Genomic DNA, 64,594 nt, shown 5'->3' on the forward strand with positions numbered 1-64,594 from the left:
TGTAAAATATTTTTATTATTTAGAACAAAGACCTTAATATGTGTTCTTCAGCAAGTGGCTTTCTACTCTGAACTGTAGAATATTTAGAAATTGCAGCTCAGGCTTGTGAATTCCAGGTGCTCTGAAGAATCCAGTAAAATTGTGGTATTTCATACCACTCTGGGCTGTGCAGCTGACTGTTGTCTCAAAAATGAACTTAACAGCCAAGAAAACCAAGAAATACCAAATACTAGAACTGTAAATCATTGCCTGCATACACATTTTTAAAAGAAGTCATGCTATAGTATCATTCAGATTAATAGTAAGCCAACACCAATGTGCTCATCTGCATAGGAAGCTGAGAGATGCAAACAGGGTAGAGAATACAATAAACTTCATTTTGTCTTTATGTCACTACTATATTTTTTCCTGTTAGCATGTACCCTCATTTGCTTCTATAAAGCATTACTTTATTAATCAAATCCTTGAAGGCTTGTTTAACTTGCTGATTTCTTAGTGTGTAAATAAAAGGGTTCAACATGGGAGCAATTGAAGTATTGAGAACAGCTACTCCTTTGGTCAGTGATGCCCTTTCATTTGCAGAAGGCTTGACATACATGAAAATGCAGCTTCCATAAGAGATGGAGATGACAATCATGTGAGAGGAACAGGTGGAGAAGGCCTTTTTCCTCTGACTGGCAGATGGAGACTTCAGAATGGTGCTGATGATGCAGATGTAAGACACAATCACCAGTGCCAGTGTGAACAGCAGAGTGAAGGAGGCAAAATAAAGGCCAAATGCCTCTAAGAGCCATGTGTCTGAGCAGGACAGTTGTAAAATGGGGAAGTAGTCACAGGAGAAGTGGTCAATGACATTCGAAGCACAGAAATCTAACTTGAGGACCAACATGAGTGGTGGGAAAATGGTCAGAAATCCTGCCAGCCATGAGATGAAGACGAGAAGGGTGCAAACTCTCTGGTTCATGATGATGGTGTAGTGCAGTGGCTTGCAGATGGCCACATAGCGATCATAAGACATAGCGGTTAGAAGAAAGAACTCAGACACTCCCAAGGAGATGAAGAAAAATAGCTGAGCCAAACAGTTGTTATAGGGAATGGTCTTGACTTTAGTAATTATTGACCCCAAAAATCTGGGGATGGAAACACTGGTGAACATAATTTCTAGGAAGGAGAAATTCTGGAGGAAAAAGTACATAGGAGTCTTTAACTGAGAGTCTAACGAGGTGAGGATGATGATGCTTAGGTTTCCACACACACTCAGTATGTAAGCAATGAATAAAAAGATGAAGATCACAACCTGAAGTTCTGGATCGTCTGTTATGCCCAAGAGCACAAACTCAGTAATCACAGAGTGATTTCTCATGCTGATTTGCTCTTAACAGAATCTATTGATTAAAAAGAATATCAATGTATAAACTTAATTCAGAAGAATTGAAAGAGTATTAGTATTACTATGTGCAATGAACTGATAAGAATCTTTCTACAAGATTTTTTACCAAGTCTCTTCATTCCTTCTAAAAATATATATAACTATATGTATTTATATAGTTATATAAAATTGTATATAATATAAATATATAATGATATGTTTTATATCTTAAATTAAAAACATACATTTTTGATTTTTGCTTAAAATTACCTTCAATAATTTTACATGAAATGTCTATGTTTAATCAGAACTTCTCTGCACCTTCAAATCACCGCCCTTTGCAATATGTCTTAACTGTATGAGTAATTTTCATATTAAGACAGTGTTTTTTGATTTCCTATATTTTGTAAAATTGTGCTGAATATATAATGCCCATTTAAAATCTAATGCCATTTCAAGCTTCAATAATTTAATGGTAGAAAATAATCACATGGCTGAGTCTGCCGAGCACCTTTCCTGTTCTAATTACTTTTATCTGTAATGTGTATCAGTTTAAAATGACCGTGGGGAAGCATGTTTGGCACGATGTAAATGTAGGACAGGATGAGCATTGCTTGGAAGAAAAGTTTTGGCTAAATAAAGTACAGCATCTGTTCTTATCAATACGAATTAAAACATAAGTCAGAGATAGTAATTACAATTTACAGATCAGTGACACATCTATGACAGTGGGATGTATTAATATTTTAAAATATTTTTTTTACTATGAATATTTTGATCTTTCCCCTTAAAACTTTTCTGAGTGCAGAGGAACTTTTGAGGCACTTCCTAAATCTCACAGTATAGCATTGCTTTCATCCCAAGGACTGATCTGAATGTATAAAATTTCTCTAGGATTTACCTTATCCAAGCCACAAAGCACTACACTGTCCACACTGACTTCAATCCTTTCTGCTCCTGTATACCACTTAGCAAACAACATGGTGCCTGTGAGTTATGCTCTCAACAATATTCAGTTTACTATTTTCTTCATAGGGCAACACATCTGGTGATCGGTACTAAAGCTAATGATTGGCGTTATTTATTTCTTACTATTTTATATTTCTGGCTCCCAGCATTGACATTAATAGGCCGTAAAACATACAGACTAAAAGGCAGAGACTACTGACTATTGTTGCGGTTTGAAGAATGATTGAAATATGCTGAAATGTAAAAATCAGTAGTAATAATAAAGTGGTATTTGAAAATTCTTGCACTCTTTCCAATAAAATAAGCCTTTAGATGTCAGAAAATACACATTTATTCACAAGTATGGAGCATATGTTTGGTATGTATGATGACACCATCAAACATAAAAATTTCTCAATTAGTCTTTATTTACTTAAAAACAAGTTGAAATATAAGGATAATATTATTTAGAACAAATGTTTGTCATCCAGCTCACCATTGTCTCCACAACACACAATGTGACCTGTAGGAAAAGCGCAGGTTGGATTGCTTGTGAGATTGCTGGCAGTCTCATAAATAAAGCATATTTCTCTTCAATACCTTTTATTGTTGCACGGAGACAGAAACATACCTATGTCTCAAATTCCAAAGCTATGGTTGTCATAAGAATCCTTCAGGCAAATTTATCAGGGAAAGTGCTTTTGGAAGCTGGGAAGTGAAACATTTCAAAGTGTTCTGGTTAAGTTAGCATCTGTATTGAAGAAAGATAACATAATGTGACCTTTTTTTCTGGCCAGTGCAAGAATCCTGGGAGACTGGGTTGATGAAAAGAAGGATGCAAGCAGGCAGTGTGATGTCATTACATACCTTTCTAGAAAGCCATACAATATAAGGAGACAACAGGAAAACTGTACCAATCAGCTCATAATTTCTGTCCTGGCTTCCCTTTGGTCAAACTTAATTTTCCTAATAAGCAGATAGTCTGAGTCTACACAATGAAGGTAATTTATTCTCAATGCCTCTGGGATTAGATAAATCTGATCCCACAATGATTCTTTTTTTGAATGTAGGAAACTTTTTATTCATCAGTTAACCTTTGCAGCAAGGGAATGAGTGACCAAAAAATTACAATATCTTTTTAGAATTGTACTTCAGCTGTATTTTATTTTGAACGTTATAATTAATATATGAGACTTTAGTATCATGGTAATATATAGAAACCTATCAATGTATTTTACCAGGTTTTATTACCCTCAAAGCTTAAATTTACCAGCATAAAAGCAGAATAATGACCAAATATTCTATGTATTTAGGTAATTTTTAATTAATCCATGTTATAAAGTTGCAAAAGACAGTAGTTATATAATTATGTCACATTAAGATTCTGTGGCTTCCTTGCTCTGCCTTTTTTAAAGTATACAGTTGGTACTGAATATTATTCTTGTCACATTATCTAGGAAAACTCCATCCTTGTTGTAACTGTTATGTGTGATGCTCAAGGAGATGTATATGCAATTTGTCAATCTAATTTTTAATTAAGAACTGGAAATTTGAGCCGGGCGTGGTGGCGCACACCTTTAGTCCCAGCACTTGGGAGGCGGAGGCAGGTGGATCACTGTGAGTTCGAGGCCAGCCTGGTCTACAAAGTGAGTCCAGGACAGCCAAGGCTACACAGAGAGACCCTATCTCGAAAAACCAAAAAAAAAAAAAAAAAAAAACTGGAAATTTTTCTATTGGTAATTAACTTCACTGGTTACGATGCTGCTTTGCACTGTCCCTTTGTATACATGACACAATATTGGCACAATGTATGTACAAGCTAACTTTATTTTTTTTAATTTTCTCCTTTATTAATTTATTCTTGTTACATCTCAATGGTTATCCCATCCCTTGTATCCTCCCATTCTTCCCTCCCTCCTCTTTTCCCCTTATTCCCCTCCCCTATGACTTTAAATTTTATTTTAATTTTTGAGTTATTTTGTTGTGAGGACATCATTTCCCCCTTGCTTTCCTTCCTCCAAACTCTCTCATATATCCAACCTTTCTTGCTCTCTTTCAAATTAATTAATCAGTAATTAATTAATTGATCAGTAGACATCCAGGTCATAGCCCCATCCCTTCTCACCTCCCAGTACCACTCTACCTTTCTCTTCCCCTCCCAGGCCCTATTCCTCAGAAAAGGGGAGCCCCTCCCTCCATCTATCCCAGCTCATCAAGTCCTATCAGGACTAATGTGTCCTCTTCCGCTGTGGCCTGGCAAGGCAGCCCCATCAGGGGGAAGTAACTGAAAAGCTGGTGAGAGAGTCCATGTCAGAGAGAGGTCCTGCTCCCCTTACTAAGGGACCCACATGAGGCCTGAGCTGCCCACCAGCTACATCTTTGTAGGGAGCCTAGGTCCAGTCCCATGCAAGGTCCTCGGTTGGTGCTTCAGTCTCAGCAGGCCCCTCTGGGTCGTGGATAATTGGTTCTGGTGCCCTTCGTGTGAAGTTCCTGTCATCTCCAGGTCCCTTTCTCCCCCCGCCCCCTTTTCCACAAGGCTCCCGATGCATTGCCCCTTGTTTGGCTGTGGGTCTCAGCATCTGTTCAGAGGCACTTCTGGGTGGAACTTCTCAGAGGACAACTCTGCCTGACTCCTCTCTGAAAGCGTAGCATAGTATCATTAATAGTGTCAGGGGTTGGTCCTCTCCCATGGGGTGGGTCTTGGGTTGGACCACGCATTGGTTTAACCTTCCCTCAATCTCTTCTATACCTGCTCTATATTTATCCCCACATGCCTTTTGGGCAGGGTGAATTCTGAGCCAAAGTTTTTGTTGGTGAGTTGTCGTTCTTCCCTCTACTGGGAAACACGTCTAGTTAGAGGGTGTCCTCCTCAGTTTCTGCTAGAGTTCCCTCTCATACTTCTCTGGGAGACTACCCTGACCTAGGTCTCCGGATTGACACAGAGATTCCCCTACACACAATTTCTCTTTTCTCTACAGGCTCTTTGTCCTCTCCTCCCTTTTCTCCCCATGCCTGATCTCCACCTTCATATCTCTTTGTGGTTCTTCTCTTACTTTGCTCCCTGTCTTCAACTACTAGCTCTGTCTATTCTATTTCCCATTTAAGCATCCTCCTTTGGATCTTCCTTGTTACTTACCTTCTCTGGGTCTGTGCATAGTAGTACCTTTATCCTGTACTATAAGGATAAAATTGACTTACAAGTGAGTACATACCATGTGTGTCTTTCTGGGTCTGTGTTATCTCATGCAGGATAATCTTTTCTAGTTCAGTTGAGGGACATCCAGGCTGTTTCCAGATTCTGGCTATTATGAATAATGCCACTGTGAACATAGTTGAGCAAGTGCCATTGCTGTATGGTGGAGAATCTTTGGGTATATACCAAGGAGTGTAATATATGGGTCTTGAAGTAGAGATATTCCCAATATCCTGTGAGAGTGCTAATTGATTTCCTTAGTGGTCGTATAAGTGCACACTCTCAGCAGCAATGGGGCAGTGTTTCCCTTTCTTCATATCCTCACCAGCATGTGCGGTCACTTGAGATTTTGATCTTAGCCATTCTGATGGTGTAAGATAGAATCTCAGAGTTGTTTTGATTTGCATGTCCCTGATGACCAAGGACACTAAGCATTTCTTTAAGTGCTTGGCCATTCTAGATCCTTCTGTTGAGAATTCTCTATTTAGTTACATGCCCCATTTTTTTAAACTTGGGTTGTTCTGTTTGTTGGTTTTTAATGTTTTTGAGTTCTTTATATATTTTGGATATTAGCCCCTTTCACTCTATTGACTGTGTCCTTGGCCTTACAGAAAATTTTCAGTTTGAAGAAGTCCATTTATTAATTGGTGATCTTAGAGCTTGAGCTGTTGGTTTTCAGCATGTTGTCTCCTCAGCCAATGTCCCCACCTTATCTTCTAATAGGTTTAGTGTCTTTGGTGTTATTATGAGGTCTTTGACCTACTTGGACTTGGGTTTTGTGCAGGGTGGTAAATATGGATATATTTTATTTTATTTTTCGGCAGTAGCCATCCAGTTAGACCAGCATCATTTGTTGAAGATGCTCCTTTTTCCATTGTATGGTTTTACCTCTTTTGTCAAAAATCAAGTGTCCATAGGTGTGTGGGTTTATTTTTGGGTCTTTGATTTGATTCCATTTATCAACCAGTCTATTTCTATGCCAGTACCATGTGGGTTTTTTTTTTATTTATTACTATTGCTCCGTAGTATAGCTTGAATGGGGAGGGGGGTGGAGATGGCTCCAGAAATTCTTTTATTGTATAGGATTGTTTTAGCTATTCTGTTCTTTCTTTCTTTCTTTTTTTTTCAGGTTATGCAAGACTATAGGGCATTTTCTTTTCTTTTCTTTTTCATTTTTTTCTCCTTTATTAATTTATTCTTGTTACATCTCAATGGTTATCCCATCCCTTGTATCCTCCCATTCTTCCCTCCCTCCCATTTTCCCCTTATTCCCCTCCCCTATGACTGTTCCTGAGGGGGATTACCTCCCCCTGTATATGTTCATAGGGTATCAAGTCTCTTCTTGGTAACCTGCTGTCCTTCCTCTGAGTGCCACCAGGTCTCCCCCTCCAGGGGACATGGTCAAAGTTGAGGCACCAGAGTATGTGAGAAAGTAATATCCCACTCTCCACTCTACTGTGGAGGTGTTCTGTCCATTGTCTAGATCTGGGTAGGGGTTTAAGGTTTACCGCCTGTATTGTCCTTGGCTGGTGCCTTAGTTTGAGCAGGACCCCTGTGCCCAAATCTGCCTATCATAATGTTCTACTTGTAGGCTTCTAGGACCCTCTGGATCCTTCTACTTTCCATATGAAGTTTAGAATTGTTCTTTCAAGGTCTGTAAGAATTGTGTTAGCATTTTAATGGCGATTGCACTGAATCTTTACATTGCTTTTGGTAAGATGGCCATTTTTACTCTGCTAATCCTACATATCTATGAGCATGGGATGCCTTTCCATCTTCTGGTACCTTCCATTTATTTCTTCATAGACTTGAAGTTGTTGTCATACAGGTCTTTGACTTGCTTGGTTAGAGTTACATCAAGATACTTTGTATTATTTGTGCCTATTATCAAGGGTATAGTTTTTAAAAAATTTCTGTCTTAGCCTGTTTTTCACTTGTGTACAGGAAGGCTATTGATTTTTTTAAAAAAATTTAATCTTGTATTCAGTCACCTTGCTGAAGGTGCTTATCAGCTGTAGAAGTTCTGTGGTGGAATTTTGGGGGTCACTTATGTGTACTATCATGTCATCTGCAAATAGCAATACTTTGACTTCTACCTTTATGATTTGTATCCATTTGAGCCCCTTTAGTTGTCTTATTGCTCTAGCTAGAACTTCAAATACTATATTGAAGAGATAGGAAGAGTAGGCAAGCTTGTCCCTGATTTTAGTGGAATTGCTTTGAGTTTCTCCCCATTTAATTTGATGTTAGATATTGGCTTGCTGTATATTGCCATGGACCTTGTATCCCTGATTTCTCCAAGAATTTTTATCATGAAGGGATTTGTTTTTATCAAAAGTCTTTTCTGCATCTAATGAGACAGTCATGTGGTTTTTTTTTATTTCAGTTTGTTTGTATGGTAGATTAAATTGATGGATTTTTGTATGTTGAAATATCCCTGTATCCCTGGGATGCAGCATACTTGATCATGGTGAATAATATATTTGATGTGTTTTTTTATTCATTTTGAGAGCATTTTTGCATCAATGTTCCTGAGTGAAACTGCTCTGAAATTCTTTTTCTTTGTTGAGTCTTTTTTGAGTATCAGAGTTTCTATGGGTTCATAGAATGAGTTTGGTGTCCTTCTGTTTCTATATTGTGGAATTGTTTGAGGAGTATTGGTATTTGCTCTTCTTTGAAGTTCTGAAAGAATTCTGTGCTAAAACCATCTGGCCATGGATTTCTTTTGCTTGGGAGACTTTTGATGACTGCTTCAATTTCCTTAGTGGTTATAGGACTGTTTAACCTGTTTACCTGATTTTAATTTAAGTTTGGTAAGTGAAATCTCTTGAGAAAACAATCTGTTTCTTTAAGATTTTCCAATTTTGTGAAATACAACCTTTTCAAGTAAGACCTACTGATTTTTGTATTTTCTCAGTATCCGTTGTTATATCCCCCTTTTCATTTCTGACTTTCTTAATTTGGATACTCTCCCTCTACCTTTTAGTTAATTTGACTGAGGGTTTGTCTATCTTGTAGATTTTCTCAAAGATGCAGATCTCGATGGATTGATTCTGCTACCCTGTGTCTGAGGTGCCCTCTCCTCCCCCATCTCTCTCTCTCACTTTCTCTCTCTCTCTGTCTCTCTTTACTCTCATAGCCAGTTCAGGCCCTAACTCCTCTCCCATTTCCTTCCCCCCAAAATTTCTCTATATCAGATCTATTCTCTCTCTCTCTCTCTCTCTCTCTCTCTCTCTCTCTCTCTCTCTCTCTCTTTTAATGAGAACATTGGTACATGGTCTGGGAAGGGCTCTTCCTGAACTGTCTAGGCTTGCCAGAACCCTTTCTATTTACTATGCCTCCTGCCTCTTCCTTTCCTCTTTTAGGTCATGCGGAAGTCATTTGTCTGTTAAATTTGACTCTAAACCCTACTTAGAGATTCCCTCATGTGTCTCTGGATTTCTGTGTCTACACCTGGACCTGCTCTCCCGCTTACCACTGCTCACCTTGGATTTCAAAAGCACACACCCTTCCTGACCCTTCTTTAATTGGCTTTCTGTTACAAAAACTTGGCCTCATTAAAAGCCTAAAACAACCACAGTCAAATGAATTCCAGACATCTAAAAGTTCTACTCTTATCTCTAAAGCTCTACTTTCCAACTCTCAAAAAAAAAAAAAAAAGCTTAAGATAGCCACATGGTATGAAACATTTATAAAACTTCTTAGTCTTAATTAACTCTCTATTATTAAATTTTATCTTTTAAACTAAGAAAGAAACAAGTATCATTTTAAATTGGTAGATTTTCATATAAATTCAAAGTTATATTTTTACAACATGCTCTGTATGTGATTCAACCCTGGTTCAAAATGTTTTTATGTAGTGATAATATTTCAAGGTTATAAGGTCTAGTCAGATAAACAAGACAATTTAAAATGTTTGTCTAGCTACTTATGTCTTTACTAGTTTCCAGTTGCGTACATGAATGAATGCTATTTCTCTTGTCAGTGGGCTGTGCCCATCAGGGTTCACACACAGGATTCCTGGCTAATGTGTTGCATATATTGAATTCAAATGCAGTTTTAAAATTGTTCTATAATGTCCTACTGTGTTTCTGACTCTGAAAATGGGTAATTCCAAAGATACTTTTTAAGTTGGGGTATATTAATTCTAGAGACATTCATTTGTCTACAGTTTAGAACTTGGTTATCATGCCCTACGTTCCTGTCTGGGAAATACCAATGTTGGTGTTTTGGGGTCAGCTATTAGGTTACTTACCATAACCACCGTAAGTCTCTGGTCTTCTGCCACTCAGATACAGTACACTCTGCCTGCTGTCATCGTGGAAGTCTCTGTTCAAACTAAGTTTTGATAGATATTTCATCTATCTGAACTATAAAATTCTAGGCCTTACATCCTCGTCAACACTGGAGATACCTAAAAATTTTGTAGGTAAATGAACAAAGGTAGCACCCTAATTCATTTAACTAGAAATACGATCATGTTAGGTAAGAGCACACTTCTTGTGTTTGATATACAGAAATCCAATTTTTCTCAAAATGTATTTGACATTTATAAAAAACCCTTGTAGTTATAGGATTCCAAAAATATTAAAACAATGTGCAGAAGGTTCATCACAAGGTAGTTCCTGTGCATTAAGCCCTCGCTATGAGTTATAGAACTCCCAAACTTTCTATATGAATGCATAACATGAGTAACTGAAGAAACAGAAAAATAAAATGAGATCACTTGATGGGTTTCTATGTGGATACACATGATATGAAGGGGAAATGGGCAAAACAGGGGATCAAAGTATGGATGGAAGAGAGAGACAAGGAAAGGGGAGGGTAAGATAAAGTAAAGTTGGAAAACGTATAAAAATCATATGATTAATAATCTACTTTATGATATCTAAAATATATATAAATCTGTGTGAAAGCACAGATATGTGCTGGTGCTGGTGCTGGTGGCCTTTCAATCACTTTCAAGATGTATAAAAACAGCTTTCTGGGGGGAATATTCCATTTAACCTGATTTTAGAATCATGAAATGAGGGTATTGTGACAGTTAATGTATGGTGCTCAGATATTATCTATTTTTTAGGATATCTGTGAGCACACACACACACACACACACACACACACACACACATATATATATATATAAAACCATTTAAGTTGACACACTGTCTGAAGCCAATAGCTTTCCCCATTGTATACAAGCACAGTCCTATGTGTTTCTGATTTTTACAGAAAACAATGAGAGAAAAGTATAAATTCTTTTCTGTTTTGCTGTTTTGAGTTTTCTTCATTATTAATGACCTAAAATTTGATAGTGGTTTACACCTCTATAAAAACTTTAAGAAAAAACATAACCTTTATAAGGTTTTTGGTAATATTCATTGTTTTTACAAGCACCATGGCTACTGTATGTTGAGAAAACCAAGACACCCATCTTCTCCTACCCTTGGACAGGTCCTCATGCCTTAAGTCTCAGTCAGGCATGAAACTACTAGACCTTCTTTCTCAGATCACTGTGTTTGTATTGGGGTTAACACTAATAGTTTTCCCAAGTTTAGCACTTGCAGAAATCAGTTCCCTTTGATAAACTTCTTTAATGTATATGATAGCTGTGTTTTTATTGGAAATTGTCTCCATCTCTGTGGAGAACCCTGATGAATACACACTATTTCCTATGCAATGGTGGAAATGACTTTTAGTGGGATAAAGTAAAATGAAGTAACAGTTGTCCTACAATTTCTTCTTAAGACCAATGTCAGAAATATGCCATTGTCAAAATTAATTTTGAGCAATGATTTTCTATGCCTATAATTAGGTTGGGAGTTTTAAAAAATTTAAAATTTTTATTAATTTATTAAGATTACATCTCAATTATTTTATTTTATTAATTTATTCATATTACATCTCAATGGTTATCCCATCCCTTGCATCCTCCCATTCCTCACTCACTTCCATTTTCCCCTTACTCCCCTCCCCTATGACTGTGAGTGAGGGGGGCTTCCTCCCCCTGTATATGCTCATAGGGTATCAAGTCTCTTCTTGGTAGCCTGCTATCCTTCCTCTGAGTGCCACCAGGTCTTCCCCTCCAGGGGACATGGTCAAATATGAGGCACCAGAGTACGTGTAAAAGTCAGTTCCCACTCTCCACTCAACTGTGGAGAATGTTCTGTCCATTGTCTAGATCTGGGTAGGGGTTTAAACTTTACCGCCTGTATTGTCCTTGGCTGGTGCCTTAGTTTGAGCAGGACCCCTGGGCCCAAATCTGCCTATCATAATGTTCTACTTGTAGGTTTCTAGGACCCTCTGGATCCTTCTACTTTGCCATTCTCCCATGCTTCTCTCATCTAGAGTCCCAATAGGGTGTCCTCCCCTCTGTTCCAGTTTCCTGGTAAGTGAAGACTTTCATGTGACATGCCCCTTGGGCTAGTATGAAGGTATAAGTGAGTATATACCATTTGATTCTTTCTGTTCCTGGGTTAACTCATCATTATGATCATTTCTAGTTCTATCCATTTGCTCATAAATTTCAGGATTTACTTGTTTTTAATAGCTGAATCATATTCCATAGTGTAAATGTACCACAGTTTCCTTATCCATTTTTTGACTGGGTGCCATTTAGGTTGTTTGCAGGTTCTGGCTATTATGAATAAGGCTGTTATGAACATGGTTGTGCATATGTCCTTGTTGTGTGGTGGAACATATTATGGATATATTCAAAGGAATGGAATAGTTGGGTCTTGAGGTAGCCCTATTCCAGGTTTTCTGAGAAAGCACCAGATTGAGTGTTGTACAAGTTTGTACTCCCACTAGCAATGAAGGAGTGTTCCACTTTCTCCACATCCTCAGCAGCATGTGGTGTCACTTGAGTTTTTGATCTTAGCCATTCTGATGGGTGTAAGAGGAATCTCAGAGTTGTTTTGATTTGCATTTCTCTGATGACTAAGGATGTTGAACATTTCTTTAAGTGTTTCTCAGCCATTCAGTATTCCTCTGTTGAGAATTCTTTCTTTAATTCTGAGCCTCATTAAGATGGTTGATCAGTGGAATCAAATCAAAGACCCAGAAATAAATCCACACATGTATGGACACTTGATTTTTGACAAAGAAGCAAAATCTATTCAATGGAAAAAGGATAGCATCTTCAACAAATAGTGCTGGTCTAACTGGATGTCTACATGTAGGAAAATGCAAGTAGACCCATATTTATCACCATGCACAAAACTCAAGTCCAATTGGTTTAAAGACCTCAACATAAAACCAGAGACACTAAATCAGTTAGAAGAAAAAGTGGGGAAGAGCCTGGAATACATTGGTACAGGAGACAACTTCCTGAACAGAACTCCAACAGCCCAGGCCTTAAGGTCAACAATTAATAAATGGGACCTCATGAGGATGAGAAGCTTCTGTAAAGCAGAAGACACTGTCAACAGAACAAAGCGACAGCCTACAGACTGGGAAAAGACCTTCACCAACCCTACATCTGACAAAGGACTAATATCCATAATCCATAATCCATAAAGAGCTCAAGAAATTAAACACCACCAAACCAATAACCCAATTAAGAAATGGGGCTCAGAATTAAACAGAAAATTCTCTGCAGAGGAATATTGAATGGCTGAGAATCACATAAAGAAGTGCTCAACACCCTTAGCCATCAGAGAAAGGTTGGGAGTTTTTAAATTGTTTTCAGTGTTAAATATTTGTTTTCTTTTTTGTGTAACTTATTTGTGGCCCTTTGCCGCTGTCTTTGCTTGCCTTTAAGAAACTGAAGCTAAGTCCCTAGTGCTGAAGACATCACATGCTTAGGACTCAGGACTCCGATTATTAAACTTGGGTATAACCCAAAAGCCAACTTCATATGGTCTAGTTTTCATAGTAGCAGAAAGTACTATTCAAGCTGTTAAGGAATAAAGCAATCAGTAGTCCTACCCAGCTGTGATGTGGGTGGACCACAGCAATGACCAGCATATATTCCTAAAGGTAGAATAGTGGCACTCATATCTTGACAGGAACCAACAGCTGTATTGCACTTAAGGCCTTTTCAACAGGAGGAAAATCAGGTCCAGAAACCTGATCAATTACCCATGGCTAGTGAGTTCATGGATCTTCGAGGAGAACCAACTACTGCTACTTACCTTGACCAGCATAATTTCTAAGTACATTCTAAAACTTATCTTTACACCCACAGATAAGTGTAGCTCTCACTCCTCATCAAAGAAGCATCTCTTACAGGAAATAGATAACATTACAGAAAACTGCAATTGGACACAATGCAGAGATCAACAGATTGTGGCAAAGCTGCTACGATTGGTACATTATAACACGACACCTGCACCTAAGGCTTGGTGAGCATCACGGAAAAGGTAGCAGAAAGACCGTAAGAGTCAGCAGATCAGGATGCTGTGACATCATATCACCTGGAAATGGCTGCATAAATAAAACCCAAAGAACGACAGTATGTATAGACATGATGAAATGGGGAAGAAAAACACAAAGGTTCCTAAACCTAGACAAGGAACTAACTACAGGTATTAATTTGCTCAAGATTGGATTGTTGAAGGACTTATTGTTAAGGGAGGGTAAATTAGCCTCTTTCAGAGATGAGCCTCTCAACTGACAATCCAATGAAAAGGGATTAGCCCTGAAATAATATGAACACAAACTACAATGATGGACTCGGTTGTAGTTATATATTGATGCATCTCTCGATATGTTGGAATACTAGTCAAAGAAAAAGAGGTCATCAATTTAAGGGAGGGGAGATAGAAAGGGTTTAAGAAAGGAAGCATAAGAAAGGTTGGAGGGAGTAAAGGAGAAAGTGATATAATTATGGCTTTAATAAAAAATATATTAAAAAACAAAAGTAGATCCGCAAAACCAGACAGTTTTTAATAACAAGTCCAGATGAGACCAGGAAAGCAAAGAATCCGAATAGTAAGTGTCATATCTTTCATTCAGATGTCATGGCATCACATGGACAACATGCTAGTAAACTCTCTTTGGTAAAAATAAATAAATAAAGATCTCATTTACTTATTTTGTGCCTGTGTGTATATTCTATGTGGTCATATATGTGCCGTGACTTGTGTGTGAAGATAACAGGACAGTTTTTAGAAGTCAGTTCTTCTTCTACCCTGTGGGTGTGGGGATTGAAGTCAAGCAAGTGTTTTTATTTGTTGAGCCATCTCCTGAGCCACCACCACAACAACTTTAACTATGGGTGTAGTTGCTAATATTTTAATGTTATATGTCATTGTTCTATATAGTCTACCAATCTGATTGTGCCTCCAAGCAATTTATTGATATTTAACTTACCTGATAGTTTCCTTTATTTGCTAAGGGGCCAATATATGCTTTGAGGTGCTAGAACTCTCAGTTCTGTCAATTATATGTTTTTATAATATGACATTTGTCGTTCATTTTGGGAGGTAGACATTTAAGGAAAAATCAATGATTTCCATCTATAATTTTGGGTCCCCCTCAAATTCTGTTACTTTCTTTTTTCATCAAATTTTATCACATTGCCTTTCACATTTTTGTGGCAATCATTAGCAATGAGGCAACACAGAGCACAGCGGTTATATTTTTATTGTGAAGACATTGGTTCATGTAATCGGGAAAATGTTTATTGTCCACAATTCTTATTTAGGTTTTATACTCATACCCACATACACAGATGTTCTTAATGTTTTAATTATAATATGTTGAAGGAATAGTTTAACAAATGAGATCTTGTTAGTGTTCCATTACTATGACAAATTAGTTAACGGAATAGTTAGAAGGAAGTATTGATTTTGGCTAAAGCTTTTGTCTGTTGGCTCCACAGCTATGTTTTTGGAACTAGATGTGACCAGTTCATGAAGGAACATGGCAGTGGCATGCTGTTCAATTTATGACAACATGAAGGTAGATAACTTTCAAACATCACATCTCTACTGTACCTCTTTATTCATCCACACTGTACCTTTTTAAAGCCCATGAAGTCAGAGCTAAATGATGCAACAGCTGCCTGACAGCAAGTTCATCCAGAGAGCCGCCCATGGAGCATATGCACCATTTTTAGAAACTTCACATCCACACTATAACACTAAATTATGTAATAGAAAATCTTTCACTGTTTTGAGTTTCTATTTTATAGAAAATGGATCATCTGTATAATAAATGAAACTATACTTAATTTCAAAATAGTTCAAAATACAAGAAGAAAAAAGTGTATAAGTGTACTTATCTTTGTAGTAAGCACATATATACTAATAATATATTGCATATATAACTATATATTGTATATACATATGTATATAAGGTTTGGACAAGTATCAACAGAGTATGCATCACACTATCAATGTACATATCAAATACTGATATTGACAAAGGAACTTTCTCTTAGTGGAATACACACACGCATACTCTCCATATATATATGTAAATATTGGGGGAGATCATGGGATTACATATATATATATATATATATATATATATATATATATATATATATATATATATACACACATATACACACACACATACACACACATAAATGGGAGATCATGGGATTTGTATATGCAAGGTCCATTAAACACATAGCTCACATGTATTTTATGAATGACTTTTGTTATTTATTGATAAATAAATTATATGAATGTATTACATTCTGGTGAACAAGAAGTAATGTTTTGTTTTTTTAAATATAGTTTATTAACTTATTCATATTACATCTCAATTGTTATCCCCTCCCTTGTATCCTCCCATTCCTCTGTCCCTCCCATTTTCCCCTTACTCCCCTTACCTATGACTGTGACTGAGGAGGACCTCTTCCCCCTGTATATGCTCATAGGATATCAAGTCTCTTCTTGGTAGCCTGCTATTCTTCCTCTGAATGTTTTGGTTTTTAAGTGAAATATAACATTTCATTCAGTTTTATGTAACTTAAGGATATATCCTAGAAGGACTACACAATCATCATAAGCAGTAATATAAAAAGATGTGAAATTGCCAAAGGTATTTCTAATATATGTTGAGTAAAAAACATAAATGTTTACAAAGTGCCTTTCCCATTTCTGGAAACAAATTTTTTAGAGTTTAACTCAAACTGTAGTTTTTATCTATATAAAATTTAAAGATTAAGAAGCTGTTATGAAATATCAGATAAATGCTATATCAAAAGACCTAAAAAGGTAATAATTATATAAGACATTCAATGACTAGATAGGTTGGTGAATTGTTAACAAAAATGAAATAAACAGAGGCTGGGGAGTACCATGTTCATATGACTGGGTCATTGGAATTTATGTTTAATTTATGAATTACCTTCAATGTGTCCATCATTCACAGGCCACATCATTTCATAAACTTGGTGAAAGCGACCATCTTCCTTGCCATGTTCATAAAGGCTTGTTTGACTTGCTGATTCCTCAGGCTATAAATGAAGGGGTTTAACATGGGGGCTACTGAGGTATTTAGCACAGCAACTCCCTTGGTCAAAGATGCTCTATCTGCTGCTGAGGGTTTAATGTACATAAAAATGCAGCTGCCATAAGAGATGGAGATGACAATCATGTGGGAAGAACATGTGGAAAAGGCCTTTGTCCTCTGGCTAGCAGAAGGAATCTTCACAATTGTTCTGATGATATATGTGTAGGACAGAAATATTAACGCCAAAGTGAACATTAGAGTAAAGACAGCACAGGAAAACCCCATCGTTTCCAGGAACTTTGTATCTGAACAGGAAAGCTGAAGCAGGGGAAAGTAATCACAGGTAAAGTGATCAATGACATTGGACCCACAGTAATCAAGCCGCAGGAGCAACATGAGTGCAGGGAAGATGATTAGGAAAGAAACCAGCCAGCAAGCAAAGACAAGCATTGTGCAGACCCTCTGGCTCATGATGGTCAGGTAATGCAGGGGCTTGCAGATGGCAATGTAACGATCATAGGACATGGCAGCTAGGAGGTTAAATTCAGTGACTCCAAATAGAATAATAAAAAATAACTGAGCTATGCAGTTGTTGAAGGAAATGGTTTTATCCCCTGAGATTATGGTGCCCAAGAACTTGGGTATGCAGACAGTTGTGAAGGATACTTCTAAGACAGAGAAATTCCTGAGGAAGAAATACATGGGGGTCTGGAGGTGAGAATCCATCAAGGTGAGAGTGATGATGGTCAGGTTGCCTGTGATGCTGAGAGTGTAGGTGATGAAGAGGAAGACGAAGATCACAACCTGGAGCTTAGGGTCATCCGACAGTCCCAGAAGAACAAACTCTGTGGTTTCTGTGTGGTTTCTCATTCAGAACCCACTTAGAAAAACTTTAGCCAGACATATCAATTGAAAAATTCTTCAGATTACCAACTTGAACTGTAGAATAATAAATCTTTCAGCGTGGAGCTAGAATTTTACAAAAATATGCTTTCTCTGCATCCAGGTGTGTTAGAAACCACAAAAAAATGGCAATGGCCCATTACTTGCTTCCATTTTGTAGGAAAAACACCTTTGTTGAAATCATATTTTTTAAACCAACTTAACTGGTAAAAATAACATAAGATGGCAATCGTTTCAGCTCATGTATAATGAATATTGTGGAAAATTCTGGAGCATCTGTGGAGAGAAAAGAGCTGGTTTTGGGATTGTAAATTAGTAGCATCAGTATGGAGAATAATAATAATAATAATGGACATAATATGATTCAATGATCTCACCAGCCCAAGAAAAAGAATATATTCCTTAGAAAGGAGATAGCACCATTTCCGTGTTTATCATGACAGTGTTCTAATAACATCAGGATGGAATCAATGTTGTGGCACATCAGCACATAATATATTATAAAAATATTTTCTCAGCCAGAGAAAAGACTGAAATCCTAGAATTTGCAGCAAAATATATGTAACTGGAGAACATTATCTTGAGCAAAATAAGAAAAACACAGAAAGACAAGTACCACATATATCTTTCATATTTGAAAAGTTTGAAGTGCTCACCCAAAGAAGTAATTACTAGAAAATTTAAAGGGTATAGGTTGGGCTGGGAAAAAGTATGAAGGAAGGATGATGTTTGGATACGATGAATGCTTGCTGTATTTATGCAGACGCTTCTTGTAATTACTATAACTGTAGAATAAATATGAATTAAAAATAAAAAGCGAACAAAGCAAAATAAGGAAATCAAATTGATAGATGTCACCCAGCCTGGAGACATAGGAGAGGGGCATGTAGGTAGACTTCTCAGATCAACTACCTTTCATCTTTTAAAGATGCCTCCAAAATATTATCACAAACAGCATCACCTTTGTATCACTATTCCAGCATCTTTTCAAATTTTCCTTTATTTAAATATTTAATTGTATTAATCAGGCCGTAAACTTTAAACCCCTACCCAGATCTAGCCAATGGACAGGACACTCTCCACAGTAGAGTGGAGAGTGGGATATTACTTTCTCACATACTCTGGTGCCTCAACTTTGTCTATGTCCCCTGGAGGGGGAGACCTGGTGCCACTCAGAGGAAGGACAGCAGGTTACCAAGAAGAGACTTGATACCCTATGAACATATACAGGGGGAGGTAATCCCCCTCAGGAACAGTCATAGGGAAGGGGAATAAAGGGAAAATGGGAGGGAGGGAAGAATGGGAGGATACAAGGGATGGGATAACCATTGAGATCAAAGAAGAATAAATTAATAAAGTAAAAATAAAATAAAGCTGAACGAAGTAGCCCAGTAGGAGGCAAAAAGTCCTACAAGCAGGCGAAAGGATTAGAGACACCCCCATTTCTATTGTTAGGAGTCCCAACACAAACCCCAACCTAATGAACCATAGCCTGCATGCAGAGGGCCTGGAGCAGATCCATGCAAACTCCATGGACACCACTTCAGCATCTGTGGTCCTCTGTGAGCCCTGGTTAGTTGATTCTATGGGCCATGTTCTTCTGATCTCTCTGACCCTTCTAGCTCCTACACTCCTCCTCCTTCTTCTGAAGGGTTCCCCGAGTTCTGCCTAATGTTTGGCTGTGGGTCTCTGTATGCCCTCCCATCAGCTGCTGGAGGAAGTCTTTCTGGTAATGATCAGTCTAGGCACCGAGCCTATGAATATATCAGAATATCATTAGGAATCGTTTCATTGACTTTTCTGACAGTCTTGTTTGGTTCTGCCCTAGGTCTTTGAGGCATACAGTTTCAGATCGTGAATCTTGGCCATCTAGGCAATGGATACCCTCTAATGGCGCCTCAGGTTAAACCAGTCATTGGTTAGTCACTCTCACCATGGCCCAGCGCGTCTTGAAGATGAGGCAGGTTGTGGGTTGTCTTTCCCACTGGGATCCTAGTCTGGTGAGATAAGATGGCTTTTTCAGGTTCTCTATCACCACAAGTCCTCGCTACGGTCACTCTCATAGGTTCCAAGAAGTTTCCATTGCACTAGAGTTACATATTGCCCTCTAAATGCTCACCCAGTTCAATGGTCTCTCCTTATGTTCTCTCTCTCTATCCTCCCGTACCCTCTGAGGATGGAAAGTGTGGGACAAAGCTCTCACTGTTTTTCGTGCCTGCCTCAGGATCTCATGATACGGCCTCAAGATTACAGGTGGTCAGTCACGTGAGTTTGCCTCCCGTTATCTTTCCCCATGCAAATACAGCATTGCCAGCATCCTAGTCCCAGCCAATGACATGCATTCATCCTCAAAGCCTCTCCCACCACCCAAGTTTTATAAATCCTTATTTCACATGAAATAAATGGGCCTACAGGATCTATTTCATTAACGGCCATCTGAGACTTGCTTATTCTGGGAAAAGAAGGACTTCTCTTCTCCCCAAAGAATTCACTACTGGACCCCTGGGCTTGACAGCCTCTGCTGCCACTGAAGTTTACCCTACTACAGTGAGCTCAGTGCTTTTCTTCAGGAATGAACCACTGACCACCACTAAGCAGCCAGTAGACCTGCACTCCAGTTGCGCAGGCACAGGGTTTCGCCTGTCTTCTCTGCCATTAGTATGGTGCATTAACTGAAGAGCTGGAACACTGCAGTATCACTGCTGGCTTTGGAACCCCTGGGTTTCCACTGCTGTCTGGCATAGGTAATCTCATTTAAAAAGATAACTGAAGGAGAGATAAGCATGTTTTTTTTTTTGTTTAGATCATAAGTGGGGGATGAGAAAAGACTTGTGATAGAGCAGGTGATGTTTATCCCCTTAGAAGTCAAACCACCATGTGGAGGAGATTGGTTATTAACCAGCTGAAAAAAATCCTTGAACAAATTCTGAGAGGAGGTATAAAAATGAGCCAAAAAAAAAAAAAAAAAAGAGGTGGGGCCTTTGGAAGCTTGGGATAGTTTTGGCTGTTCATCACTCCACTTTGAGATGCTCTTAACGAGAACTGCTCAAGGGAAGGCTTTGAGCCTCGGGGCTCTGGCTGAGGTTCTGGGTTCTGGTTGCTCCAGGTTCCAGCACAAGAAATCCTGCTGACTATACCAGGAGAATTGTTCTTCGAAACTGATATCCTTATGGTTTCATTATTGTATTCTTTAATCTTCTTTTCCTATTGTTTAGGTTAGTCGGGTTATAAGTGAGGTACTCTCAGTTAATAAGTTTATAATAAAATATATTTGTTAACAAAATTGAGCCTACAGATAACTGTAACACAGTGGAAAAACATTTTTCCACATCTCCCATGAGATGAGGAGTCTAGGACACAAACCTCCCTTTCTGCCCTCTAGCTGATCCTAAGGGAAGTGAAACATGAGACTCCAAGATTCTGCCATTTTTATCTGGAAGCTGGAAATGACTGGACTTTCATGTGAGACAAACATGTACTTTCAGTACGGTGTTTTGTGGCAGCCCAGCACCTTGAAACACAGAACTACAAAAAGTTATGGGGTAACTGGAAATTCAGAACCACAAAAAGAGATGAGGAAGTACACTTTATACTCATCAAAGAAAAAAAAACCTACCAAAATGATGTCTCAATTCTGAATATCTATGCCCCTAATACAAGGACATCCACATTTTTTTATAGAAACATTACTAAAGGTTAAATAATTTGTAAAAATCATTTGTCAAAGAAATATCACATGTTGAACCCAATAATAGTGTGGGGACTTCAATACCCCATTATCACCAGGATACAGATCAAGACAGAAACAAAACAGAAATAATGAAAATAACAGATGTTGTGAACAAAATGCACTTAACCAATATCTACAGAACATTTCACCAAAACACAAAACTATATACGTTCTTCTCAGCACTTCAAGGAACTGTTTCCAAAATTCTGCAAAAATTCACTTTGTCACAAAGCAAGCCTCAACAGATACAAGAAAATGGAAATAACCCCCTGTATCTTATCTAGGACGAAAAAGAATCAAACATATCCAAGAGGAGTAGACAGCAGGAAATAATTCATGGCTGAAATCAGTCAATTAGAAACAAAGAACAATACAAAGAATCAACAAAACGAGAGTTAGTTCTCTGAGACAATCAATTCTATAGACAAATCCATAGCCAAACTAAAAGGCAGAAAGAGAACATCCAAATTTAAAAAATCAGAAATGAAAAGAGGGGCATAACAACAGACAAAGAATGAATCCTAAGAATCATCAGGTTTTACTTCAAAAACCTGTATGCCACAAAATTGGAAAATCTAAATGAAATGAACATTTTTCTTGATAGATTCCATTTACCAAAGTTTTGCCTCATGACCCAGGTATACCAATCCTAGGCCTATGCCCCAAGATGCTCTGTGACACTACAAGAGTCCTTGCTCAACTATGTTCATAGCAGCTTTATTCATAACAACTAGAAACTGGAAACAACTTAGCTGTCTCTCAATCAGGGAGCCAGAGAGCACAAGAACACCAAAACAAACCCTGTAGAGTAAACTAGCCTGGTCCCATACATGCTCGTTGATTGGTGTTTCAGTCTCTGTGAGTCTCTATGGGACCAAGCTAACAGAAAAGGTTATTTTTAATTCATTGGTATAGACTTTTGTATATTTATACAAAATAATATAATCTTTTATATATTGATATAGAATTCAATTGTAAGACTATTCCCCCCTCCTCTCTCTCTCTCTCTCTCTCTCTCTCTCTCTCTCTCTATATATATATATATATATATATATATATATATATATATATATATATATATATATTTCTAGTCTAATATGAGGTATTTAACCCATACACCTCAATTATAATACAAAGCTTACTTCCAATACCTGGAAAATGCGATTGCAGGCTAATTATGATAATTAAATACTACAAGCTAATTGTTAGTTGATAAAATTATGGTCTTGTCAACTACCAGAATATTTTTAATCACAAGAATATACACCCTAGGTTTAACAGATAGATATGATCCTATATATAAATAAGGTTAAATAGTTAGATAAGGTCTTCAGAGTATTAGAAACCTGCAGAATATGACATTTAAGAAGCTTTTAATATCTTAGAGATTTTTTTTTACAACAAGACAGGTTAACTGCTAGCAACACAAAGCCTACTTCAATACGATGAACATCAAAGATCCTCCTTACAGAGATGGCTTGAAATGTGGCAAACCAGCCACTGGGTAAAACATACTCATTTCTGCAACAGACAGAATTCTGCCTAAAAATGGGCAAGCTTGGATATAGGCAGAGTTGACATCCAAACTCTGTCGAGACAGGGTAAACAAGTCCTCAATAGTTCCTGTCTCACAAATATGTCTGTCAGCTATGTTGGGCCAGAAGGCTGAAGATGATGCTCCAACATTATAGAGGGTTTGGGTGACTGCTCAGGCAGCAAACTGCCTCAGCCATTTACCTTGTTTTATTTTTCCTTCTCAGTTTGGAAGGTGCTAACCTGTACTTCCAGTTCACTCAAGTAATTAAGTTTCATTCCTTCTCGAGTCTCTGATGGGGTTGAAGATCAGCTAGTTTGGTCTTACAAATTACCTTCGCTGTTTAGGGGTTATGATGTTTTTAGGTCTATATAGAGGTTTGAGTTGACAGAGATGAGATATGATAGATACTGATTCTCATTCAGAATTTGAGACTTACTAAGATAGGGAAGCTGTTTTCTACAAGGTTGCCAAATGCAATTAACCAAAACACCTTGAATGTAGCATTCATATAACCCCTGACTGTTTCATGGTACTTTTAGCTGTATGTAATTTTTCTACTTTGTGTAATTATATAAATGTATATGCCAAAAAATAAAATAAAATCTAAAAGAAAATAGTGTGGACTTTCTATAACACCTTTAACTCACAATTAACTCTTTATCAGATAGAGAATAATTCACTTCTATAGATATATCCAAGTATTTTAATTTTTTTCAGGTTTAACATGTATTACTTTTTAAATCTTTTTGTTAATTTTAATATTTTCTAAATAATAATGTTACTGCATATTTCTCTTTTGTTATAGACTAAAGCTATGAAAAGATGTAGGAAGATCTGTGTGGAAAGGCATGAGTGGGAAACAGAGGAGTTATGACAGAAAAGGATCATTTCTAGAGACAGACTTCAAAACCTAGAACCACAATATTAAAGATTCTAGTGGTAGAAGATTCATTGTCTAGAACCAGAAGTAGAAAAATATGCTCTTATGTAAAAATATTTATAAAAAGTCAGTGGATTATACATATGCTATCATACAGTAAGCTTAATGAGGATCATGGGTAATCATACTCCATTTAAGGGATTTAACTTCAATATTAATTAAAGTGCACATGATTCCTGAAGTCTTCAACTGCTACAGAGGTGTAATTGTACAACGTATGAAGAATATCTTAGTGTATTTAAATATCATCTGAGCTTTTTAGATATGAATTCAGATCCTTATTTTTCCATTCAGAAGGCTTGGCTTACATAATTAATCTCCATGAATCTAATCGCGACATTTCTGCTGTACTTTATCCAAAATATTTGAAACAGATTTTTTCCTATGGTGATATAAAGTAATAGTGATCATTAAAAATTTTAAACATAATGGTTTATAAAACATTTTGGGCCCGTTATTCTTGGAACAGCCTCATATCATGACATCTTTAAGTCCCTGACACTAAGTACTTACAGGGATCCTCTAGGTGAACCAGGGTGATGCTCAAGGGAAACAAACCTCACCATCAAAGGATGCACTGTGCTCAGGAGTGAGAAGATGCTCTTTAGGAAACTGATGAAGAGGTTTTGAAGAGTTACATTTTATTTTGTATGCACATTCTTTATATTACATTATGTCATATTGTATTCTGGGTTAATATTTTCCTTAGCAATATTACTGTACTTTCCAACTTCTTCCATTTTCAATTACACCACAGAACATATCCAAAAGGTGCACGTTAGGTATCATGTCACAAGTTTTCTTTCTAGCTCATGAATTTAAATATGTTCAGGTTAACACACACCAAAGAATAATTATCTAAATCAAGATGTGAACAATATCTGGTTCAGTCTCTAATCATAAAAAAAATCAGCTTTGTACAGTATTTCAGGGGATAACTCACAATGAAAGATTCCTTGGAGATTTTCTGTTAATCTCAGTGCAGCAGGGACTTCTCAGGAGAAACTATCGAGTTTTTAGTAGACTTATTACATTGTAAGTTCTTTGTCCTTAAAAAATAAAAACAAGTTATTTAGAACAGAGCACAGTACAATGGGTGGGAAGTTCCAAGAGTGGCACTCACAGTTCCTTTTTATTATTTTGTGATGAATTTGGGGTTTTTTTCTAGAGAGATGTAAACAAATGATATTAATTAACTTCAACAACGATGGACACATGCAGTTGTCAGCATCAGCACCACTCATTACAGAAAGAAATTAGAGGAGAGTCCATCAAATCTCATTTTTTAAGTTAATAAATAGTGACCAATCACATTTCTAAGTGTTCATTGCAAATGTCTACTCTGATTCTAAGAGTTTCAGGTCAGTAACTATCCAGGTATAATCAAGCAAGAGAGTAAAAGAAATGTCAGTAACAACTGTCACATAAAACAAGATCAAACCACTATTTTGGTTTAGCATCATGGAAAATATATGTTTTTTTTTCTGTGGTAGATGAGATGTTGACTGAAAATACAAAGGGAATATTTATGTATTCATGACATTGGATTAGTTAATTTGCTCAAATTTGATTTTCTTTGCTTAAAATGGACTTGAACTGTCAGCAGAACTTCTGAAAACCAAACAAAATTATGCAAATGATTATAATTTTAAAATTATGTGGCACTCAGGCTATAAAAATAGCTGCACTAATATTTTATTTTTCTTTGAGTTGGAATCAAGTTTAAAGTTTGGAAAGGATAGTCAAAGTATCTGTGAATTTTTACAAGTACTACTTAAGCAGTGGATAAAGACTTCTATGCTGTTTCTCGTTTAACTTAATGCAGTATAGAGATTCAGAAAAATTACACAACACACGTTAATTCCTGTGGTCAGCACACATTGATACAATCTTTGAGGACCTCTAATGAATACACATTCTCTGAATCAGATGTTGATTAAGCCACAGACACATGTAAAATTTCCTTGCTTTTAACAAATGAGTAAATTCATATAATAAGAAACATTTTATTAGGGCTTGGTCATTTAAGTAACAAATCAGTTGGAAACTGAGAGTTCCTGTACTGTCTTTATGTTTATCTTACCTCTGGCTCTTACAGAGTTTCACAGACATAGGGAGTGGCTGTAATGTTGAAGATGTCAGTGAATGTTACTGCTGTCATCTAGGAAAACCAGAATTTAGAACATACTTCCTGTCCCTTTGATGAACTAACTTCTTCCATATTCTGGCAGTTTCTGTCTTAATCATCACATTTTACTGAGTGGTTATATTTTGTTGACTATGAAGAGGAAGGATCAAGAAACAAAGGAAAAAAATTATTATGCATTTGAAAATCATTAAAATGATAGCATCTGTTAATAAGTGATTTATCTATCATCTCTGCAACAAGCTCAAGGGACTAATTCAGAGAATCATAATTGCTGGAAGTAGAATGTAAAAATTCACAAAGGAATATAAACTGTAATAGACATTGTGGCTGAAATTGGATAAGGAGCCTCTAGGGACAATGCCCAGTGACACAAAAGATAAAGTAAAACAAGGAAATAACAGCATTTAAAAATATAATTTTACCCCTTGGTATTATGGTTTTTTGAAACAACTGTATCAGTGGATACAGAATATTATTTTTTTATTAATTTTTGAGACTATCATACAGTCATATTAGCCCTGTCTCCGATCTCTTCCTGGAGTCACCCTCTCTTCCCCGTCTGCCCAACTTTGTGTCCTCCTTTTTTTTTAACATCAGGTCTAATTTGTGCCACCTGTATATTCTTGGATTGTTATGGTAATTTGTATCCATTCGGCCTACAAAGCAAATAACTGACACAGGTAGACTGAAATGTACTTTATAGCTGCCATCACTTTGCCGGGCAAAGTCTAAACTGATTCTAATCTACTCGTAAACTAAACAAACTACTCTAAACCTTAAAACATACACATATTACAAGCACTTGCCACTATGACCCCTGGGCCAGTCCTCCTCAAGTCCCCTTCTCCCTTCTCCTTCAAAAGTCAAACTCCTTTCCCTCTCCAGGAAGTCCCGCCTTTCACTTCCTGTCCTTCTGCCCAGCTGATTGGCTAAGCAGTGCTTTATTGATGGTTGATACATTTACTCAGCATTCCTCCACATTGGATGCATGGCCCTTCTGTTGGAACATGATTGTCTTACCAACACTAACCATGTTAGAGAAAATCTTACTCTCTCAGAAGCTTTCAATTGCTTTAGGTTCTTCTGCTAGGGATGGGACTTTCTGCCCACCTCTCTCTCTCTCTCTGCTAGTCTTGGGTCTGGCTTGATTTTTGCCCTGGGCTTGTGCGTGCTGTCACGATTACTGTGAGTTCATGTTTTCAGCTGGCTCTTGCAGTCTTTCTGCCCCTTATTGATTCCCTATGGGACTATCTTCTAATGTGTTATGTTTTCCAAAGGAATAGGTGCATTCTTAACTCCATTATCTTCAGTATGCGTGCCAGGATCCTGTTTATTACCATGGTACTGCTTATGTCTTATTCTTTTCTCCCTGCTCACCTTATTATATAATATTAATGCCATTGAAAAGTTTCTTACTTTTACTGACTCACATTATAATATATGCCAAAATATAACATGGGCCTTATTCTCTTCCGTAATTAACACTATATTTATACAGCAACAAACAAGGTATTGTTACGTTAAAAAGTCAATAAAATTGATTGCACATAATACGATTAAAAGCATGACAGAAATAAAGCAAAGATGATGACTTTTTGTTTGCTTTTAAAATTAAGTTATATCTTCGCCATTGCCTAATTTACTTGATTGAAACACTGAAGTTCTCTCAGCATCAATAAAAAGATCTATGATGATTAGATCAGATGTGGTGTAGAACACACTGAGTCTAAGACATGACACAGAATAAATGTGTTTTATGGAAGATGTAGCATTGTTTAGAAAATCAACCTAGATTTCAGATTGGACCCTAAATTTATCTTTTATATTGCTGTATAAATTCAAAATGGAAAATGTATATAACTATAGAAAACTTAGTTATGCAGTTTAATTAGGAAACAAAACATTATGAACTTCAAATTGTCTGTCAGTAGGAAATCATGACAGAGTTCCTGGCCCTTAAAACAGGAGTTCTGCAAGATGAAAAAAAGAATTTTTCTCTTGGGACAACCCATCTCATCTTTGTCACATAATGGATTGCCTACAGGAGAAATCGTGGCCTAGGTGCTGCAACGGTTTCTAGCCCTCACTCCTTTCATATAAAACGAAACTTCTTTTTGCTTCTCCGGCAAACTCTTCAACTTTGCATGAGTGAGAGAGTCTGACTCTTGATGTGCATGCTGAAAAACAGTTCTATCTGTTGAGAGGTCAAGACTCCTCTCTCTTTTGGTCTTCTGTGACCCGACCTGCAGGATTCGACTAAACTCGGGAGGGAGGTCACCTGTTGAGAATGCAAGACACAAGAAAGGAGAGGAAGTCTGATTGATCAAACTCTCAAACTTTATTAGTCAGGCAGCAGCTTTTATAGTTCAGAAGGCAGGGAAGCATATTGCGATAGCAACTCAGCTGCAGGCTTTTCTCAAAACACAGGGAATTCCAGGCAGGGTCATAATGTCCTGCCACACAGGGTATTGGCTCCCTCTTTGTCTAGTCTAACTGCTAAACCATAACAGTGTTGCTCCATCTCTATCTGTCTTTAGTCTAACTGCTGACCCACAACAGAGTCAGCTAGTTTCTGGTCAAAGGCAAGCTCTGGGAAAGACAGAGACTTAAAGGTGCAGATCTGGACAAGATGGCTGAACATTGGCCAACTGGCCTATTGTCTCCAACACTTCTGTCTTGTTAAGCTGTCTCAGAAATCTGATATAAGGTGTTGAAAACTGAAAAAAGAATTCAAGGCCAACTATGACATGAGTCCTTCATATAAAGGGACCTCCTTGCTTTCATCCACTCCTCCTGGCCCTGAGTTGTCCTGGAAGGGTGACCCATCTCTTGGGCAGCCATTTATTTTCACCCTCTACCTGTACCCATATCTCCTCTCACAATCCCTCTGTCTTGCTCTGACAGCCTGGCTTTCAGCTGGGAAGCCAATTCTCTATTTGACAAACCAAAAAATCAAACACAGCCAAACAGCAGGACAATGTAACCCATGTGACCAAAATCAGAGATACCCAAGTTAAGGTTCAGGGGCTCTGAGAGGCCCCATCTATCTTCATGAGACTCACTTGAATGGAGGTTCCAGGATCTTTCCACTGACTGAGAATCACGTGGCCTAGAATTTCAGAAAGCTCTGGGAATTTCCCACATGATCAATGGTCTCTACTTTGGCATCTGTAGGAGTTCTGAAATACACATGCTAGTTTCCAGGCCTGTTTGGTCAATTTAAAATCTGAGGGATGCCTCCAGGTGATTGGATTTGATCCATGTTTTTAGCTTTTTTTTTTTTTTTTTGGCACCTGTCATGGTTTTAAATTGTCCCTTCCAAAGAACATACCCATCATCTGCCTCCAGGACAACCTAAAAATAGCCCCATTTGGGACACTTCAGACTAGCTTCAGGTGTGAGATTCATGGTCCAACTCTGTCTTCAATATGCTGTGGACAAATGGCCACCGCTGAACTAAATTTGGGACTTTAGATTTTACTACCTAAATTGACATTGATCTATTAAGTTGCCAAGGAAAAGCCCAGACAAATCAGCAGGAACTACATATCCAGGATATATTTTAACTCTGGAACCACAATAATTATTCCCATCTCACATTAAAGGTATAATTGAAATCCTTCCACCAATGACAAAGAAAGTACATTTGGAACATGGGTGCTTCTGTCAAAGCTAGATTACCAATTTTAGATTAGTGGAAAAATCTCTCTGTAAGGCATAGGCCCTGTGTCCCTTATTTGGGACCACAAATTGGAACAATCTTTTAACCAGATAAAGTGGGATTTCAGCATGTTCAAGCTCAGCAAAAATTCAAATTCCAAAATCCTTTCTTGTTATTAGTGGGAAATGACAACAAAATCAAAGCTTAGAGAATTGACTTAGTGCCTAGGAACTGTTACCTGTTATATAGTTTAAAAAATTTTACATGGAGCATCATGGTAGTCTCATTGTATAAGAGCTGTGGCAACCACATCACTATAAGTTGAAGAAGCTACTAATCTACAATTTGGGCAACAATCAAAACTGTTCATACTATATTAAGGAAAGTCTATACTACAATAAAAGTGAAACATATAGTTATCTGGAAATAGACTTATGAAATATCAGGCAATCCTCTTAAGCAACATAGAGGTAAATTATGACAACACAAATCCTGCTTCACTTATGCCCATGGTAACATTGACAGCATCTCCTCCACTTGTGTCAGCTAGGCTGATCTAAGTGGTCAACCACTGGATAATTCAGAAGAGATATGATTTACTGGTGGGAAGGTCTTGTTATAAATGGATAAAATGAGGCAGAAGATGTGGTGGTATTCCAAACAGCAGGAAATGAGGCTTCACCATTATCCTCTTCTACCTCAGATCGAAAGACTGAGGTGATAATCCTAACAAGGGAACTCATCTTGGAAAGTAGGGAAAAAGATGAATATCTCTACTTACGGATGTTTATATTTGCTGTGGGGAGCTAAGGAAGCCTGTGAGTAAGTGTGTGTCTTGAGTGGATAAAATCCTGAGAGAATGCATATTATTGAAAATTACCAAGGCCTCAGACTCAGGGGAAATGACAAAGGCTATTTAAGAATGATTGACTAATGTGCATACAATTAATAACTGCAGTCTTATCTTTCAGATGACTGCACCTTGAGGCAGCTCCTCTACAGGGACCTCCTACCTAGACTAGCTAATCCACCTTCTCCTGCTGTGTATAATAAATTCACCAATGTTCTGGGCTGTTGCATAGTTGGTACCATCTTTGAATAAGTGAGCAGGCCCCACCATATCTCAGCTTTTCTGTTATAGGTATCTGTGTGTCTGTACTTTATTCACTCCTGCATCACATCAGTCAGATTTTCAGGACAAAATCATGTTGGACATGGTGCTTCATGGTAATCTATGCATGCTTGGCCACCTGAAAAGAGTGAAGACTATTGACAACCAACAACTCATCTATAAATAAGAAACTCTATATCTGTTAGAAGCTATGCAGCTATCTGTTGCAAAGGCCACCAGAGCATCCCTGGTGTGCTCAGGGAAATAGGCATACAAACAGAGAGTCCCAAAAGACAGCGCTAGAGATTTCCCAAGACTTAGCACTTTTCCCTCCAAAGATTGATGATATAAAATCAAAGTATGTTCCTCAAGAGGAAGATCAAGGTAGCAAACAAACAAGACGATGGGAAATAGATACTATCAACTCAAATTTATATCCTAGGGTTTACATGACTTTGTTTCTTGAGAGATAGATAAAAATTCAAAAGAGCTGTTAGGAATTGTGAGAAATTCTTTAAGGTGTAGTTTTTCTGTTCAAAATAAAATAGAAATTTTAGGAGTTTTTTTTTTTGAGAAATAAGTGAAATTTTATGAAGGCTTGTGTTCTATTTTTTTTCAGTGCATTCTGCCTTTTAGACAGTTTTTATTTATTAACTTTTTTCATTTTTTCTCCTTTATTAATTTATTCTTGTTACATCTCAATGGTTATCCCATCCCTTGTATCCTCCCATTCTTCCCTCCCTCCCATTTTCCCCTTATTCCCCTCCCCTATGACTGTTCCTGAGGGGGATTACCTCCCCCTGTATATGTTCATAGGGTATCAAGTCTCTTCTTGGTAACCTGCTGTCCTTCCTCTGAGTGCCACCAGGTCTCCCGCTCCAGGGGACATGGTCAAAGGTGAGGCACCAGAGTGTGTGAGAACGTGATATCCCACTCTCCACTCTACTGTGGAGAGTGTTCTGTCCATTGTCTAGATCTGGGTAGGGGTTTAAGGTTTATGGCCTGTATTGTCCTTGGCTGGTGCCTTAGTTTGAGCGGGACCCCTGGGCCCAAATCTGCCTATCATAATGTTCTACTTGTAGGCTTCTAGGACCCTCTGGATCCTTCTACTTTGCCATTCTCCCATGCTTCTCTCATCTACAGTCCCACTAGAATGTCCTCCCCTCTGTCGCAGTTTCCTGGTAAGTGAAGGCTTTCCTGGGACATGCCCCTTGGGCTAATATGCAGATATAAGTGAGTATATACCATTTGAGTCTTTCTGCTTCTGGGTTAACTCACTCATTATGATCATTTCTAGCTCAATCCATTTATCCACAAATTTCGGGAATTCCTTGTTTTTAATAGCTGAATAGTATTCCATAGTGTATATGTACCACAGTTTCTTTATCCATTCTTCTATTGAGGGACACTTCGGCTGTTTCCATGTTCTGGCTATAATGAATAAGGCTGCTATGAACATGGTTGAGCAAATTTTCTTGTTGTGTGCTGGAGCATCTTCTGGGTATATTCCAAGGAGTGGAATAGCTGGGTCTTGAGGAAGCCCTATTCCCATTTTTCTGAGATAGCACCAGATAGATTTCCAAAGTGGTTGTACTAGTTTGCATTCCCACCAGCAATGAAAGAGTGTTCCTCTCTCCCGACATCCTCGCCAGCATGTGGTGTCACTTCAATTTTTGATCTTAGCCATTCTGATGGGTGTAAGATGGAATCTCAGAGTTGTTTTGATTTGCATTTCCCTGATGATTAAGGAGGTTGAGCATTTCTTTAAGTGTTTCTCAGCCATTTGATATTCCTTTGTTGAGAATTGTCTGTTTAGTTCCAAGCCCCATTTCTCAATTGGGTTATTTAGTGTGGTGGTGTTTAATTTCTTGAGTTCTTTATATATTTTGGATATTAGACCTTTGTCAGATGTAGGGTTGGTGAAGATCTTTTCCCAGTCTGTAGGCCGTTGCTTTGTTCTCTTGACAGTGTCTCCTGCCTTACAGAAGCTTCTCAGCCTCATGAGGTCCCATTTATTAATTGTTGACATTAATGTCTGGGCTGTTGGTGTTCTGTTCAGGAAGTTGTCTCCTGTGCCAATATGTTCCAGGCTCTTCCCCACTTTTTCTTCTAAGTGACTTAGTGTCTCTGGTTTTATGTTGAGGTCTTTCATCCACTTGGATTTGAGTTTTGTACAAGGTGACAAATATGGGTCCAGTTGCATTTTTTTACACATAGACATCCAGTTAGACCAGCACCATTTGTTGAAGATGCTATCCCTTTTCCATCGAACGGATTTGGCTTCTTTGTCGAAAATCAAGTGACCATATGTGTGTGGATTCATATCTGGGTTTTCGATTCGATTCCCCTGATCAACCAGCCTGTTGCTGTGCCAGTACCATGCTGTTTTAATTACTATTGCTTTATAGTACATTTTGAGATCAGGTATGGAGACTCCTCCGGAGCACCTTTTATTGTACGAGATTGTTTTAGCTATTCTGGGTTTTTTGTTTTTCCATATGAAGTTCAGAATTGAACTTTCAATGTCTTTAAAAAATTGTGTAGGTATTTTGATAGGGATTGCATTGAATCTGTAGATTGCTTTTGGTAGGATGGCCATTTTTATTATGTTAATTCTCCCAATCCATGAGCAAGGAAGATCCTTCCATCTTCTCTTGTCATCTTCAATCTCTTTCTTTAGAGTTTTGAAATTTTTTCCACCAAGACCTTCACTTGCTTAGTTAGAGTAACTCCTAAGTACTTTATATTGCTTGTGGCTAATGTGAAGGGTGTAGTTTTTCTAATTTCTTCCTCTGCAAGCTTGTCATTTGTGTATAGGAAGGCTACAGACTTTTTGGAGTTAATTTTGTATCCAGCCAATTTGCTGAAGGTGTTTATCAGCTGTAGGAGTTCTCTGGTGGAGTTTTGAGGGTCACTTATGTAGACTATCATATCATCTGCAAATAGGGATAATTTGGCTTCCTCCTTTCCCATTTGAATACCCTTGATCTCCTTTTGTTGTCTTATTGCTCTGGCTAGAACTTCGAGTACTATATTGAAGAGATATGGAGAGAGTGTGCAGCCTTGCCTTTTTCCTGATTTTAAAGGAATTTCCTTGAGTATTTCACCATTTAGTTTGATTTTGGCTATTGGCTTCCTATATATAGCCTTTATTATGTTGAGGAAAGTGCCTTGTATTCCCGATCTCTCTAAAACTTTAAACATGAATGGGTGTTGGATTTTATCAAATGCTTTCTCTGCATCTAAAAGAGATGATCATGTGGTTTTTTATTTTCAGTTTGATTATGTGGTGGATTACATTGATGGATTTCCGTATTTTAAACCATCCCTGCATGCCTGGAATGAAGCCTACTTGGTCATGATGAATGATATCTTTGATGTGCTCTTGTATTCATTTTGCAAGTATTTTATTTAGTATTTTTGCATCGATGTTCATAAGAGAAATTGGTCTGAAATTCTCTTTCTTTGTTGAGTCTTTGTGAGGTTTAGGTATCAATGAGACTATGGCCTCATAGAATGAATTTGGTAATGTTCCATCCCTTTCTATCTTTTGGGGTAGCCAGAAGAGTATCGGTATTAGCTCGCCCTTGAAGGTCTGGTTGAATTCTGCACTGAAACCATCTGGCCCTGGGCGTTTTTTTTTGTTGGGATACTATCAATGATTACTTCAATTTCTGTAGGGGAAATGGGACTATTTAGCTTGTTTATCTGCTCTTCACTCAACTTTGGCAAGTGAAATTGATCAAGAAAATTGTCCATTTCCCTTAGATTTTCAAATTTTGTGGCATATATGCCTTCAAAGTAGGATCTTATGATTCTTTGTATTTCTTCAGTGTCTGTTGTTATGTCTCCCTTTTCATTTCTGATTTTGTTGATTTCAATACTGTCTCTCTGCCTTTTAGTTAGTTTGGCTAATGGTCTGTCTATCCTCTTTTTTTTTCTAGGGCTTCCAGTTGTGTCGTTAAGGTGCTTATGTGCGATGCTTCCAATTTCTTGTTAAAGGCACTTAGTGCTATGAATTTTCCTCCTAGCACTGCTTTCAATGTATCCCACAAATTTGGGTATGTTGTTCCTTAATTTTCATTGAATTTCAGAAACTCCTTGATTTCTTTCTTTATTTCTTCCGTGACCCAGGTGTCATTTAGCAGAGAGTTGTTTAGTTTCCACATACGTGTAGGCTTTTTGTTATTTCTGTTGTTGTTGAATTGCAGCCTAAGCCCATGATGATATGATAGGATACAAGGTATTATTTCAATCCTCTTGTATCTGTTGAGGCTTTCTTTGTGAACTATGATGTGATCAATTTTGGAGAAGGTTCCATGGGGTGCAGAGAAGAAGGTATATTCTTTCTTGTTTGGGTGAAAGGTTCTATAGATATCTGTTAGATCCATTTGACCCATGGCATTGGTTAATGATGTTATTTCTCGGCTTAGTTTCTGTTTCAATGACTTGTCCTTCAGTGAGAGTGGGGTGTTGAAGTCTCCCACTATTATTGTGTGGGGATCGATGTGTGGTTTAAGCCTTTTTAGCAGATCTTTTACAAATGTGGGTGCTTTGTATTGGGAGCATAGATGTTCAGAAATGTGATGTCATCTTGGTTGACTTTACCTTTGATGAGTATGAAGTGTCCATCCTCATCCCTTTTGATTAATCTTGGTTGAAAGTCTATTTTGTTTGATTTTAAAATGGCTACACCTGCTTGCTTCTTGTGACCATTTGCTGGAATATTTTTTTCCAACCTTTTATCCTGAGGTAATGCTTATCATTATGGGTGAGATGTGTTTCTTGAATGCAGAAGAATGTTGGATCCTGTTTATGCACCCATTCAGTTAGTCTGTGTCTTTTTATTGGAGAATTGAGACCATTGATGTTGAGAGATATTAATGACCAGTTACTATTAAGAGTCTTAATTTTGATGTTGGTTCCAGTCGAGCATTTGTTTAGTTGTGTTTTTGCCATGGTATAGTTATCTATTTCCTGAGTAGTTTTGGTTGTAGCTTGACCGTTTGGGATGGAGTTTTCCTTCTAGTACCTTCTGTAAAGCTGGATTTGTGGATAGGTACTGTTTGAATTTGGTTTTGTCATGGAATATTTTGTTTTCTCCATCAATGGTTATTGATAGTTTTGCTGGGTAAAGTAGTCTGGCCTGGCATCTGTGGTCTCTTAGGGTTTGCAGGATCTCTGTCCAGGCCCTTCTGGCTTTGATGGTTTCTGCTGAGAAGTCGGGTGTAATTCTGATAGGTTTGCCATTAAATGTAATTTGGCCCTTTTCCCTTGCAGCTTTTAATATTTTTTCTTTGTTCTGTATGTTTTGTGTTTTGATTATTATGTGACGGGCAGTTTTTCTTTTCTGGTCAATTCTATTTGGTGTTCTGTAGTACTCTTGTATGTTTATAGGCATCTCTTTCTTTAGAGTGGGGAAATTTTCTTCTATGATTTTGTTGAGAATAGTTTCTGGGCCTTGGAGTCTGATATCTTCCCTTTCTTCAATGCCTATTATCCTCAGATTTCTTCTTTTCATGGTGTCCTTAATTTCTTGGATGTTTTGTGTCAGGAGTTTTCCAGATTTGGCATTTTCTTTAATGGTTGCTTCAAGATCTGTTATTGTATCTTCTAGACTTGAGATTCGTTCTTCCATCTCTTGGATTCTGTTAGAAAAGCTCAGCACTGTGTCATTCGCCTTCTTCTCTGAGGCCTCACGTTCTCGTTTTTCTTCTGTCTGTGTGTTTATCATTGAATCCATTTTCATCTTCATTTCTTGAACTGATTTTTTTAATTTCTTTCATCTCGTTGTTTATATTTTCCTGAAAATTTTCCAGTTCCACTCTATGTGCTTCTTTTATGTCTCGCACCTGCTTGGCTGCATCTTCCTGTATCTGATTTCTAATTTCATTTGTTTCCTCCGTTATCATCCTCATTACCAAGGATTTGAGGTCATTTTCTTGTGTTTCCGTTGTATTTGAGTTCTCAGGGTTGTTTTCTTTGGGATAGCTGGGAACTGGAGACGCCGAGTTGTTTTGGGTTTTTTTGCGTATGCTTTTATGCTGTCCCTTAGATATCTTGCTGTCTGTTTTTGTTGGGTAACTTCCAGAGTTGGGTGGAGGGAGTCTGATGATAGATTCACTTGTTTTCTCACAATTTCCGTAGGCTGTAAGCCCTGATACTTCACTGGTGTGGATGTCAGGAGGTTAGCCCCATATAGTTTTGGGCTTTCACAGCCAGTGATCCTCAGCTCCCCTTTGCTGTGGGTCCTGCAATCGTTCTGGGTCTCTGAATGAGCGTTGGATCAGGCAAAGGTATCCACAGCCTTTTGGGTTCCCTGCCAAGTCCAGCCAGGGTTACTGGGCTTGAACCACGCGTCGAGCACAGCTAGTTTCTCAGGGCCTGAACCATCCGCTACAGCAGGAGAACTGGGACTGCACTGAGCAAACGCCTAGGGTGGAAGTGAGCGCTCCACCCAGCCTGCGTCACAGCAGAACTGCGACTGCACTGAGCAAGCGCCTAGGGTGGAAGTGAGAGCTCCGCCCAGCTTGCGTTACAGCAGGGAAACTGTGACTGCGCTGAGCAAGCGTCTAGGGTGGAACTGAGCACTCTGCCCCGCTTGCATCACAGCAGGGAAACTGTGACTGTGCTGAGATGGGGCCTAGGTTGGAAGTGAGCACTCAGCCCAGCCTGTGTCACAGCAGGGGAGCTGTGCCTCGGACAGAATTGCTTGCTGAGCTGAGCCAGCTTCTCCACAGCACAGCTCTCTGAGCAACCCCAGGACTCTGGGGCTGAACTGTCTGCTGAGTCCAGTTTGGGTCTCAAGGCACCATGGGACCCAAATCCTGTTCAGAGTCCCCTCTCCTGCAGCAACTCCCACCGTCCACCACACCAATCGCCTCCACTGTAAGGCTCTGAGCTGCAAACCTCAGCCACCGCCGCTAGTGCCGGAGCTGCTGGTGCTGCTGGTGCTGCTGGTGACACTGCTGTCTCTGCCATTGCTGCTCTGATCCGAGAAAGTCCGCACTCCTCCTGTGTGCAGGGGCAAGCAGGTCCTCCGCACCCTGGTCCATCCGAACCGTGGAGCACTTCTGCTGCCGTGGGGTGGGGACCTTGGTGTTTCTGGCTCAGAAATCTGTGCAATTCCCTGAATTGTTCACCGGAGCTTTCAAACACGGTCCACACTGCTCGCTGCCATCTTGGATCTGCCAACTTAATGCTTTAATTGTCACTTATAAGGTTATTTTCAAATCACTGGTATAGAATTTTCGATATAGATGCAAAATAAGTTTAATTCTAGGTGCAGTTGTATAGAATTCAAATGTAAGATTATATATATATATATATATATATATATATATATATATATATATATATATATATATATATACTCTAGTATGAGATATAGTACCCGCATAACTCAATTACAATGCAAGGTTTACTCCCAGTGCTTTGAAAGTGCTATTGAAGGCTGTTTAGGAGAAATAAGTTATACAAGTTAATTGTTAGTTGATCAGATCAACTAACATGTCAATTGCCAATCTACTTTTATCACAAGAATATATATTTTAGGTGCATCAGATTGATATTATTCTATAGAAAGGTAAGGTAGGATAGTTAGAGAAGATTTTTAAAATCTCAGAGATATGCAGAATATTGCATTAAAATGTTTTTTTAAAAATTTAATTTAAAGATTCACTGACAATGAGACAGGGTAACTCTGGCAACACCAAGCCTACCTCAAAGAGGCTGATGAGCATCAAAGAACCTCCTTATGGAGATGGCTTCAAATGTGGCAAACAAGCCACTGGGAAAAATGGTCTTGTTTCTACCACAGACAGAATTCTGCCTATAAAAGGGCAAGCTTGGATGCTGGCAGAGTCGATGGCCAAACTCTGCCAAGACAGAGTAAGCAAGTCCTCAATAGTTCCTGCCTCACAAATATGTCTGTCACATATATTGGGTGAGAAGACTGAAGAGGATGCTTCAATATTATAGGGAGTTTTGTGTCACTATTCGGGTAGAAAGCTGTCTCTCTCATCATCCTATTTGCAAAGCTACTAACATGCACTCCCAGCATGCTCAGGCAATCAAGTTTATTCCTTCTCAAGTCTCTGATGGAGTTGAAGACCAGGTAGCTTAGTTTCACTATGAAGCTTAGTTATTTAGGGGTTAAGATGTTTTTAGGCCTAGACAGATGTTTTAAGTTCATAATGAGAATATGTGATGGAGATAGATTTACATTCAGAATTATAGATGTGCCAAGCTAGGAAAGATGTTTTCTTCAAGGCTGTCAAATAGAAATAGCCAAAACACTAAGAATGTAACATTTATATAATTTCTGATTGTGGCATGGTTCTTCTTGCTATAGGTAATCTATTGTATATATGTGTAATAATATAAAATATATATAAAAAATAAAAAAATGTTTAATTAAAAAATAAATAAAATAAAAAAGATTAAAAAAATTTATATCCAAATGTCTACTTGAAGGATTTCACTGTGTAGGCCACATTGGCACTAGATGAAATTACAAACATTTAATTTCTCTCATCATATCTATTATGTCAATCCTTATAAAGTTGTTAATTTTGGTTGACTAATAGATTAACAAATAAGAATACATTTCTTCACAAGATCTGAGATTTATTGATTAGAAAGAATTTTTCCTAGAGCTCAAGTATAGGCCTTGTTCTGTCTTTGGAAGGTTAGATCTTAAGAAAATTAAAAGTGTTATGTAATAATGTCATATTTTTTTTTACAAGTCATAACATTTTTTCCTGAGGCAGGGTTTCTCTGTGTAGCCTTAGCTATCCTGGTTCCTGCTGTGCAGAGCAGGCTGGCCTGGAACTCACAGAGATCTGCCTGTCCCTGTCTCCCTTAACATCATATATTTTCAAAAGTGTATTGTTTTATTAATTTTTCCTTTAATTGGACTACAGACATTTTTTTTATCCAATGCATCAGAGATGATTGAAATAATATGAATGGATCTTATGGATTCAACACTAATAATGGCCAGGTTGTGCCAAATAATCAAGACTCAGATTATGTCCCTCTCTCCAAACCTGCTTACAACACTGACATCACTCCATTGAGTCGACAGAGTGACAGAAGTGTGGGATATAATTTCTAAGTGACTCTGATAGGTTCTTCATTGAACTGTGTGCTGCCACATCAGCATCACAAATGATGCTTCCTCCCTGAGAGAGGAGAAACCAGGAAGCCATTTGTTTATATTGTTTCCAGTTCGCTGTTGCTCAGTGAGCAGATTTTCTATGAAAAGTTTGGGACTGGGAGAAGAATACAACTGTTGCTCTTTGCACAAAGTGTGGAGAGCTAACAGAACATCTGTAGTAGCTTTTGAAAAAAAGTAAGTATTTATTTTATGTGTCTGAGTGTTTTTTTTGGCCTGTATATGTGTTTGTATTCCATGCACATGAAGTGCCTACAAAAACAAGATGAAGGCATTGGATGATTGTGAGCCGCCATGTGGATACTTGGTAGCAAACCCAGGTCTTCTGCAAGAGCAACAAGAATTAACTATGTTGCCATTCAAATGGTTTTTCCTCAGAAAAGTACAACAGACAGACTGCTACATCAGATCAACATCATGAACCAACTACAACATGGGAGACCTGAAAAATGTTATGTTGAGCAAGAAAATCCGGAAATGAAGGACAAAGTGGAGGATTCCTTTTATACGATATTCCAGAAGAGACAATACTCTCAACAGTGACTGAAACATCACATGTAAACATCTGCCTTGGTTCCAAATGGATGTAGGAGTATCTGGGGGAATGACTGGAGGGAGGAGGCAGGCACTTTAAAGGAGCAGGGAAAGAAAGGGTAATACAGAATACGAGCCTTGAGGAATAGGTCTTATCTGACATACTTGGAGATTATGTTCTCTTCTTTCATTCCTGTTCCAGGAGCATGCTATGTTTGCCTAAATCTTAACTCACTATTTCTAGAAGCGCACAGTCTGTGAAGCACGTGTTTGAAAGCGTCCTTCACCTGCTGGTTCCTTAGGGTGTAAATGAAAGGGTTTAGCAAAGGGGCCACAGAGGTGTTGAGCACAGCCACGCCTTTGTTTAAAGCCACCCTCTCCCTGGCTGATGTTTTCATGTACATGAAGATACAACTCCCATAAGTGATGGACACAACAACCATGTGCGAGGAGCAGGTGGAAAAGGCCTTTCTCCGTTGTTGGGCTGAAGGGAACTTTAGGATGGTTTTGATGATCAGTGTGTAGGAGAGGATCACTAAGATCAAGGTGATGACAAGAGTTATTACAGCTAAGACAAAAGCCATCAATACTATTAACCTGGTGTCTGTGCAAGACAGCTGGAGGACAGGAGAAGTGTCACATAGGAAGTGATCTATTGTTTTGGAAGCACAGAAATCCAGTTTGAGTCCCAAGAGCAAAGGGGGGAAGATGACTAAGAACCCAGTCACCCAGGAGCTGAGGACCAGCAGGTGGCACACTCTGCTGCTCATGATGATGGGGTAGTGCAGTGGTCTGCAGATGGCCACATAGCGGTCATAGGACATGGCAGCCAGGAGATAGAACTCAGTGATTAGTGATAGAAAAAAGAAGAATAATTGAGCTGCACAAGCATTGTAGGAAATTGATCTGTCTCCAGTGAGAATGCTCATCAAGAACCGTGGAATGCAGGCAGTTGTGAATGCAATTTCTAAGAAGGAGAAGTTGCGGAGGAAGAAGTACATTGGCGTCTTGAGATGTGGATCCAGCAGCGTGAGGAGGATGATTGTTAAGTTCCCCATCATGCTCAAGATGTAATTGAAAAACAGAAACAGGAAAATCAAGATTTGTAGTTGAGAGTCCTCTGTCAGTCCCAGCAAAATGAACACTATCTCCACAGACTGGTTCTTCATTTCTCTTCTTTTTTTCCTAACTAGTCTACAGAAAATAAAATAAATAAAATAAAATGAAAAGTAAACAAAAAATAAAGGTGAAAACCCAAAACAACTAATATTACATATCACACATAAGAAAAAAAATATTTGTTCCTTTATATCCTAGTAAGGCCCATGTTCAACATAAGCCACGCAAGACATACTTTATTGAGTCTAGAATTCATCTCATGAACATCTTACACTTCATTAGTATGTGTCTTAGGTAAGATTCCTATTGTGATAAAATGCCATGGCCAAAAGTTAAATGGGGACAAAATTCTTTAAAATGATTTCCTCACTGTAGAGTTTGTAAGTCTGTCAGTGAGGGACTCCAGGGACAGAACTCAAGGAAGGAACAAGGAGGCAGTGACTGACAAAGAGGCCATGGTGGAGTACTGTTTACTAACTAACTTGTTCTTAGGCTTTCTCAGACGGCTTCCAGGAACACCCTTACACATCAGCTATCACTCAAGAAAATGCGTCAGGCTTATCCAAAGTTTGGTCTTGTGGGGACATTTTCTCAATTGAAATTCCCTTTTCCCAAATGGCTATGGCTTATGCCATTATGACATAATGCAAGTCTGAAATATATGCTTATAAGACTCAGAAACTTACTTAACTCAAAATTGAGTGAGTCCTTTTGGCTTATTTACAGGAGACATGTCAGTTATATGAAACTGTGCCCAAACGTCATTATTGTTTATCTGTGCCTATATTTACAGTAATTTGTTTGAATAAATTATTTAATTGGGAAAACTTCTCAATTATATTTCTTAGGTAAGTTGCCCCTTCAGTTATACAATGGTTATAGTAAATGATAGTGTTTCTAGAAGCCATAGTAATTACCAAATTAAGTATATACATATAGGACACTTCTAAGAAAGATATCTAAAAAAGAAAATATACAAAATTATAGAATAATATTCAAGCAGGTGGGTGTGGTAATGAAAGTTCAGTTCTCTAGAAAAATAAGTGGGAAACATGAACATGACATAGATTTCAAATTGAGTCGTCAGTTGAATCTGCTATTATAAACTGTCTTACTGGTAGAATTTCCCATCACTATCCTCTATTTCATGACAGTTTTGAATTAAGAAAAATATCTGTATAGAAAAAAGAATAACGAATGTTTAACCTATAGACATAAAGCCATTTTTTTTCAAGTAAAAATATAAGGCTCATTTTTCATTTTCAAATAATTGTGTAAGACAGATAACTTATATTTGTAGAATACTTTGACTGGACATTAAAACTTCATATATTCTACCGGTTTTATAGTCATGCAAACATAGGGAATTTAAAAATAATTGGAATATTTACTTTGAGCCATTAGAATACACTTAAAGCTTAGAAAATGCACATGTCCTGTATAATGTGGAGAGTACACGGAATAGGGTGGCTCATGAGAAGTAATCTTTATCTGACAATGAATATATACAGCTATAGAAAGAAAACTAGCCCATGTTGTAATTAGAAGTAGTTTGTTGGTAATATTTTATTCAATCAAAAATTAGCATACCTGCTTCTTGAGTGATTTTGTTTTATGACCATTGACACCGGTGTTCAATGTCTTTGACTTAACAAAGGATGCTGAATCCATCTGCATTTCATTTAAAAGCTTTGGAGATGTCTCAGGTTTCACATCCCACTTACAACTTTCTTTCATTCATAAGCAGTTTGGTAGTGCTGCTATAGAGAGCAACATATCGTCCTTCTCTCCTCTCCGTGCTATTGATACAGTGCAGGGTCTAGTGATAGGAAATGCTCGCTAAACTTTTGGAGAAATAGAGAAACATGATTGTTTCAGGACATATCATGAAAAGACAGAGTGATGTGACACCAATAATAGCAAAGGTAGTATTGCAGCTTGCATTCACTAACTTAGGCTGGTTTTAGAAGTCAAGATTTTAAAAATATCCCATTTTATAATTTTTTTCCTGGAAGATTTTATTCAAATTCTAATCAAATGCCAATTTATAGAACATTTATTCAATAAAAAATTAGTAACATCTCTAGAGAAAACTAGAGTTCTAAATAGCCATAAATTAAACACTTAAGCTGTTTAAGACAGATAGTACCTAAGATCATATGTTCTACATTGTGAATGCTAATAGAATTATTTCCAACCTCTGAGGTACAAATTATTCTTTAAAAACAGTAAAAGTGCAAAAAAAACCCTCATAAAAAACAAAGAATAATTTAAAATCAATGTTCTTTGTTATTTACAGAACTATGCAGAAGGAGATACATGAGCATTTGGTATTTAAATGGTCCATAAAGGAACTGAAGATTTGAGATAGGACATGCTAGGCAGAGAAGCAGCCTGAGGTATAGAAAATCTAACATATCACACAGTCTGTGCTTCGAACAATACTCACTACCCTCATATGTTATTCATCTCTCACAGATCCAAAAACCAGTGTAAAGAATAGTACTATGGTCATCAAAGTTCTTTAAAACATGCAGATGCTATAAAACAATATATCAGAAAATATTATAATTTATGAAAACTTCCCATGATAACACTGACATAATGTTTAGTTATATTGCACTTAAAATAAAATTTCCTCATATGAAATTATTGATTTGTTCTGCCTTAATAATTACACACACCATACATCTTTATAACATGTACGAAGTATATGGGAAAATCACACAAATCACATTATGGGTTTTATGACCCACAGGGCCAGAAACACAATTGCATTTAGTTTTGTTGGATCTTGTGCATACAACATAAAGTTAAAATATTTTCTAATATTAAAACATTTTTATAATAATTTACAATTATCTCTTTGTAAGTCAATATAAAAATATTAATATACTAACCCCTTATTAGTTTAACAACTTTCTTCAGTTGGACATGTAAACTCTGCCAGCTTTGTGCTTTCATACGTCAGTTATTATCCTGGTGAATAAAGAGTGTGGATGGGCCAGTCCTTCTTTTTCATTCTATCCTAAAATATATGACAGATTTGCTTATTTACATTTTGCCTTAGAGATACTATTTTTGACTAACTCAATGAATGTGAGGAAGATTCATGAGATCAATATTTCTACAGAACTACAGCACATTAATCAAAAGCATTCATAATATTTTTAAATGTAACATACACCACAATATGGAAACTCACCATTTCTGAAATAGTGAAGACTTTGTACCCTTCTCTCGTATCAGAAAGCATTTAATAAGAACAAACAATTCTCAGGGTAACTAGACATGATGGCGTCATTTCCTAAGGGACTGACAAATTGTATGGTGTGGAAGAGTGCTGTTTAAAAAATTAACATGCACATACAAACATATTGTATACCACTGACTCTAAGATAAATGTGTTACTCTACAAATGCTCTGATTAACCGTGACTTGTATGCTCCAGAGCATTTGCTTGTCAATTACAAGGCCATGTCAACACATAGAGGCATTTTTAAACATGACTGCAGTTTCATGGTTCTTTTTAAGGCTGAACCTTAATGTATCTTATCATTCTCTCTCAGAGGTCAATCATCAGTTTCCAATTACAATAATTAGAACGGTGATAACATGTAAAAATGTGTATGAGTATTTATGATATATTTTCAAAACCCAAAATTTCTGTGCTTAAAATATTTCTGTGTTTAAAATAATTATGTTCTTGCCACTGGGATGAATTACTTATAATGGAATTGCTGAATCAAAAGTAAACAGTAATTTAAACAAAACTAAATAAATTCCCTATCTGGGTTCGGTCAATTATTCACACTATAGTAAAAAGTGCTCCTGTTTCTTTCATTCTTCACATCCGAGTGGGTTTTATTTAAATATTCACTCATTTATAGCTTGTAGATATAATTTAGAATTATGTCATATCCATCTTCTCTATGTTTACTTCTTAATTTCTTTTTCATATAAGAGAAGTCTTATTCACTTGCCTTTAGATTTTTGTTCAATTTATTTTGCATGCTCAACTCCAGTACATCCATTTTATGAAAATGATATGATTTTGCCCTTTTTTAATGAAGGTGCTGCACAATATATATGCATGCATGCATACATACAGTACACTTTCCCATTTGCTGATTGTCACTTAGGCTCACTCCATGACCTAGATAGTGCTGAAATAAACATTCACACACATCATTGGAGGATAACTAACACTGAAAACCTTTTTTAAAATATCAGATAGTGACCCTTTATTTATGTTAGTTGTGTTCTTTTTAAAAAGTGGTCAACATCACTTATTTTACATACTTCAGAGTTCTGTATATTTTTTAAAGGAAATAATCAAGGCTTAATGTACAAGTAAAACTAGAAAATATGAATAAAACCCAACAACCAACAAAAACCAAAAAAAATTTATTTTTATTTTTGCAGCCCTGGTATTGCACTTCAGATATTTTAAGGCTATTTCCAAGGCCAGTGGTTACCCTCCACAGTCTGGTAATAAGGCTCTCTTGTTGAAGACATCACTTACTTCATTAAGCATGGAGAAATTGAGCTAGTGTTCAATTAGGAACTTCACCCCTCTCGACTAAATTTCATAGCACTGAGAAGTATTATAAATACTGCTGGAGGAGAAAAGTAACCATCAATACCTCCCAGATACAAACCTTGTGACACAATAGCAACCCCTCTGCAACATATACTGGTGCACTGGTGCAACAGTGGCATATATATTATGGAAGTAACAAACCACCTTAGTTAAAAGTAAGACCTACTCTATGTGATGGCACCAACACCTAGTACTGCTCATGAGGCCGACGTGAGACTAGATAGGTCATGGCCCCCAAGGAAAAACCCCAGTGCAATTATTGTGCTAGCTGAACATAGAAACAAATGACCCCTAATGATGTATTATTACATCCACAGATAAGTTAATTGTTCAGCTTTCATCAGAGAAGCTTCTTCTTTCAGTAGGTAGTAATTAACACAAAGATACACAACTGGACAATGTGAAGTGGGTGAGAGACCTTGGAGCACTTGGTCCTTTGTCACACATCTCTAATGCGGTTATTTATTCCCTTCAGTGTATCCTCAGAAGTGACGTATCTGGCAAATATGCTAACTTTATTTGTACTCATTTTGAAGAGCTTCTATGCTGGTTTCCATAGTGAAAGTACTAATTTACATGCCAAGAAAAAACAATATATATTTAAGTAATGAGTAAGCCTGGTGCTGTCTGGTGTGTACTAAAATAGAAAAACAAACAAACAAACAAAAATAACAGCAACAGAAAACACTCTCTAGATCTTACACTGAAGCGTCTACCTAACGCAGCCCCTGAACAATTCTCACACCTGTGAATTCTTACTAGTCCTTTGACCACTCGGTTCCTATGGTCAGATCTTTGGGTGTGGACACAGATTAGAGGCACACCGCAGATTTCCTTAGATCTGTAGTTTGCATAGGCCAAGTTCTCATGATGAAAATGAATCTGTCCACGTATCTCATTGTTTTATCCCCTGAAGAATGCTGACGGATATGCTCTGCCTCCTTTGGATTACAGAGGACACCATTTAAGTGGTAGAATGAAACAATTGCTATTTGTTACAATAAAATGAAACTGTTCAGCCTAGAAAGCCAATAATTGACACAAAGAGACTGAAATGTAATTCAAAGCTGCAAGCACTACTCCGGGAAGAATATAAGCTGCTACTAATCTACTAAAATAAACTACTCTAATCATCATAACCTACATATCTCACAAGCACTTGCCAATCTGATCCTTCTCGGGCCATTTCTCTCCTACCTTCTCCATCAACTATCCACTAGTATCCACCTTGGCTCCACCCCCTCTCCAGGAAGTCCTGCCTTCCACTTCCTGTTCTGCCCAGCTGATTGGCTAAACAGTGCTTTATTGACAGTTGTTACATCCACTCAAGACATTGCTCCACAGGTCATTATAGAGCTTTCCTTAAGTCTAGCAATGGAAAATTTATGTTCTCATGATTAATTCTGGACATTTGGACATAATTATATATGATAGATTAGGTTTGAATTGATTTTTAAGATGTTCTCAGTTTCATTTTTAGCTTCTTTTCCTATTCTTTCAACTTTTGCAGTTTACATTGTGGCTTTCTTCAGTGTTTCCTTTGGTACATTTTTTTCTGTCTTTCTTTTTTAATCAACATTCTTTTATTTTTTAACATAATAAAATATAATAAGATAAAATAAAACCACTGGACTTGAACAAGCCAATTAATAGAAGGAAAAGAACTGCAAGAAAAGTCACAATAACCAGAAACCCACCTATATACACATTCAGGAATTATAATATATACGCTATATACTATATCTGAAAGCTATAATATATACACAGAGGATCTGGTGCAGACCTCTGTAGGCCTTGTGCTTGCTGCTTTAGTCTCTATGAGTTCATATGAGCCTTGCTCAGTTGATTTAAAGGGACTTGTCTCCTGGTGTCTTCCATCCCATCTGGATCTTACACTTTAGAAATCTCTCTGTTTGTGAAGGGCAGTCTATTGTTTTGACAACATTCTGGGTTGTTTGGGGCTTTCCCCTGGACTCTTTTGGCCATCAGATCAACTGGTTGTAACCCAGTCCTGGTACTTGAATCTTTGGTTGGTGAGAAGAGATGGCCAGTTGGAGTTCTATCTCTCTCATTATTTGGAGACTTCATTAGGTTCCCTTTCATATATTTTAGGAAGTTTCCACTGCACTAAGTTTCCATACTGCACTTCAAATGCTGTTCCCTATGCTTTCTCTCCCAATGTTTCTTCTTTCAATTCAATGTCTCCCTTCTCCTTCCTACCTGAGCATCCTGTTCCTATTCACTTTGCCCCAATCAATTCATAAAATATATTCTGAATTTCCTTCTCAGAGAATCCATGTGCGCCCTCCCCAGATCCCTTCCTATGTACCTAGTTGTTCAAGGTCTACAGATTGTAGCTCGGCTATCATTTATTTAATGGCTAATATTCACATATAAGTCATTACTTATCTGGGTTCCCTCACTGTGGATGATTTTTTTCCAAGTTCCAGCTACTTGCTGGCAAAATTTATGATGTTATTTTTAAATATATTTTATTAATGTATTCATATTACATCTAAATTGTTATCCCATCCCTTGTATCCTCCCATTCCTCCCTCCCTCTCATTTTCCCCTTACTCCCCTCCCCTATGACTGTGACTGAGGGGGACCTCCTCCCCCTGTATATGCTCATAGGGTTTCAAGTCTCTTCTTAGTTGGTAGCCTGCTATGATATTATTTTTTTAAATAACAGCTGAATAATTACTCCATTGTGTAAATGTATCACTTTTCTAATCCATTTTTCAGCTGAAGGACATCTAGAGTGTTTCAAGTTTCTGGCTATTATAAGTAGATCAGCAGTGAACATGGCTGAACCAGTGTCATTGTGGGGGATTGAAGCAACCTTTAGGTATATGCCCAAGAGTGATATGACTGTATTTTAGGTAGATTGATTCTCAGCTTTCTGAGTATCCATCATATTGATTTACATATTGGCTGTACAAGTTTGCAATACCATCAGCAATGGATGAGTGTTCTCTTTATAAAAATGTCTTTATTAGTTCTTTGAGATTATAATACACTGTGTTTTGACCCTATGTTCTTTAGTGAGTTTCTACATTTTATTGCTGCTTTAGGGAAATCTTTGACTTCCTTTATAACATACTTTTCTGTCCTTGTGTCTTTTAACTGGAGTCCTGCTAAGCCAGTTGGTAGTTCTGGAAGATATGGGTCATAAATTCCTATGCAACCGTGTAAAACTAATGGGATTCTCAGTGAAAATCTGGCATTCATAGAGGCTTCTGACCCATTCTATAAATTCCAGTAGCTTAGCAAACTTTCTTCAGCATTGTATATATTAATTTGTATGTTTAATGCAGCCTATAATAGCCATAGAACATGATGAATAATAAAGATTTTATAGAAAACAGTAAAAATGTGAAAATATTATGAATAATATATTCTCTTCCTCAATAGTTATAAAGACATAATCAGAAATTCTACCATTAAAATTTTTGAAAAAATACTGTTAAAAAAGATTTTTTCATATTTATCAAACTACTATTGAAGTCCCTAAACACATTGTTGGGCATAATGGTATATACCTGTAACCTCAGTTGCACAGCAAGTTCAGGGTAACCCTGAGCTAAATGAGACCTTGTCTCAGAAACAGTCAGGTATGGTGGCACATGCCTTTAGCTCCAGCCCTTAGGAGGCAGAGGTAGGCAGAGTTCTGTGAGTTTAAGGCCAGTCTGGTCTACAGAGAAAGTTCTAGGGCAGCCACGGCTACACTAGAGACCATGACTTCAAAACCTGAAACCAAACCAAACCCAAAAGCAAAAGTGAAAAACAAAAGAAACAAACCTAATAAATCCTTTGTGTCAGTTTTTATCAACTAGACACAAACCTAGGTGCACCTGGGAAGATAGAATCTCTGCTGAAGATCCCTATGTGGGGCATTTTCTTATTAACTAATGCATATGGACGAGGCCTAGGTGACCACCAGCATTGCTAGCTGCCCCTGAGAAGATGCGCCTGGCTTGTATAGGAAAGACAGTTGAGCAAAGCAGAAGCAAGCAGCATGTGTGCTTATACTTTATGGTTTTGCCTTGAGTACCATCTTGGCTTCACTAGATGATGCAGTATAGCCAGGAAGATAAAATATCCCCTCTTTTCCCCAAGTTGGATTTCTCACAGCAATCAAATGTAAATTAATACATCCTCAAAAAACACGAGAAATGAAAGATCACAGTCCTCTTGTTCATGTTGATGAGACTTTAGCTGCCAAGCAGTTTCAGGACTAACCCATCTTGGAAGTGCCAAGTACAAGATACCTCTAATTTGTAAACTAACTGTCCATATACAAGGCTGTCTTGTTTCACAGAGATGCTCTCCAAAGAATTTTAACAATTGCTGGTTAAAATTACTGCAGCCAAATCCACATAGTCTTTTCAGTTTCCTAGCACAAGCTCAACTTAGGTTGTGATTGTAGAAGGAAGATTTTGATACAGTACTTTTTATTTCAAATTTAATTACCCATATAGCATGTTATTGTAAAATCTCTCGAGTCTACAAACGTTTGCTGTGCACCAACAATGAAACAACCTAAAACTAAGTGTCTGTTATTCCTTACTAATAGAAAACTTATGTAGAAGATTTATCCAGAAATAAATTTGTATTTATAATTGTAAAAATCCCCCCTTGCTCTGATGTAAAGTCTAATTCTGTAACTCAGTGTTGCCAATGTAACCTAACCTAGAGTAATTTCAAACTGTGATAAGGTGATAAAGATGGAGTTCCTTATCACTTCCTCTTCATCGTTAGGATTACAGGTATGAGCTATCATACCTAGCATAAGATGATGTTTTTATAAAAAAAAAGGAATTTTCATAGAGTGTATTAAACAGTGAGATTGTGAATGCATAAAAATAGATAAAGAGTTGGTAGAGAGTTACATCTATTACACAGACTTGAAAGGGAAATTTGAATGAACTTGCCTGTCTTGTATATGATTTTGGTAGTTGGCCAGGACTGGACTATCTGGAAAACATGTCTGCAAGAACTCTGTTGGAAAACAAGCAGACGTGTGCTATGTAGAAGAAGAATGGAAGATGTTGAGTTCCAAAGGCATCTTCTGCTAGCCCTCCTGCTGACAGGAGCAGAGCAAGGCGAGGACGTTGACAAGTATGTGTTAATCTTGACAGGCTCTCCTCATGGAGGTCAGATGCAGTGTGAACAAGATGGGTGATGATTTTGAGCATAGGAGGAAAGATAGGAGCCACCCAACCAATGTGCCACCTTAGACTTAAATGCTGTGTAGAGTATAAACCCCCGCCATCCATCCTCTTGCCTGGTTAGAAACATCAATATTTTTTTCTCCCACACCAAAAAAAAAAAAAAAAAAAAAGCAGGTGTCCTCTTAATACGATGTGTGTACATACCTAAGAATCCCCTCCTGACGCACTTGATCACAGATTCTCACGGCTTAGTTTGCTCACATTTCTGAGTTCTAACTTGGAAAGTATAATTCTTTTTCATATATTTATCATTTTTTTCTGGACCTGCTCAATTCCTTCTTTCTCTAATCTTTACTCCGGGCATCCTCACTCTTTCTGAAGACCCATCACCCCCGGTACAATAACCTGGAGATTTTCATTGCAGAGCATGTCTGTTCCTTCATTTCTAAACGGCATGGCTTTCTCTTTTCCTTTAATCCATCTAACAGCTGACATATTTACAGCCTGTTCTGCTATTCTTTATAAAATCCTTATATTTCTGAGTTCTTTCAAAAATTCTCTGTAAAGAAGATAGAGGACCTGCAAAAGGGACCCTATGATCCTCGGTAACATAGTAGACCTTGGATAATTACTCACCTGATCTTGAAACTTTCACTAGATCAGTCCGTTTCCAGGACACTTCTTCAAGTTCAGTCAGACCTTGACAGCACTCCATTCAGAAACCAACCATTTGACACATGAAGCTTTTAGTTATGTCAAAAGTGTAACAATCACTTCATATATGTGGAAGTTTTGCACATATATTTTTATTATTTCTAATCATGTGCGTTGTGTAGGTTTCTGTGTGGGCATATGTGCATGAGTTCAGAGGCCCACAGAGGAAGGAATAGTTGGATACCTTTGGAACCAGGGTTGCAGCTGACTGTGAGCTGGCAGACATGGGTGGCAGGAACTGAACTCAGGTGTTCTAGAACACTGCTCTTAACCACGTTGGCTTTTGAGCATTTATTCATACAAATTATGGCTTTAATCGGTATTGCTTAGGAATGTTATAAGTTAAATACATACCAAAATTCAAACTTTTTGAGATATGAGATGAAGTGTATATTGTGTCTATATACCCATATATGTGTTTGTGAGCATATGTATGTATAATATATGTGAATGTTTAATATTTTGTAAAATTCTAAAACAGTTTGACCAAGGTATAGAAACACATGTAAGTATAATCTTTAAATATTTGTCTGCTAATATTCAGAATATTGCTTTCTCTTGCTAGGATCAGTGAAAGAAAATTTGACTGCTGACTGAAATGGCTATTTCTTCACTATTGTGTACAATTTTACCTATTTATTTATATAGTCACATATGCCAGTTATATTTAGGGAAAATGACGCTAATTTACTTCTATGTTGAGTGCTTAGAAAAAACTTAAGTGTAAATGTTAATACTTATACCTAAAGTTTAAATTCACACTGGTGTTTTTTCTCATCAATAAGAAAATTATGTGAGCATGACTTAAGGGAGTGAGTATTAGGTAACATGTCTTGGTTAATAAAAAGCTTACATTTAATTAATTGATGTGATACGTAAATATTTTTCAAAGGCAAAGTGAATATGGAAGTTCTATAAAATATATTAGCACATACCAATTGGTTACCCATCTGCAATTTTAATCCTTGAGAATTTAAATACAAGTGACATTATACACAATAAGCAGGCTGTTCTTATGTGTTTAGGAATATGTATGTATATTATGAAAAAGAAACCATGAATTTGAAAGATAGCAAGAAGGGGTTGAGTTTGAAGGGAAGAAAATGAAGGAGGAATGATTTAGTTACTTTAAAATATCAAAATAAAAAGTTTTAGAAACCACAAAGTGGAATTTTTAATGTGTAGTAACATATGTTTATAAATATCCCACTCTGGGACCATACTTATCTGAATATAACTGATGTTGCATTAATACCTTTGAAAATTAATAAAGATTAAAAATTACTGTCATCCTATATTAGAAAAACAATGTTAGAAATTTTTAAGAAAGCGATTTTAATTGGATGAGTGAGAATTACATGAATAGTTTAATAAACTCTTAGAAAGATGAATGAAAATATTGATATACTGTGGCCACTGGAAATGTCTGTTTTATTATTTGAATTGGCCTTCAATGTGTCCATCATTCACAGGCCACATCATTTCATAAACTTGGTGAAAGCGACCATCTTCCTTGCCATGTTCATAAAGGCTTGTTTGACTTGCTGATTCCTCAGGCTATAAATAAAAGGGTTTAGCATGGGGGCTACTGAGGTATTTAGCATAGCAACTCCCTTGGTCAAAGATGCTCTATCAGCTGCTGAGGGTTTAATGTACATAAAAATGCAGCTGCCATAAGAGATGGAGATGACAACCATGTGGGAAGAACACGTGGAAAAGGCCTTTGTCCTCTGGCTAGCAGAAGGAATCTTCACAATTGTCCTGATGATATATGTGTAGGACAGAAATATTAATGCCAAAGTGAACATTAGACTAAAGACAGCACAGGAAAACCCCATCGTTTCCAGGAACTTTGTATCTGAACAGGAAAGCTGAAGCAAGGGAAAGTAATCACAGGTAAAGTGATCAATGACATTGGACCCACAGTAATCAAGCCGCAGGAGCAACATGAGTGCAGGGAAGATGATTAGGAAAGAAACCAGCCAGCAAGCAAAGACAAGCATTGTGCAGACCCTCTGGCTCATGATGGTCAGGTAATGCAGGGGCTTGCAGATGGCAATGTAACGATCATAGGACATGGCGGCTAGGAGGTAAAATTCAGTGACTCCAAATAGAATAATAAAAAATAACTGAGCTATGCAGTTGTTGAAGGAAATGGTTTTATCCCCTGAGATTATGGTGCCCAAGAACTTGGGTATGCAGACAGTTGTGAAGGATACTTCTAAGACAGAGAAATTCCTGAGGAAGAAATACATGGGGGTCTGGAGGTGAGAATCCATCAAGGTGAGAGTGATGATGGTCAGGTTGCCTGTGATGCTGAGAGTGTAGGTGATGAAGAGGAAGACGAAGATCACAACCTGGAGCTTAGGGTCATCCGACAGTCCCAGAAGAACAAACTCTGTGGTTTCTGTGTGGTTTCTCATTCAGATCCCACTTAGAAAAACTTTAGCCAGACATATCAACTGAAAAATTCTTCAGATTACCAACTTGAACTGTAGAATAATAAATCTTTCAGCACGGAGCTAGAATTTTACAAAAATATGGTTTCTCTGCATCCCGGTGTGTTAGAAACCACACAAAAATGGCAATGGCCCATTACTTGCTTCCATTTTGTAGGAAAAACACCTTTGTTGAAATCATATTTTTTAAACCAACTTAACTGGTAAAAATAACATAAGATGGCAATCGTTTCAGCTCATGTATAGTGAATATTGTGGAAAATTCAGGAGCATCTGTGGAGAGAAAAGAACTGGTTTTGGGATTGTAAATTAGTAGCATCAGTATGGAGAATAATAATAATAATAATAATAATAATAATAATAATAATAATAATAATAATAATAATAATGGAGATAATATGATCCAATGATCTCACCAGCCCAAGAAAAAGAATATATTCCAGTAGAATGGAGATAGCACCATTTCCGTGTTTATCATGACAGAGTTCTAATAACATCAGGATGGAATCAATGTTGTGGCACATCAGCACATAATATATTATAAAAATATTTTCTCAGCCAGAGAAAAGACTGAAATCCTAGAATTTGCAGCAAAATATATGTAACTGGAGAACATTATCTTGAGCAAAATAAGAAAAACACAGAAAGACAAGTACCATATATTTCTTTCATAATTGAAAAGTTTGAGGTCCTCACCCAAAGAAGTAATTACTAGAAAAATTAAAGGGTATAGGTTGGGCTGGGAAAAAGTATGAAGGAAGGATGATGTTTGGGTACGATGAATGCTTGCTGTATTTATGCAGACGCTTCTTGTAATTACTATAACTGTAGAATAAATATGAATTAAAAATAAAAAGAGAACAAAGCAAAATAAGAAAATCAAATTGATAGATGTCACCCAGCCTGGAGACATAGGAGAGGGGCATGTAGATAGACTTCTCAGATCAACTACCTTTCATCTTTTAAAGATGCCTCCAAAATATTATCACAAACAGCATCACCTTTGTATCACTATTCCAGCATCTTTTCAAATTTTCCTTTATTTAAATATTTAATTGTTTTAATCAGGTCATAAACTTCAAACCCCTACCCAGATCTAGCCAATGGACAGGACATTCTCCACTGTTGAGTGGAGAGTGGGAACTGACTTTTACACGTATTCTGGTGCCTCATATTTGACCTCATCCCCTAGATGGGGAGACCTGGTGGCACTCAGAGGAAGGATGGCAGGCTACCAAGAAGAGACTTGATACCTTATGAGCATATACAGGGGGAGGAGGTCCCCCTCAGTCACAGTCATAGGAGAGTGGAGTAAGGGGAAAATGGGAGGGAGGGAGGAATGGGAGGATACAAGGCAGGAGATAACCATTGAGATGTAATATGAATACATTAATAAAATAAAAAACAAACAAGTAAATATTTAATTGTATTAAGAATTACAAAAGAGAATGAGAAAGCTATTTTAATTTTTAAGAGGGATTGTTTTGTCCTTAGCCATCTATCAATGTTTAAAACATCACTTAAAAATTTCTGGATAGACCTTTTCAGAAGCTAGATTTGCCTAAGCCTGTTTATCCTTTCATAGAATACATCTGGACAGCAACCTCTCCTTTTACCCCCTCCTAGCCCCCCGTCCCTTCTCCCCTGTGCCACTTCTCCTCCACTTCTCTTCAGAAAAGAGAATGCCTCTCTGTGATATCAACTTAACAGGACATATCAAAACACAATAAGACTAGGCATATACCCTCATATTAAAGCTGAACAGCAAGCTGGGCAGAGCGCTCACTTGCACCAGGTGCTTGCTCAGCGCAGTCGCAGTTTTCCTGCTGTGACAAAAGCTGAGCGGAGATCTCAGTTCTACCCTAGGTGCTTGCTCAGTACAGACGCAGTACTTCTGCTGTGACGCAAGCTGGGCGGAGCGCTCACTGCCACCCTAGGCGCTTGCTCAGTGCAGTCGCAGTTCTCCTGCTGTGACAGACGGTTCAGGCCCTAAGAAACTAGCTAAGCTCGATGCGTGGTTCGGGCCCAGTATCCCTGGCTGGACTTGGCAGGGAACCCAAAAGGCTGTGGATACCTTGGCCTGATCCAACGCTCATTCAGAGACCCAGAACAATTGCAGGACCCACAGCAAGGGGGAGCTGAGGATCTCTGGCTGTGAGAGCCCAAAACGACAGGGCTAACCTCCTGCCATCCACACCAGTGAAGTATCAGGGCTTACAGCCTACGAAAATTGTGAGAAAACAAGTGAATCTATCATCAGACTCCCTCCACCCAACTCAGGAAGTTACCCAACAATAACAGAGGGCAAGATGTGTAAGGGACAGAGAAAAAGCATATGCAAAAAACCCCAAAACAACATGGCCTCTCCAGTTCCCAGCTATCCCAAAGAAAACAACCCGGAGAACTCAAACACAACGGAAACACAAGAAAATGACCTCAAATCCTTGGTAACGAGGATGATAATGGAAGAAACAAATAAAATTCGAAATCAGATGCAGGAAGACGCAGCGAAGCAGGTCCGAGATATAAAAGAAGAACATAGAGTGGAACTGGAAAATTTTCGGGAAATTTTAAAGAACCAGATGAAAGAAATAAAAAAATCTGTTCAAGATATGAAGATGAAAATGGATTCAATGATAAACACACAGACAGAAGAAAAACGAGAACGTGAGGCCTCAGAGAAGAAGGCGAATGACACAGTGCTGAGCTTTTCTAACAGAATCCAAGAGATGGAAGAACGAATCTCAAGTCTAGAAGATACAATCACAGAGCTTGAAGCAACCATTAAAGAAAATGCCAAATCTGGAAAACTCCTGACACAAAAATCCAAGAAATTAAGGACACCATGAAAAGAAAAAATCTGAGGATAATAGGCATTGAAGAAAGAGAGGATATCAGACTCCAAGGCCCAGAAAATATTCTTAACAAAATCATAGAAGAAAATTTCTCCACTCTAAAGAAAGAGATGCCTATAAACATACAAGAGGACTATAAAACACCAAATAGAATTGACCAGAAAAGAAAAACTGCCCGTCACATAATAATCAAAACACAAAACATACAGAACAAAGAAAAAATATTAAAAGCTGCAAGGGAAAAGGGCCAAATTACGTTTAATGGCAAACCTATCAGAATTACACCCGACTTCTCAGCAGAGACCATCAAAGCCAGAAGGGCCTGGACAGAGATCCTGCAAACCCTAAGAGACCACAGATGCCAGGCCAGACTACTTTACCCAGCAAAACTATCAATAACCATTGATGGAGAAAACAAAATATTCCATGACAAAACCAAATTCAAACAGTACCTATCCACAAATCCAGCTTTACAGAAGGTACTAGAAGGAAAACTCCATCCCAAAGGGTCAAGCTACAACCAATCCTACTCAGGAAATAGATAACTATACCATGGCAAAAACACAACTACACAAACGCTCGACTGGAACCTACATCAAAATTACGACTCTTAACAGTCACTGGTCATTAATATCTCTCAACATCAATGGTCTCAATTCTCCAATAAAAAGACACAGACTAACTGAATGGGTACATAAACAGGATCCAACATTCTTCTGCATTCAAGAAACACATCTCACCTATAATGATAGGCATTACCTCAGGATAAAAGGTTGGGAAAAATATTCCAAGCAAATGGTCACAAGAAGCAAGCAGGCGTAGCCATTTTAATATCAAACAAAATAGACTTTCAACCAAGATTAATCAAAAGGGATGAGGATGGACACTTGATACTCATCAAAGGTAAAGTCAATCAAGATGACATCACAATCCTGAACATCTATGCCCCCAATATAAGAGCACCCACATTTGTAAAAGATCTGCTAAAAAGATTTAAACCACACATCGATCCCCACACAATAATAGTGGGAGACTTCAACACCCCACTCTCTCTGAAGGACATATCATTGAAACAGAAACTAAGCCGAGAAATAACATCATTAACCAATGCCATGGGTCAAATGGATCTAACAGATATCTATAGAACCTTTCACCCAAACAAGAAAGAATATACCTTCTTCTATTCACCCCATGGAACCTTCTCCAAAATTGATCACATCGTAGTTCACAAAGAAAGCCTCAACAGATACAAGAGGATTGAAATAATACCTTGTATCCTATCAGATCATCATGGGCTTAGGCTGCAATTCAACAACAACAGAAATAACAAAAAGCCTACACGTATGTGGAAACTAAACAACTCTCTGCTAAATGACACCTGGGTCAGGGAAGAAATAGAGAAAGAAATCAAGGAGTTTCTGAAATTCAATGAAAATGAAGGAACAACATACTCAAATTTGTGGGATACACTGAAAGCAGTGCTAAGAGGAAAATTCATAGCACTAAGTGCCTTTAAAAAGAAATTGGAAGCATCACGCGTAAACACCTTAACGACACAACTGGAAACCCTAGAAAAAAAAGAAGCAGAAACACCCAAAAGGAGTAGACATCTGGAAATTATCAAACTCAGGGGTGAAATTAACAAATTAGAAACTAAGAAAACAGTCCAAAGAATCAAGAAAACCAAGAGCTGGTTCTTTGAGAAAGTCAACAAGATAGACAGACCATTAGCCAAACTAACTAAAAGGCAGAGAGACAGTATTGAAATCAACAAAATCAGAAATGAAAAGGGAGACATAACAATAGACACTGAAGAAATACAAAGAATCATAAGATCCTACTTTGAAGGCATATATGCCACAAAATTTGAAAATCTAAGGGAAATGGAAGATTTTCTTGATCAATTTCACTTGCCAAAGTTGAGTGAAGAACAGATAAACAAGCTAAATAGTCCCATTTCCCCTACAGAAATTGAAGTAATCGTTGATAGTCTCCCAACCAAAAAGAGCCCAGGGCCAGATGGTTTCAGTGCAGAATTCTACCAGACCTTCAAGGGCAAGCTAATACCGATACTCTTCAAGGTACTCCAAAAGATAGAAAAGGAAGGAACATTACCAAATTCATTCTATGAGGCCATAGTCTCATTGATACCTAAACCTCACAAAGACTCAACAAAGAAAGAGAATTTCAGACCAATTTCTCTTATGAACATCGATGCAAAAATACTAAATAAAATACTTGCAAAACGAATACAAGAGCACATCAAAGATATCATTCATTCATCATGACCAAGTAGGCTTCATTCCAGGCATGCAGGGATGGTTTAAAATATGGAAATCCATCAATGTAATCCACCACATAAACAAACTGAAAATAAAAAACCACATGATCATCTCTTTAAATGCAGAGAAAGCATTTGATAAAATCCAACACCCATTCATGTTTAAAGTTTTAGAGAGATCGGGAATACAAGGCACTTTCTTCAACATTATAAAGGCTATATATAGGAAGCCAGTAGCTAAAATCAATGTAAATTGTGAGATACTCAAGGAAATTCCTCTAAAATCAGGAACAAGGCAAGGCTGCCCACTCTCTCCATATCTCCTCAATAAAGTATTCGAAGTTCTAGCCGGAGCAATAAGACAACAAAAAGAGATCAAAGGTATTCAAATGGGAAAGGAGGTAGTCAAATTATCCCTATTTGCAGATGATATGATAGTCTACATAAGTGACCCTCAAAACTCCACCAGAGAACTACTACAGCTGATAAACACCTTCAGCAAATTGGCTGGATACAAAATTAACTCAAAAAAGTCTGTAGCCTTCCTATACACAAATGATAAACTTGCAGAGGAAGAAATTAGGGAAACTACACCCTTCACATTAGCCACAAGCAATATAAAGGACTTAGGAGTTACTCTAACTAAGCAAGTGAAGGACTTGTTTGAAAAAAATTTCAAAACTCTATAGAAAGAGATTGAAGATGACATGAGAAGATGGAAGGATCTTCCTTGCTCATGGATCGGGAGAAATAACATAATAAAAATGGCCATCCTACCAAAAGCAATCTACAGATTCAATGCAATCCCTATCAAAATACCTACACAATTTTTTAAAGACATTGAAAGTTCAATTCTGAACTTCATATGGAAAAACAAGAAACCCAGAATAGCTAAAACAATCTTGTACAATAAAAGGTGCTCCGGAGGAGTCTCCATACCTGATCTCAAACTGTACTATAAAGCAATAGTAATTAAAACAGCATGGTACTGGCACAGCAACAGGCTGGTTGATCAGTGGAATCGAATCGAAGACCCAGATATGAATCCACACACATATGGTCACTTGATTTTCGACAAAGAAGCCAAATCCGTTCGATGGAAAAGGGATAGCATCTTCAACAAATGGTGCTGGTCTAACTGGATGTCTATGTGTAAAAAAATGCAACTGGACCCATATTTGTCACCTTGTACAAAACTCAAATCCAAGTGGATTAAAGACCTCAACATAAAACCAGAGACACTAAGTCACTTAGAAGAAAAAGTGGGGAAGAGCCTGGAACATATTGGCACAGGAGACAACTTCCTGAACAGAACACCAATAGCCCAGACATTAATGTCAACAATTAATAAATGGGACCTCATGAGGCTGAAAAGCTTCTGTAAGGCAGGAGACACTGTCAAGAGAACAAAGCGACAGCCTACAAAGTGGAAAAGATCTTCACCAACCCTACATCTGACAGGTCTAATATCCAAAATATAGAAAGAACTCAAGAAATTAAACACCACCAAACCAAATAACCCAATTGAGAAATGGGGCATTGAACTAAACAGAGAATTCTCAACAGAGGAATATCAAATGGCTGAGAAACACTTAAAGAAATGCTCAACCTCCTTAATCATCAGGGAAATGCAAATCAAAACAACTCTGAGATTCCATCTTACACCCATCAGAATGGCTAAGATCAAAAATTGAAGTGACACCACATGCTGGCGAGGATGTGGGGAGAGAGGAACACTCCTTCATTGCTGGTGGGAATGCAAACTAGTACAGCCACTTTGGAAATCTATCTGGTGCTGTCTCAGAAAAATGGGAATAGGGCTTCCTCAAGACCCAGCTATTCCACTCCTTGGAATATACCCAGAAGATGCTCCAGCACACAACAAGAAAATTTGCTCAACCATGTTCATAGCAGCCTTATTCATAATAGCCAGAACATGGAAACAGCCTAAGTGTCCCTCAATAGAAGAATGGATAAAGAAACTGTGGTACATATACACTATGGAATACTATTCAGCTATTAAAAACCAGTAATTCCCGAAATTTGTGTATAAATGGATTGAGCTAGAAATGATCATAATGAGTGAGTTAATCCAGAAGCAGAAAGACTCAAATGGTATATACTCACTTATATCTGCATATTAGCCCAAGGGGCATGTCCCACGAAAGCCTTCACTTACCAGGAAACCGAGACAGAAGGGAGGACATTCTAGTGGGACTCTAGATGAGAGAAGCATGGGAGAATGGCAAAGTAGAAGGATCCAGAGGGTCCTAGAATCCTACAAGTAGAACATTGTGATAGGCAGATTTGGGCCCAGGGGTCCCGCTCAAACTAAGGCACCAGCCAAGGACAATACAGGCGGTAAACCTTAAACCTCTACCCAGATCTAGACAATGGACAGAACACTCTCCACAGTAGAGTGGAGAGTGGGATATTACTTTCTCACATACTCTGGTGCCTCACCTTTGACCATGTCCCCTGGAGGGGGAGACCTGGTGGCACTCAGAGGAAGGACAGCAGGTTGCCAAGAGGAGACTTGATACCCTATGAACATATACAGGGGGAGGTAATCCCCCTCAGGAACAGTCATAGGGGAGGGGAATAAGGGGAAAATGGGAGGGAGGGAAGAATGGGAGGATACAAGGGATGGGATTACCATTGAGATGTAATAAGAATAAATTAATAAAGTAAAAATAAAATAAAGCTGAACAAAGTAGCCCAGTAGGAGGCAAAAAGTCCTACAAGCAGGCGAAAGGATTAGAGACACCCCCATTTCTATTGTTAGGAGTCCCAACACAAACCCCAACGTAATGAACCATAGCTTGCATGCAGAGGGCCTGGAGCAGATCCATGCAGACTCCATGGACACCACTTCAGCATCTGTGATCCACTGTGAGCCCTGCTTAGTTGATTTATGGGCCATGTTCTCCTGATCTCTCCGACCCCTCTAGCTCCTACACTCCTCCTCCTCCTTCTGAAGGGTTCCCCGAGTTCTGCCTAATGTTTGGCTGTGGGTCTCTGTATGCCCTCCCATCAGCTGCTGGAGGAAGTCTTTCTGGTAATGATCAGTCTAGGCACCAAGCCTATGAATATATCAGAATATCATTAGGAATCGTTTCATTGACTTTTCTGACAGTCTTGTTTGTTTCTGCCCTAGGTCTTTGAGGCATACAGTTTCAGATCATGAATCTTGGCTATCTAGGCAATGGATACCCTCTCATGGCGCCTCAGGTTAGACCAGTCATTTGTTAGTCACTCCCACCATTGCCCAGCGCGTCTTGAAGGTGAGGCAGGTTGTGGGTTGTTTTTCCCACTGGGATCCTAGTCTGGTGAGATAAGATGGCTTTTTCAGGTTCTCTATCACCACAAGTCCTCTCTACGGTCACTCTCATAGGTTCCAAGAAGTTTCCATTGCACTAGAGTTACATATATTGCCCTCTAAATGCTCACCCAGTTCATTGGTCTCTCCTTATGTTCTTTCTCTCTATCCTCCCGTACCCTCTGAGGATGAAAAGTGTGGGACAAAGCTCTCACTGTTTTCCGTGCCTGCCTCAGGATCCCATGATACGGCCTCACGATTACAGGTGGTCAGTCACGTGAGTTTGCCTCCCGTTATCTTTCCCCATGCAAATACAGCATTGCCAGCATCCTAGTCCCAGCCAATGACATGCATTCATCCTCAAAGCCTCTCCCACCACCCAAGGTTTATAAATCCTTATTTCACATGAAATAAATGGGCCAACAGGATCTATTTCATTAACGGCCATCTGAGACTTGCTTATTCTGGGAAAAGAAGGGCTTCTCTTCTCCCCAAAGAATTCACTACTGGACCCCTGGGCTTGACAGCCTCTGCTGCCACTGAAGTTTACCCTACTACAGTGCGCTTAGTGCTTTTCTTCAGGAATGAACCACTGACCACCACTAAGCAGCCAGTAGACCTGCACTCCAGCTGCCCAGGCACAGGGTTTCGCCTGCCCTCTCTGCCATTAGTATGGTGGATTAACTGAAGGGCTGGAACACTGCAGTGTCACTGCTGGCTTTGGAACCCCTGGGTTTCCACTGCTGTCTGGCATAGGTAATCTCATTTAAAAAGATAACTGAAGGAGAGATAAGCATGTTTTTTTTTTGTTTAGATCATAAGTGGGGGATGAGAAAAGACTTGTGATAGAGCAGGTGATGTTTATCCCCTTAGAAGTCAAACCACCATGTGGAGGAGATTGGTTATTAACCAGCTGAAAAAAAATCCTTGAACAAATTCTGAGAGGAGGTGTAAAAATGAGCCAAAAAAAAAAAAAAAGAGGTGGGGCCTTTGGAAGCTTGGGATAGTTTTGGCTGTTTATCACTCCACTTTGAGATGCTCTTAGCGAGAACTGCTCAAGGGAAGGCTTTGAGCCTCAGGGCTCTGGCTGAAGTTCTGGGTTCTGGTTGCTCCAGGTTCCAGCACAAGAAATCCTGCTGACTATACCAGGAGAATTGTTCTTCGAAACTGATATCCTTATGGTTTCAATATTGTTTTCTTTAATCTTCTTTCCCTATTGTTTACGTTAGTCAGGTTATAAGTGAGGTACTCTCAGTTAATAAGTTCATAATAAAATATATTTGTTAACAAAATTGAGCCTACAGATAACTGTAACACAGTGGAAAAACATTTTTCCACATCTCCCATGAGATGAGGAGTCTAGGACACAAACCTCCCTTTCTGCCCTCTAGCTGATCCTAAGGGAAGT

General features: G+C 38.0%; 2 protein-coding genes across 3 annotated transcripts; both read right to left on the reverse strand.

Moving 5' to 3' along the window:
* Positions 1–424: 424 nt before the first annotated feature.
* LOC311585489 (olfactory receptor 6C3-like) lies at positions 425–17,789 on the reverse strand (the record flags this gene model as incomplete). 2 transcript variants are annotated; one of them, XM_084760709.1, is made up of 2 exons in its annotated part: positions 425–1,130; positions 17,557–17,789. In XM_084760709.1, the coding sequence occupies 2 exons, from the start codon at positions 17,787–17,789 to the stop codon at positions 425–427; spliced, it is 939 nt and encodes a 312-aa protein (XP_084616835.1). The 2 variants fall into 2 exon arrangements, with proteins under 2 accessions (XP_084616835.1, XP_084616836.1); XM_084760710.1 differs by having other exon boundaries at positions 425–1,069; positions 17,496–17,789.
* A 23,082-nt stretch (positions 17,790–40,871) lies between these two features.
* On the reverse strand, positions 40,872–54,695 carry LOC311584228 (uncharacterized protein; the record flags this gene model as incomplete). Its single annotated transcript, XM_084758329.1, has 4 exons — positions 40,872–41,838; positions 42,897–42,955; positions 47,087–47,177; positions 53,764–54,695. The coding sequence occupies 4 exons, from the start codon at positions 54,693–54,695 to the stop codon at positions 40,872–40,874; spliced, it is 2,049 nt and encodes a 682-aa protein (XP_084614455.1).
* Positions 54,696–64,594: the final 9,899 nt, after the last annotated feature.

Source organism: Acomys minous (assembly GCF_964271855.1).
Source record: "Acomys minous genome assembly, chromosome: 15".
Taxonomy (NCBI): Eukaryota; Metazoa; Chordata; class Mammalia; order Rodentia; family Muridae; genus Acomys; species Acomys minous.